The sequence below is a fragment of the Diadema antillarum genome, unplaced genomic scaffold (assembly GCF_040938485.1).
Source record: "Diadema antillarum isolate AM-2024a unplaced genomic scaffold, OU_Dant_1.0 scf00000063, whole genome shotgun sequence".
Lineage (NCBI taxonomy): Eukaryota > Metazoa > Echinodermata > Echinoidea > Diadematoida > Diadematidae > Diadema > Diadema antillarum.
Genome location: NW_027270952.1, coordinates 2,027,820 through 2,099,908, shown reverse-complemented (window position 1 = coordinate 2,099,908; position 72,089 = coordinate 2,027,820). Strand labels below are relative to the sequence as shown.

Below are 72,089 nucleotides of genomic sequence, written 5' to 3'. Positions count from 1 at the left end.
TCTATTTTATTACATTTTCGAATAATTCATTTTGGATCATTACAAACAGAAAATTACAACATAATTACAATACTACTTGGTTCGTTGGAATTTTTGCTTGCAACTTGATAAATAGCCACCGTATCGTCTAATCACTTTTTGATTGAAAATTTCTTAAATATTCCACCAAAAATTCAATTCCTGAAAATGCACTAAAGCGTCCCATTGCAGGAGGGCTATCCCCTTTTAGTACACTTGCCCCACTTGGTCACTGTGATTAGGTCTCTAGCGTCTCTTGCAATCCCTCACTTTTATGACCAGGAAGTAATCAACCTGAAAGAAGTGGTTGACATGCAGAGTGACATGTATTAAACAGTGACAGACAGCAGTACAAAATAAATCTGGGAAGAATGATGCTGAAATTTGTAAAATAATAGGTCAGATCAATTCAGTACAAACAAGTAGAGGATATAGGAGACTTTACTTCATGGCTGATGCGTACATCGAACCGAACTATGATGGTTAGAAAAAAAAAATGATTGTTTTTTTTATACGTATACATGTATATCCCTATCGTGGTATGGTGTGGGAATGGTATATGATATTAACATATAATTCTGTATATATATGCATTCATAAAGATCCTCTTTTACCATTTTAACCCCCCCCCCTTAAAAATCCTACCGTATATCCCCCCCTACACACAAAAAAAAAATACAACGGGACCCTCCACAATGATTACTATAAAAGTGGTGAATCAATCCAAATACAATTTCAGGGTATGAAACTATAACTTATTACCTACATCTTACAGATAACCCCATCCGATTTGCTTCTAGCGGTCAAAGAGAAATTAGGAGTTTTGTGGAGCATGTCAGGAATCCATTCCCTCTAAGTTCTGTTCAGTCTGTTCACACCTTATGTAATACCAAGAGCATCCAAGTGCTAAACTTGGACGTTATACTTTACAACGATTCACATTTCTCTGCGACCACTTGACAAAATTGGATGGTGTTTTCTGCAGAATATCCCTGAAGTACCATCTAGACAGTTTAATCGTATTTGAAGTTATCAACACGAAAATGTGATTGTATTTTTTTTAAGGGGGGAGGCATACTGTATATGGGTTTGAGCAACGCTAAAGCTTCAGTGTGCCACAATTCAGTTTTGATGATGTTAGGCCTCACGATCATGATAATACGTGTGTGCACTGCATGTAATCGTTATCATTGATCACAGTCCTTTATTTGATGACATATTTCCTGCTACATAATCTCTACCAGAAACTTCTCAACTATGTCACTTTTCCAACCAAACACGGCAAAGCAGGTGGCGCCATATGATTTACGAATGACTGGGCCACCCCAATTAGGAAAGATAATATACGGACCATTTCATCCCCATTGGCAGGGCATTGAAAAGTCCTCGTAATTGGAATGATTGCTTTCATTTCAAAGCGTTCACCTCTTCCGATTTTGGTTGGATCCAACTGAAGTTCAAGCATGGATAGCTTATCTCCCCACGCCGATTTCACACTTTCTTCGGCCACGGCGTGTCGGCCGAATTGAGACAGGCACGACAAAACTCTTCTTTCATAACGGTAGAACACGAACCGGCAGTCTGTAACAAACATAGCCACACCTAATCTGCTTATACTGCTATTGCTTTGCAGGAAGGCATCAGCTATGAGTCGAAGTGTCAATACGTGTGCCAGAAGAATGTCCATGCCCATAGATTTCACTTCAGCTTCCAACAGGTTCAATTCTGTCTCCATGAAATGAGAGGGCAGTTGAAGATATCCAAATCTAAGATACCTCAAGATGTGTGCAAAAAGAAACTGGTCTCCGTCTACGAAGTATTGACCATGATGCGGGGGAGGATGACCATCAATAATCTTGCGGAAGACAGACCTTGGTTCCCGAGACAGGACGCTTTTTGTCGTCTGATAAATCTTGCCGCCAACGTTCAGAGTGACACTTTCTGCAAGCGAGGCCTCTCTCAGAGCTTGGACGTCAGCTTTAAGAGAACCGAGTTGGAAGAGATCTGCCTCCAGTTCAAGCAGAGCGAGTTCGTCGAATCTTTCGGGCAGGACTAGTTTGCCATTTCTAAGGTAGTTTAGCACATGGCGGAAAATCTGCCCGTCGCGATCGATCAGGAAATTACCAGCTTCATCCTTGGCGCTTTCAAATTGACCACTCAGTAGAGGAGTGAAGAAATTTTCTGACTGACTAGTTAGAGTGGTCCTTGACGTCCGAAAGACCATCCCCCCAACGTTTAACCCCACGTACGATGCCATCTTGTAATCGACTACCTACTTGACAATCGTGAGTGCTGAAATCATATGAACTCTGTTACAATCCATAAACGATGTCGGTGTTCAAAATGAGGCACTGTGTTGTGCGAATGAGGTACATTTATTGTACCGTGACATATCGAGCAAATGCATGCATGACTGAAGAGTATAGGCTAAGAAGGATTCCGGTGGTCTATTTTCATCAGTCTGTCGGACTTTGATCCTCATTGTGACAAAAATCTTGTGTTACAAGCACAAGATTTATTTGCAAACAAATTCACACAGAACTCTTTAAAAACAAGAACAACAACAAAACAACAAAACAACAAAACTGCAACTCCATACACCCACTTTAAAGGACATGTCCACCTTCATATACATGTGAATTGAGTGAATGCAGCAATATTAGTAGAACACATCAGTGAAAGTTTGGGGAAAATTGGACAATTCTTTCAAAAGTTATGAATTTTTAAAGTATCTGTTTAGTCACTGCTGGATGAGAAGACTACTACAGTGTATGATGTCATATGCGTACAACCATATAAAGAAAATAAAAAGAGAATTTCACAAATCTTTACTTTTTGAATAAAGCGCACATTTCTTCGACTTGTTACTGACATATGTTAAGGGTAATATTATTCCCCCTTCCTTCTGAAAGAGAGAAGTCAAGTGTTCTTTTGTTATGCGAGAAAAGTGAAAATATGTTGAATTTTCTCTATTCTTTCTTTATATCGTTGTACTCATGTGACATCACAAGCTATAGTAGTCTTCTCATCCAGCTTTGAGTGAGCAAAAACTTCAAAAATTCATAACTTTTGAATAGATTGTCCGATTTTCCTCAAACTCTCACTGATGTGTTCTACTAATATTGCTGCATTAACTCAACCCACATGTCTATGAAGGTGAACTTGTCCTTTAACTCACTCGTGCAAAGATGAATTTCCTATTCACCCCGGGGTGTGAGTGTGTGTGTGGGGGGGGGGGGAAGGGTGGTCCACTACCTCTACTTATTTGCTGAAGATCATTCTATAAATTTTTTTCAGTCCCTTTTTTTCTGCATAGAATATAAGATCAGAGGGACTTGACATCAACAACTACGAGGACTTTTTTTTTCTTGTCAGCCGACATTCGGCCAAAAATCGAACCCAAAAATTGTGAAGATCTTTTTTTCTTCCCTTTCTTTTGTATATATATATATATATATATATATATATATATATGTATTTGCTTTTCGATGTTTGTTTCTGTCAAAAAAGTAAGATATTTTCGTAGTGCAGGGAAATGTGCTGGGAGAGGGTGTGGGAGTCTAAGAGGGAGATTTTGCATTTTCAGACTTGAAATTCAGAGATATGGTGCACACTTTTGGTAAAATGTTCGATTTTTTGGTTATTATGGATATCAAAAGAGTAAGAAAAATACAAACTGCATTACCCCTTCTCTCTAACTTAATCTTTCTCTCTGTCTCTACTCCATATTCCTTGTATGTTTACATGTCTCGACTCTGAACTCATCACACTAAAAGAGTTTGTTCCACAACCCCACCGTTCTCAAATGTACCGTCAAATTGTTTTTATGTAAACGAAAAAGCGCTTCTTGTTGTTGACGATTCTGATAGCACGTTCCGGGATAAGAAGAATCTGATTAAAAAAAATCAAGATGCACTACTTTCCTATGCTAACATACCACATGAAATACCCTTTCATTAGTTGATTAGAGTACTCTACAATGTTTGTTAAATAATATGAGGAAATATCTTTCAGTTTGTAGAGAATTCTTATTCAACCAATGTACTTTTGATAACCAGAAATAATGATAATAACAATAATAATAATAATGAATAATAATAATAATAATGAATAATAATAATAATAATAATGAATAATAACAATAAAACAGTAACAAATGCAAAAGGGGAAGGAAGTATGATACAGTACTTTACATCTTCTTGTCATAATGTAACAGCGATTGGTACAAATGGAATATCTTCTGAGAAAAAGAATTAATATAAAGGTATATATGGGAGTGTGATCATAACAGTAAGGATGTAGACAGGCGGGAAGAGATTATTGGAAACATTACAGACATACGAACACACATTCACACACACACACACACACACACATCTAAAATATCAGCGTGATGTGTACATGTGTGCTTAAAATAAAATGATTATTCTGACAGTCGTGAACTTTGGGATAATCCTAGTACGGCTGGCTGCTTAATGCATGTCTTTGTGTTTTATTATCTATTCTTTTTTTGGGGGGGGGGGGGGCTGTTCGTTGGAATTTTGGGTATTCAGGAGGAAGACAGCTTTGATGTAAACGAAAACACAATCTCTGATTGTTCACCACATTTTCATCTATATACACATGAATCGAGATTTTACATTGTAGCAACTCAGCGACTTGATACGAATACACATTCAATAAATCTTGAGTAACTTTCACACAATTTCAGTGTCACAGCGATTCCATCTAAACAACACATCCAAAAACTTACAAGCAAACACAAAAAATAAACAAAATGTTATTATCATCCAATATCACCTGCCCTACACATTATACAGCATAGTATATTCTTAATGTAAGTAATGCAGAAGTAATGCTGTTGTTGCTTGTTTGTTTGTTATTTCTTCGGACTTTATCCAAGTTAAGTTCGCTTTGGTGGCTGTCTTTGCCTGATATCTTTCTCTCTCTCTTACAGCGTGAAATACGGTTGCACACTTTCCAATTAACAATATGTAATCCTATAGTTACTAGAGACAGTGTTGACATTGGTTGCTGATGTTACGAAGTTACCCTCCCGACACTCTCGATCACTCGAAAGAAATCTATAAGTTATCCCTGAGGTCACTAAAAAAAGTCGTGACAATAAACATTTTCATACCAGATCCACTCCAATTTCACTCTAAACTCCCTCTTTACTATTGTTCACTCCTTCAAGAGTGAACATTTTCACTAATTTTTGTTGTTGTTGTTGTTGTTGTGTGTTTTTTAGAGAGAGATTTTAATATGTTGTAGCTGAGATCTTGGACTATCGTGAATGTACCCTTTGTTTTTTCATACGATGTCGGGATTACGTTAAAAAACTTGGTTGAATTTAAAGCTTATCTGCAATGTATTGAGATGTTTCTTTCTTTCTGCAACTTTCTTTGCAATAACTCAAGAAAGACAGCTTCTATCGCCCTTAAATTTTGCACATGCTTAGTTCATGTCACATACATTATTTCATAAAATAACTTTTTGATCAGACACCATTTTGGGTATGTCAATTAGGGTCAAAGGTTATAAATGTTTCATTCTGTATCTTAGTGAATACATGTCCTATCTCTTCCATATGTTTTACATTGATATAGCTGATTCTGGGTGCATGCACTGGTCGGGGAGGAAGGTCTCGAGCCTCGGTGATTAAGTTTGCCTTTTCCTCCCCTGGCAACCTTAGCAGCATGCACCTGGAACCACCACAATTTTTATATCATGTATTTACGATTTTCTGTTTGTATTTTATATCAGCTTGTATTGTACATTGTATATTGAATTGCCGAATAAATAATGATAATAATAATAATAATATATGGACAACATCATGTATTTCCTTATTTTTTTCTGTTTTTCTTTCTTTTTTTTTTACCCACTATGTCCATGTCAGGCGTTTACGGAGTAAATAAGTACCTGGCAAAGCCAGGGTAGTAATATTTGCAGGGTCCTCTTACAGAGCAGCAGCAACACTGAAGAGGTATTTGTCCCGGATAAAGCATACAGGCCATAATCATGTACGATGATAATTACAAAAGAACTAACTTAAAGGACAAGTTCACCGTCATAAACATAAGGATTGAGAGAATGTAGCAATATTAGTAGAACACATCATTGAAAGTTTGAGGAAAATCAGACAATCCGTTCAAAAGTTATGAATTTTTGAAGTTTTTGTGCAGTACCCGCTGGATGAGAAGACTACTGCAGTGTATGAATAACTTAGATGTCACATGCGTACAACAATATAAGGAAAATATAAAGAGAATTTCACAAAATTCCATCTTTTGAAAAAAGTACACATTCCCCTGACTCGTTACCGATAAATGTTATGGGTAATATTATTCCCCCTGCCTTTAGAAAGAGGCAAGTCAATTGCTCTTTTATTATGCGAAAAAAGTGAAAATATGTTGAATTTTCTTTTATATTTTCTTTATACTGTTGTACGCATATGACTCACAAGCTGTAGTAGTCTCCTCATCCAGCGGTTCCAACACAAAAATTAAAAAAATTCATAACTTTTGCATCGATTGTCCAATTTTCCTCAAACTTTCACTGATGTATTCTACTAATATTGTTGCGTTTTCTCAATCCTTATGTTTATGAAGGTGAACTTGTCCTTTAACCTGATCAATTTGATTACTAAATAAATCTGAATCACTTATAGAAAACACAAACAACGAGATAATCTTATTACAAGCCTACATAGTGGAATGCAGTTCTTACAATTACGCTTCAAACCAGGGAGGTGGATGGGGGACACGCGAAAGTTCTGTAGGATCTTCAGTGGGCTGATCAAAGCATTGATGGGGTGTATACATGACGTTATGTTTAGTTGAGCTGACTTTATTTATACCAGTAACATATGTACGAGAAAGTTTGAATATAGCGCTTTTGTGTTATCGTCAACATTAATACATAGCACATTTAACTGTCTGAACAATCTAAAAAAACATATCGAATGTAATAATGGGTAAATGATTGAGTAATCTCAAACTATTTATCAAAACGACCTTCAATGAACACACAATTGATGGTAATAATGTACACAATGAGGTTGCTAAAAGAACCAAGAGATAACAGAAGGTGCTGGTAGGCGTTGGTCATTCAACACCTGTTACACAATGAACAAATGACTACGTATAAAAATGTGTTTTGCTAAATTACTTCGTAAAGTTTTCCTGGTATTAATTCTTCTTACATTTTTGGCTAAGCGTTATAACAAAGTGAGATTTTGTTCATGCATAGCTTTACATTTTGGGAGATAAAGCAAGCCTTCTTCTCTGCCCCTTGTTGAATAAAAGCCCGGTCACACAGCGCTTTACGGCTTTAATCACGGCCAAAACACGTCAAAAAGTGGTCTCCCGTGAAGCAGACGATGTTGTTCGTGTTGATGCCGAGTTTAAGACGAGCTACGGTCGATTTATAGACGTGGCAGGACGCGGGGAAAATCGGAAGGGCGTCGGACGCGATAGAAAAATTTGAACTGCTCAAAATTTTATTCCGCGGACAAACACGTGAAGCACAAGTGATAATCCGTGTTCCGGCAGTGATTAAAACTTATAGGGAGACGCGGTAAGACGCAAAAGTTTAGCGGTCTGTCACGCCCAGAGCACGGTCATCTGACGCGTGTTACGCGTTGGTATCACGAGAAATAGCGTTTGCTTAGCGGCTTATCACTGACAAATACACGTGGCTGGACATGGTTAGCCGTGCTTAAGGCGGTGTCACACCTGTCCGGCCAAGCTACGCGGGCTTGTGGCGAGGAGGTAGTTTAAAGCACGTAGAAGATTTTCCGCGGGCGGACAAGAATGTTTGCAATTTTCGCACTTGTTTCTTACTTACTAGACGCGTGCTATACTTAGCATCTACTTGCGTGCGTTCCGTGTGACTCGCGTGAGAGCTTTGAAACCGATCCATTTTCTGCTACGAGCGACTTACGGGGATTGCGAAGTACCTGCTTTGGTGTTGCCTGTGAGGTGCTACCGGTAAGGGTTTCCTACTTGTGTTCTGCGCGTGTCTCTACGGGCAACTCCCGTGACTCTTCCGGAACAAGTTTTGAGCATGCTCAAGGCCTTGTCATACCGTATCTGGGGAAGTTTTGCGGCTTGACTTGCGGAGAAACAACTTTGCTACCCGGAGCTCTCCGCAGTTGGCCCGAACTTGACAGTACCTAGCACTTATCTCGTCCTTAGTTGCCCGAAGGTGCGCACGCCAGTCCAATTTTCCCGCAGCAAAGTTTTGAGCATGACCAAAACTATTTCCGGATGAGTCGCGAGGATTGCCCGAAGAGTTCCACGCAGAACACCCGTAGGAGGGCCGTAGCCGCCGCAATTCACAGGCATTTGACCCACTTGAAGTAGGTAAGTTGCCCGCTAATCTATGCCTATGTGAAGGGAGTGCGTGCCATTTGTGGGCTCATTCTCTTCTTTGTCCTCTGTCCTCTGTGGCGTCGAGGACTACCTGGTCCCTTTCGGACAGGACTTCATCCGCCGAATGGACTTCAGCAGCAATTTGATGCATTTGCTGTGAATCTTCCGGGCTTTGTGGCTGTCCATCCACTGGACGTTCTCTGCCCTTGTGCACTTTCCGTCTACGGGGCATCTTCACTTCTTGAAAGCTAGTTGACAAATGATTGTTTGCCCATCCACTCGAACCAGCCTATTGTTCAGGCTAGCACTCACCTCGCAGGCGACTAGTACGCAGATAACACGCAGTTGTGGCGCAGGTACTTCGTAGAGCGCGTATGTCGCCCGTAACTGACATAAAAGAAGCTATCACGAAGCTATCACGTGACACCCACGCGCCTAACATGCAGTTCAACGGAATACACGCAAGAAGGACTTAGGTATCACGCGTTTATCATGTAATACCCACGCCAAACTCGCCCTAAACCTTGTCCGGCCGCAGAAATTATTCTGCGTGCTGAAAAATCCCCATACGCAATAAGCCCGCTTAGCTGGTGTGACAGGGCCTTTTTTGGCAGCGGGTAAGTAGAGCCAGCGTGCGTACCTCCGGGTAACTACTTTTGAGATACATGCTATGTACTGTCATGTGCGGGTCATCTGCGGGGACCTCCGGATAGCAAAAATGTTCTTCGGAAGTCGCACGCAAGGCTGGTGTGACACGGCCTTTAGGCAGTGCTTCAGCAGTGGAACAGCCTCCAACGGCCATACCCCGTATAAAGCACGGCCAAACCAAAATTGACCAACAAAATTACCTCTTACGACCACGTCCACCAGATTTTCATAACTTTTTGTTCGTGATTTAGACGTGGAGTGCTGTATGACTGGGGCTTAAGAATGTTGAATATTTCGACAATGTTCTACTAGATCATGTGGGATATCCTTCTTGACAAATCAAATATAAATGTACTGGTGGAAAGTGTATGTAGGCCTAATCCAAATATAAGTTCATTACTCCCAGTTTTTGGAACAGGAGATCAGAAAGTGTTCTGTGTGCATTGTACGCTATTACATGTATTATCAATGATCACTGTTGTTGATTTTACAAGATCATGTACTCCCAGATACATAAACTCTCTCAGACACTTCTCAACTATGTCTTGACTCAAACTAAACACGGCACGTCAGCAGGTGACACCATATTCTTTACGAATGCATGGTTTATCTACTAGTCTACATAACAGGTCAACCATTCCATTCCCATTCGCAGGGTATAAATTACAAATAAAGCCTAAGTCGTCGGTAAACATCACCAGGTCACCACTTCTAGTAGAATCCAAATGAAGTTGAAGCATGTGCACTTTTGTCCACGCCCCGTTCCACTTCTTCTTTGTCCACGGCGTGTTGGCCGAATTTCGGTAAAAGTTTCGCCAAAAATCGGCTGTTATTGGAGTAGAAGACGATCTGGTCGTCTGTAGTAAACATAGCCACATCTCTGCCCATACTGCTATGTCTGTGTAACATGCGAAGTATCAAAACGTGTGCCAGACGAATGTCCATCCCAATAGATTTCGCTTCAGCTTCCAACAAGTTCAATTCTGTCTCCGTGAAATGAGAGGACAGTTGCAGATATCCGAATCGAAGATACCTCAAGATGTGGACAAAAAGAGATTGGTCTCCGTCTATGAAGTATTGACCATGATGAGGTGGAGGATGACCATCGATAATCGTGTTGAAGACAGACCCTGGTTCCCGAGACAGGACGCTTCTTGTCGTATGATAAATCTTGCCGCCAACGTTCAGAGTGACACTTTCTGCGAGGGTGGCCTCTCTCAGAGCTTGGATATCAGCCTTTAGAGAACCGAGTTGGAAGAAATCTGCCTCTTGCTCAACCAGAGCGAGTTCGTCGAATCTTTCGGGCAGGACGAGTTTGCCATTTCTCAGGTAGTTTAGTACATGGCGGAAAATCTGCCCGTCACGATCGATCAGAAAATTTCCAGACACATCCTTATCGCTTTCAAATTGACCACTCAGTAGCAAAGTAAAGAAATTTTCGGCCTGACTAGTGAGAGTTGTCCTAGACGTCTTAAAGACTATTCCTCCGACGTTTAACCCAACATACGATAATGCCATCTCGTAACCCACGTCGTACTAGGCAGACGTCAATATACTGAAATCATAAAGTGCTATGTGTGTTCAAATGAGACACCGTTTTATATGAGTGAGGTACATCACTCAGCCATCTTTTGGACTTTAACCCTACTTGCGGGTCTTGTAGATAGTCTGTAAGGAGAAATCTCTCACGTTTACATTTCCGTATATAGGCAATAGTGTATTAATGTAATAAGGCGGAATGCTGTTGTAGCCACAGGTCGGGTGCAACGAGATTCCACTTCTCACAAGGAAGATAATCGGGTCACAACCAATCTACGTGATAACTGGCGGGAATTCGAAGTCTCTTTTGCTTCGAGATAAATTTCGTCCCTCTTCACCCCAAACCGTCCATCCAACCAACCAACCGACCAAATAAACAAACAAACAAACACAGGAAGAAAGAAAAATAAAGATTTGCATGACCTCAAAATTGTTCTGAAACGACTTATCGATAATAGAAAGGAAGTTATTATTGTAGATTATTGAAGATAGTTATACACAACTTCTATCTTTTGTTTAGCATCGACAATGTTGACACAATGCATGACAAGGCTAATTTTGAATAATCATCATTAAGATCTGAAAAAGAGGATAACAAATTCAATGTGTTCGTGGGTCTGCAATCGCAATAGCAACATTTTCTTTTTGATAATAATGTGGTGTGTGGCAATGTTTTGTGAGATACATTTTGGGGTCTACAAACACACGTACACATCCACAATGGATTGTGTTACAGTGCATGACACATCTGGGGTTGGAATATGGAGTTATATAAGCACACGCATACTCGCGATTTTCAGCAAAAGTGAGACTTCAGTAATTGTCCATTGTGAGAGTTAACAACAATTCCAGAAACAAAATTAAATCTTGAAAACTGTCTAGATGGAGTAACCTGATTATTGATTAAGTCAAACAGTTTGTTCCAAAGAGGACGGACCCTATACAATCATCCAGCAGATGAATGAGCGTTTCTGGTTCCTGGCTTACAAAACTGACGTTATCATCTGTATCCGAACGTGTAATTTTGGACAAAAATTGTTTAGTGCAAATAAAGTTGTAAAAAAAAATTGAAGTAAATAGCCCTCATCTGGGTTTCTATGGAACAGGTAAAGTTTGATAGTGTACCCTAGACCAATTCAAGTCTGTTTCATCTAATTCTAGGGCCTTTTTCCACCTTACCTGTGCTTTGAAACAATAATATTAACAGTTTCTCTAAGAGTTTTATTTGAATGTTGCCGATCTTTCTTTACCCTGATTAATGCTTCTACAGTCGTTTCAAATAGAATTCTATCTGCAAACCCAGAATTTTGGAACCACTCGAGAAGTATACTTTTGATCGGGTGCTGTTCGTTATTCCGAAGGTTCGTTGATCCGAAACACACAAATCCCTATACCTAGAGGTTCGTTAATCCGAAAATGAAAAAGGGTTCGTTTATCCAAACATTTGTGGCGTTATTCCGAAGGTTCGTTATTCCGAAGGTTCGTTAATCCGAAAATGAAATAGGGTTCGCTATCCCAAAGGCTCGTTTATCCGAAAATGAAATAGGAGTACGTTTTTCCGAAGGTTCGTTAATCCGAAAATGAAATAGGGTTCGTTATTCCGAAGTTTCGTTGATCCGAAATGATATGGTGTCCGTAACGAAACTTCGGAATAACGAGCTTTGTTTAATTTTCGGATTAACGAACCATAGGGAATAACGAACCTTATTTCGTTTTCGGATTAATGAACCTTCGGGATAACAAACCTCATCACATTTTCGGATTAACGAACCTTCGGAATAACGAACCTTCGGACTAAAGAACCTTCGGAATAACGAACCTTCGAAATAACGGGCTGTAACCCTTTGATCAGGTAACTTCTTTCGGTGGCTCTTTGGTGACCCAAATCCTGACATTATTTTCATCAAGGGTTTTCGTTTCATTATCTTAGTGAGATATCTTGCGAGCCAGTATGACCAAAACTCAACCATGGCCGGGAGGAAAAGCGTAAGAGTTCTCGCCGTCTCCCAAGAATGTTCAAAGGACTGATGTTAGAATGTCAAATAATTTAGTTAGTCAATAAGAAAATCACAAAACAATTACGATTTTGATATCTTCCTCCTGATTTCTAATTGCATTTCTCGCCATCTTCTTGTAAGGATACGCATGGCATTGCTCTCTAAATTCCTTACGTTGGAAGTCAGTCTGTAACATTGTGGTGAGGGAATAATCGAAAATTCTATTGAGAAAGAACTTGACTTTTAAAACTATTAAATTGGGATTTTCATTTTAATTTTAGATGGTCCCTCATCTAAATCTACAGATTTAGAGAGTATCATAAAATATGTCACCACTCCATTCACTACAGTTAATATTGTCATAGCCGATAAGCGTTGTCTACCTCCATAGACAAATTACATCTCAATGAAGACGCACACGCGGACAAGAGGTGACAGATTTACAGCGATTTACCCAGTCATACTTTCTCTTTATATCCAATCTCTCACTTTTTGATTGAAAATATTACGCAATATTCCACCAAAACTGTCAACAGTTTGTTTGAATTTCTATTCTAAAAATGCAAAACCTCCCTCGTGAGGATCCTCCTTCCTCTTCATGGCAGCAGCGCTTACGATAGATAAAGAGTTAAAATAATTTGATCAGTAGTTTTGTAAATCACGCCACAATTAAAGAATTCATATGGTTCTTTCTTGCAACTTAAAAAGATAACAATAAATAACAGTTTTTTGAACTTTTCCAAAATATTTTACCAAAAGACAGTGTGCACACAATCCATTATAAATTGTTATGCAAAAGCTTCCTCGTGCATTAGGTCATATCCACCTCCCACACTCGACCCACGCTCGGTCGCTGCGCTTACATTTTATTACGTTTTCGAATACATGTAATTGGGTCAGTACAAACATGACAACATCACACCACAACTACATTATTTAGCTTGTTTGGATGTTATGCTTGCAACTTGATAAATAACTACCGTATCATTCTTTTTGATTGAACAGTTTTACAATATTCGTTTTCGAGTGACCTCAGGGATCAGTCAAAGATTTTGGAGTGATCCCTGAGGTCACTCTAAAACGAATGAAAATGAACGTTTTCACTCAAAATTCACTCTTTTTTTGTATTCTCTCCTTCGAGAGTAAATATTCTCACTCGATTTTTTTTTAGAGTACTGTTGTATACTTTCATATAATGTATAATTCTACTAGAGATAGTGTGGACATTGGTCACTGATGTTACCCACCCGACAACATTATTCCTGTCTTGATTTGTATATTTTATAGGTCTGGCCTTCCAGATAGGGCGTACTATCTATATGTGACCCTGCACCTCAAAACAAACAAAAAGTCGCCAGACATGAATTTTTAGTTAAGAAAATTTTCTGAAAGAGCAGACTTTAAGCTTTAAAATGATGTATAACTCAAATCAAATGGACTCTCCTAACATATCTAAATATTGGAGAGAAAGCACAACTCAGGAAAAGTGTGATCTGAGAAAAGAGGCTCTGAAGTACAGTGCCTATTCAAGCGCTTACTCAGTAATCTTTACCAAACCGTGCTGGCTGTGGGATGAATGGGACAAAAAACAGGAAGTAAACCACCAGAGTAACAACAATGAAGGGATTATCAGATTAAACCGAAAGTAAGCATGCCTCATTAACACATTCTGTCCATAATTAATGCCAACTTTCAAAGCAGTAGCACTATCCTTTCAAAAGTTATTAGAGTTGAAAGTGAAGAGGGTGGACAAGGTTTTTCAGAAATGAAAAAGTGATTCTAAAGACACACCTAATCACACTATTCTACCAAAAAAGTTCGTGATAAACTGCAAAAAAAAAAGCACACTTTCCTGCCCGTTTTATCATACCAAATTGTTTTTAGCATAATGTAAAAGAAGACCCGCTCTTTCAGAAAATATGAAAAAGTCAAGTTCGGCTAGGTTGACCCATTTCACTTATTTTCAGTCCTCACGCAAAATCAGTGTGTGCGACTTTATGTTCGTTTTGAGGTGCACGATCACATATAGGCCTAGCAACTGCCTAGGGTTCTCTTGCAGAGCAGTATTAACATTGCATACGGAGGTTATACCCAGGCTAAAATATATAGCCCATAATCATGGCAATTAGGCTAAGATATGAATCATAACCTAACCTAATTAATTTGATTACCATACGTAAATGTGTATCAGTTATAGAAAGGGAAAACAATGAGCTGATCACGAATACAGGCCTTAAAGGACAAGTTCACCTTCATAAACATAAGGATTGAGAGAATGTAGCAATATTAGTAGAACACATCATTGAAAGTTTGAGGAAAATCAGACAATCCGTTCAAAAGTTATGATTTTTTGAAGTTTTTGTGCAGTACCCGCTGGATGAGAAGACTACTGCAGTGAATGAATAACTTAGATGTCACATGCGTACAACAATATAAGGAAAATATAAAGAGAATTTCACAAAATTCCATCTTTTGAAAAAAGTACACATTCCCCTGACTCGTTACCGATACATGTTATGGGTAATATTATTCCCCCTGCCCTTGGAAAGAGGCAAGTCAATTGCTCTTTTATTATGCGAAAAAAGTGAAAATATGTTGAATTTTCTTTTATATTTTCTTTATACTGTTGTACACATATGACTCACAAGCTGTAGTAGTCTCCTCATCCAGCGGTTCCAACACAAAAATTAAAAAAATTCATAACTTTTGCATCGATTGTCCAATTTTCCTCAAACTTTCACTGATGTGTTCTACTAATATTGTTGCATTTTCTCAATCCTTATGTTTATGAAGGTGAACTTGTCCTTTAAACACAGTGCAGATCTTACAATACGATCCAAACCATACTGATAGACTGAAAGACGCACGATAGCTCCGTAGGAAATTGCGTGTAGGGTAAAGGTTACGGTCCCCCTACCCCCCCCCCCCCCCCGAAAAAAGGGGGGGGGGGACTACTGCATATTGTGCCCACGAACAACTTAAAAACAAACGAACAAACAAACAAACGCTCATGTTTTAGAGTGCACATATTAACTTTGCTGGTGTGAGATAGACCGCCGCATATACAGTTAATTCCTTGAGGAGGTAACAAGACGTGTGTCCACTGCATACAATCATTTATCTTTTATCACTGTCGACGATTTTACGAGATCACTCCCAGCTACATAATCTCTCTCAGAAACTTACGAACTTTGTCATTACTCACGTAAAACACGGCTAAATAGGTTGCAGCATATGATTTACGAATACATGGTTTACACATCTGTAAGGATAAGAGGTCGACCATTTCCTCCCCATTGGAAGGGCATACAACACTACGCGATAATGCCGGAATGTATACAGCTGTGCCAGCTTTGGTCGAATCCAAATGAAGTTCAAGCATGTACGTACTGTATATCCATGCCAATTTTATATTTTCCGATTCCACGGCGTGTCGCCCGAATTGTGACAGGCCTGACAAAAATAACTTGCTAGGAGAGTAGAAGACGCACTGGTTGTCTGTTGCAAAAAGAGCCACACATCTGTCATTATCGCCACTATTTTTGTATAGCATCCGAAATATCAATACGTGTGCCAGAAGAATGTCCATTTCCATAGATCTCGCTTCAGCTTCCAGTAGGTTTAAATCCAACTCCCCGAAATGAGAGGGAGGTTGAAGATATCCGAATCGAAGATACCTCAAGATGTGGACAAAAAGAGATTGGTCTCCGTCTATGAAGTATTGACCATGATGAGTGGGAGGATGACCATCAATAATCTTGCTGAAGACAGACCCTGGTTCCCGAGACAGGACGCTTCTTGTCGTCTGATAAATCTTGCCGCCAACGTTCAGAGTGACACTATCTGCGAGCGTGGCCTCTCTCAGAGCTTTGATGTCAGCTTTCAGAGAACCGAGTTGGAAGAAATCTGCCTCTTGCTCAAGCAGAGCGAGTTCGTCGAATCTTTCGGGCAGGACGAGTTTGCCACTTCTCATGTAGTTTAGTACATGACGGAAAATCTGCCCGTCACGATCGATCCGGAAATTTCCAGCTTCGTCTTTAGCGCTTTCAAATTGTCCACTTAGTAGAGAAGTGAAGAAGTTTTCAGGTTGACTATTTAAAGTAGTACTAGACGTCTGAAATACTATTCCTCCGACGTTTAACCCAACATAGGACAATGCCATCTCCTAACCGACTAAAAGTACATTACATTTTCACAATCGCCGATCCTGGAATTCTACATGAATTCTGTTGGCCGCTGTCTATGTGTTCAAAATTAACGAGGCACCATTATAAACGAGGTTACGAGGCACCATTGTATGAATAGAACGAGTAATATACTATGCAACTTACCAAGCTAAATATGCCGATGGTGTATCATAGTATTTCCATCCGTCTGTTTGGACATTGATCCTTTTTGTGACAAAGGTCATTATACCGGGTGTCCCAAAAAAAGGAACGGTGGATTTTCAGTATTTTGCGTTCTAAAAGTGATATATTTTTTTGACATCATTAGAAAGAGCATTTTCCGCAGAAGACAATGATACCAAAATCATTAAATTTGGTTCAGTACTTTTTATTCTACGTTACGCCAATTTCTGAAAATGCAGTCATTTTCAAATTTTGTCGGATTTTTGGGACTTGAGAGATAATAATTTGAGTGCAACACGCGATCCATACGGTGAATATTGTGTAAGCTCGGTGATCCATGTCAACAAAAGATACAGCTCTCACATTGGGCACTGGCCAGGAAAAAGCAGTGTGTGTGTGTGTGTGTGTGTGTGTCTGTGTGTGCGCGCGCCCAGTATGAAAGCGTTATCTTTTGTTGACATGGATCAACGAGCTTATACAAATCGCCGTATGGAACGCGTGTCGCATCCAAATTATTATCTCTTAAGTCCCAAAAAATTGAAAATGACTGCATTTACAGAAATTGGCGTAGAATAAAAAGTACTGAACCAAATTTAATGATTTTGGTATCATGGTCTTCTGCGGAAGATGCTCTTTTTAATGATGTCAAAAAATATATCACTTTTAGAACGCAAGGTACTGAAAATCCACCGTTCCGCTTTTTTTGGGACACCCGGTATAGACAAGCAGACTAAAGGATCTTTTCGAACGCTAGTCGTGCGTGGGTACTTAGGCCCTATTGAATGCAGCCTATGCAGGAGAAAGTTCTCGCATACTAGTATTACAGATTTCGATAGTGTATTAATCGAGACCATGGGGGCATTTCATGAAGCTTTTTGTCAGACATTTCGTCCGACAAACTGTTAAAAACTACTGAAATCCTTGCATCTGATTGGCTTAGAGCAAATTTGTCCGACAAGTTATGTTGTCGGGCAAAAATGCTTCATGAAATGCCCCCCCCCCCATGTCTGTCTGACTGAAGTCGTAATATATCACGTAACACTCGGCTTGTCTCGAACTTCATTTCTGATTAAAGGCATAATTTACCATTTGCAGATGAAAGCATTAGTGCTATAAAATAGTTCTAAAATGTGAGCTAGGGATAGAAACAACCACTGTCAAAATTTGAATCCGTATAATCGATGTTAAGTGTTGTTAAATACACAAAATGTGAACAATAGTTATAATAAAAAAATTTCCAGACTAAACCATATACAGTTACGGTTTATTGAGAAAAACCCTGATATCTCCTTAAATTTTAGGTTTTATTGCAAATATTTCATATGGTAGGATGTTTTATGATACAACAGACCTACACACATGCATCAAATATGATATCTTGAAAATTTTTGAAATCACTGCTCCCAAAGGTAAACTGGACCTTTAATGAATCCGTGCATAATCTTGGAAATGAACGCTGAAATTCATCTGAAATAAGAAAGGCAATTAGCCATGTACTATCGCGTACAGTCATTATCATCTTTATCCATAAATGTACATACATATCCATACATATCCAAATATATATATGTATAAATATATATAGGCCTATGTATATGGTATTATAATAATAATGATAATAATAATGCTACTACTACTACTACTAATAATAATAATATTAATTATTATTATTATTATTATATCATTATTATTGTTAACCCCATTAAAGCCACTGAATATTATTTTAGAGACGCATGTGTATATGTGTGAACATATGTATGTAACTTGTGTTTGTCAGATACTTAGTAGGTCCTATATCGCAGCAGGAGTGTGAAGTGTAATGATGCACGATATACATGTGTACGTCTGGTTTGTGTGTGTGTGTGTACGCGCGTGTGTGTGTGTACGCGTGTGTGTGTGTGTGTGTGTGTAAGGATGTTTTATATCGTGAGGTTTAGTTCAAGTTGATTAAATATTTGCACTTTCAAGGAAAATCATACATAAACTAAGAATACATTCAATAATTTTGTTTTCAAATAATGATAATATGTGTATAGACAACTAATAACTTTCAGCACATGCATGTAAAATGATCTTGATAACTTTTATTTCTAACGTATATATTTAAATAAAAGAATACTCCCTTGTCAACATTTCCGGTTTAAGAGGAAGAAATTTAGGAGTCTGCCATCTGAAGCAAGTGCATGCTTGATACATTGTTGATGGCAGCTAAAAGAAAGACATGGGGGAAAAAAGAGAAATTTGCCACTGAAACTTAATTATGTTCTGCTCACTTAACTGGAAACAATAAAGGAATAAGTGTGGGGAAGGGCGGAAAAGATTTAAAGATTAAAAGTCAGTGAAAGAATGGTTACTTTGAAAGGGAATTCCCGTCAGTTATAAGGTATAATAGACTGATAAAGAGTAGTCTTTCAAGCACAACATAAAAAAATGAACAAAATCGGAAAAATAGGTAAGTTATGACATATTGAAGTTTCGCTAATTTCTGCGAAACAGTTCCCATACAGTTGTAAATAATGGTATGCAAAATAATGAGTAAGCTGATGATGGTCTTACCTGATAATCTTCCATTGATCGTTTACTCTCCCCCCCCCCAAAAAAAAAAAAATAATAATAATAACAAATGAATAAAAAAATGAGGGGGAAAACTCAAAGTTTCTGTTGGCAAACTGTTAAAACTTAATAATGTTATTCCCAGCGGACTATCCACAAAATAATCATAAGTTATATTCATGTAAGGATTTTAGACTGCTATGAGCCACAATGGCGTTTGACAAACAAACAGTGAAGAAACAAATAAAAAACTAGGGAATATCATGATTTTATCTAAAAACTGTCATGCAAATGGCAAATACGATTATTGTGAGGGGATGACAGAGCGATCGTTTATTCACTATTTACATATTCATATTGACTGTTAAAGGACTTTTTTTCTTGAAAATTGACGAACCTTCACAATTTCATAAATTCTCTAATTTTGTCCGATTTTGCTCAAAGTAAATTTCACTCTTGTGCTTGTAAAATTTTATTCTCTCTTTTGATTAACTTTTGTATCGGATTTCCCCTTTTAATACGTAACATGACCATAATTTTTGAGAACCTCTTGCATCACTTTGGGTGTGAATGACATTTGGAAATGACAAAGATTTTTTTTTTTTAGGATACACTTTAACAGAGAGGTAGTAAAGAAAAAAAGCTCTACATATCATATTCGTGCGGGTACCCTGATTGATTGTTAGCTAAAAATAAGCTTTAGGATTACTTAGGTGACAATCATCTGTTAAATGACGATTCGTATATCGATATCAAATTGATACTATGTAACAAGAAAATCTTTTTTTCTTCTTCTTTTTTTTTTTTGTATGAAGGGGCCGAAGTTACCATCAGCTATAGGTCTACAATAGGAAGCCGTCATGGTTGTTTTACTGACTGTGCGGGTTATATCGTCGTCACACGTTCGCCTCTTGTCCTGAGCCCGTCATTAGCGGTTTAGCCGAAAGGGGGCGTTGGGCTGTTGGGAGCGTCTCAGCCTGTCCACACCAACTCTTTCATAGCAATTTATGCTGTGACCATCAGATCAGTTATAATGTAATTGCCTTCTTCTATCAGGGAAGTGAGCACCTCCCTGCTTCTATATACAGTAGGAAGGGACCTATAGGCCCAGGCCCAGTGATCGGTTTGATATATCAGTCTCTCCTTCTTCTTACATAAATTTATTTTTATTTTTATCATGGATAGTTGTTATTGACAAGGGGCTATTGGCGAATGGCGGGTTTTCTAGTTAACAAAATTACATTATAACTGATCACATGGTCACATTATGAATTGCTGTGAAAGAGTTGGTTTGGACAGGCTATTCTTCTTTTTTTTTTATGGTTCTTCCCTCCCCCTCTCAGGGGAGGACGAAAGACCACATACTCTTCTTGGGATTGAATTCATGTTGACATTATTGGCGTGACGCGTATCCGGGCAATTACCCCCAGAGGGCAATTACCTCCCCCCCCCCCCCCCCCCCCCCCGGCTGAATAATGGTGAGTGGTAAGGTAAGAGTTAAGATTGGGATTAGGGTTAGGTTTAGTGTTAGGAGTTTGGGTTAGGGTTAGGATTAGGTTCAGGATTAGGATTAGGATTAGGGCCTGGGGAAGGGCCCGGTGTAATTGCCCAGGGGGTAACTGCCCTAGACCCGTGCATGAATAGAATCTGATATATAGAAAAGAAGACTGATGTAAAAAAGTAAACACTATATAGTTGATCATGTCCTCGATTTGTGTTTAGTTTCCTGTGGATTCAATCGATTGCTAGTGATAACGAAAAGTTGACTCATCTTTTGCACAGAGGGGAAGACCCTCGGAGTGTTGCTAGACTTTTTTTCCAGGATCTAGTTAGCGTACTGTATCAATTACTGATAGTATTGTGTTTCCCGACCGTACACTCAATGGGCTCAATGACGGGAATTTTTGTTCGACTTCCTGTATAGAGTTCGCCTCTAAAACTAAGCAGACCTATTTTATTCATCTTATTTCACCAAATTTAAATACTTTGCGATAAACAGGGGATTATATGCAAAAATAAGTTTTGTGCCTCTTATTCATGGCACTGAGTGAAAGTGGGATATGGGGTCTTATACTGTGAAAACTGTTTGAATGCAATAATAGTCCTATTAATGTTACTCTACAACTATTCTCTACATTAGCAATGGAATAATTAGGCTTACTTGGTCACGGCCCTTTTAACTGAAATTGGCCAGTTGGCGAAAGGCCTATAGAGGAGCCTACTGAGATTTTTTTTTCTCCTCCTGTCACTGTGAGATACCGAGGTGGTGAACTTACTGTGGGACCCATGACTAGCCGCGATCTATGTACGATATCCCTAGTGACAAGCGGGGAGTTATCAGAATACTACCAATTTTGAATTCTTTTTTATTCATTTTCGCACCTAGTATTCAATATAGGTATAGGTACATGTATTATAATAAATGAGCATCAATGAATTTGATGTCTTTAGTTTCACCAATATAGGGCCGTAGGCCGTATGCACTAGTTACACGAAATGTCGAAAGTTATAATTTAGGTGCTTAGTTGAGCCCAAATCTATAGCTAGCTACCTCAGAATGGTTTATTTCTAAGAAATGGAATCATAATTGCATGTACGAGGGGTTTGTGAACACTAGATAAATTTCATGAATGAATGTATCCCTGTGATAGGCTACAGATTATTGATTATGGTAGGCCTATACTATTATGCATCATTATTATAAGGATATATATATTAAGAAAAGAGGTTATAAGCATAGGTCCTATAGGCAAACCTACTGTAGACGAACAAAAATTAAAGTATATAGAGTCGAGAGACCTAAGAAAGATGGGACTGTTTACCTTAATAATTAGCAAGTGAAAGTACTAGATCTTCAATGAAAGCTGACATCGTTACAAAGTGACTGACTATTGCTAGCAACGATCTAGCCCTTATGTGCTGGAGTTGCTCAGTTATAGATCAAACCAGGGAGGTGGGAAACTCACATTTCACCGACAATAGAGAAAAATGTGAGTGTTTATATTAGCACTGGAGGATATAGGGCCTTTAGAAGTGAATATATTCACCATCGACTTTATCTATAAGTTAAACTATAAGTACCTATTTGAAAGATGCATTCTTATTTCAAATTTATTGATCATTTATTCATTTAGGCCTATTCATTCTTAGAGCAAGAATCAACCTTATAACACGGCAGTCGTATACTTTGGCAGACTGTACAGCGCATGGTACACAATGTCCTCCTCATCAATGCAAAAACGACTTAGACAAACACTAACTTGCCAATGAGAGAACACGTGCGCTATTTTGGTGGCAGTGACTGCATGGTTACGCAGGCTCTATTTACCATTGTTTGGAGTTACGTAATGCCGTAGATACAGTCCAGGTCAGCAGGCTATAACGCATTGACATGTGCACAAAATGAGAACTTTCTTTGATTTTGAATGATATCATAGCTATTTTTGTCCCAGCACAAGATGTTTACTTCCTGTGGGTCGCATTCCTGGATGGGTATATATCAAGGGTTCCCGGTGGATGAAGATGATCAGTCCATCCGACCAGGTTGTCGACGGACGTTTTGTGGTCGTCTGCAGTATCTTGTCATATCTTCGAGATCTTCTCAACCAAGCAACTCTCGATCTCGCAGAAAGCAGATCCACAAACGAGTGCAGAGCTCTATCGACCGTCGATATATGGGACAAATTGGGAGCTGCTCCCTCGCATGCATCATTTCAGTATCATCACCAGCTAAGGCTCTAAGCTGATTAAGCTGTAAGTGTCCTCTAAACTATATCTTGCGTCTACGTCTCTTTTCAAAATTTCTTCTCGTGTCGATCCCTAATTGTCAAGCATTTAATTGTGTTAGACTAACTGAAGTATGCATTCTCATTCACCCATTATTAGTGTGTAGGCCTACATGAGTCGTACATGAGTCGTACGTAGTGAAAGTGGGTAATAAGACCTCCATACCTCATGATTCGTACCCTAGTGCTAATTTACCTATTTTACATAGACTGCAATTTATCAAGGTTCTGGATCTTGATAGGTGTAATGGTAGCTGCTACACTGTATATATTATTATTAAGAGTTGGCTGACTTGAGAACAGTATGAATCGAAAGAATAAGCTCAGGCTAATCTGAATGGTGTATAACAGCTTCTTAAAATTCAAGAAATGTAGATATTCAAGGGTAGGGCCTACTGTACCTAGAACTCTAAAAAAGCAAAGCAAAAAAAAAAAAGAAAAAAAATGTAGTAAAACAGGTCCACCTACATGAGTAAAATCAACCCTATGTAGTATGAAAGCAACCCTAGCTAGAACACTCTCCATAGATAAAATGTTCTCATTTTCTACATTAGATGGGATGCAGGCCTAAATATCACATAGATTACAAGTCTAGAGTCTGCAACACCAGATTTAGAATATCAATTTATGACATTTTAGAGTTCTACAAAGTATTAGAAAAACACTGTTTAATTACTGAAAAAACGTGTACATGTCTGTTATGCATGATCCACATACTAAATGATGTGCCATATGAAAGAACATCCAGGTATTAAATTTTGCCTCAGATTGTGCGAATTCAGTGAATGCATGCAGACTTACAGGGAAAGTACACAGGTTTACACTAACACAACAGCAGTGAAGTTTGAGGAAAATCTTACCATCTCAATCTGTAAAAAGTGACAGTTTTTACAGACCTGATTACATTTGTGTGCATGCTTTCCTCACTGGATAAAAATTAGGCAACAACAGTCAGTGAAGGCAAGGTGCATTTAAATTGAATGATGTATTAAAAAAGACAATACAAAATTTTATGAAACAAAATCAATGTAGCTTCATTCTTTTACTATTTCAGTTTTAGCAGGATTTTTTTTTTTTTTTTTTTTTTACTTTAGCAGGAGTTTTTGTAGGAATGAATGAGCTCTCGACTTGCCTCCTAACCAAAAGGTAAAAGGGAATGATATGGCCCATGAAAATGTCAGAAACAAATTGAAGGAAGTATGTGCATTTTACATTGAAAATTTTGTAATAAGTATATCTCCACTTCTGTGACATCAGGAATTGTGGCCTAGCTTCCATCATGACCACGTACAGTTTTAACTATATATCTGAAATAATACTTTGCAAATAACTTATGAACTGATTGGCTAGTGATTACAAATTGTCCCAAACTTCACTTCTGTATAATCTTGCATGCACGAATAGAAATTAATTTGTAAAGTCTGCTTTCATCCTTTGAGAATGTGTTATTACATCTTAAGTTGATAGATATTCAGGTAGAGAAAAGGGGGCAGGGATGTCCTCCCCACCCCATAACATCTAATGTTGCTTTGTGAAGGAGCAAGTCTCTTTTTCTTCTTCTTCTTCTTCTTCTTTTTTAAATCAGTGTGCTTGCTTATTGTGAATCCCTGAGAGGGAAGATTTTAACCTGACAGTATTGTCCAAGAACTTTGGCAGAGCTACAACAAAAGTGAAAGAAATATTTGGGGAAAAAAAAATCACTGCAAAATGGTTTTTGTACAGACAGCTCAAAATACAAAATGAAGTGACACAGTGACTTGATATCTCTTTCCTAAAGTTTTATGAATTCCATGATTTAATTAGAAAAAAAAAAGAATATCAGATGGATTTGCATGCGATTTACACAATATCCAGGTGACGAGAGAGTGCTGCTGAGTATTAGGGTTTACATGCTTGTAGGCATTTCCGCCATTAGAAGAATCTATTGACCCTCATGATTTCAACTTGTTGCCTTGCTACTTAGAAAGCATGGAGCACCCTTGCAGTGATACCTAAATGTGACAATGCTGTAAGAATAACAATCATTGAAATAATTAGCTTATAAAGTTCTACAGCTATTACTGTATATATCTGAATCTCATTTTGTAGTTCTTTTTGCTTTTACGTGCAACCAATACATTACCATATATGTCTGGATTCTACTTTTTGCTTGATATGAGATGCTTTCAAAGTTCTCATCCTTCTACCTCACTTCCTCTTTTTTTTTTTTTTTTTGCTTCTTCTACAGATCTGTTTTCTCATGTTTTTTCTTGTTTCTCCTTACCATTTTTATGTTTTGCTTTCTGTGACAAACAAAGCAAACATGGGATCATGTAAAAAACAATGGGAAACATGTCTGATGTGTGACAGTTGCTGTACTCATCTCTCAATGCATTGAATGGTGCTTTTATAGTTTGCATAATTGTTTGTTTGTTTATTTGTTGTTGTTTTTTTTCAGATCATGGCCAGTGTGATGGGCATCTCAGTGGAGAGGTTGTGTAGAAGAGCTCCAGGCAACAACACAACCTGGCAGCAGGATTTTCATGAGGGCCACTGCTACGAGAAACTAATGATCTTTCTCCCGAGTCACTGTTTGCTGGGCATCATCAGTGCTTTCTATGTCATCCAGATCACCTCCGAGTCGGGCAGTCAAAGTCTGAAGCAGTCGGTCGTCCTGCGTGCCAGGTTTTTCATTGCGAGCCTGTATGCCCTGCTCCAACTGCTTAATGTGTTGCTGAGACAGGTTCCGGTGGATGCAGGGTTTTCTTCCGTGGACCACCAGGTTGACTGCTTGGTGTTTGTGGCATGGTTCTTGCAGGCCTTGTACCAGTGGAAGCTGCGATGCCAGAGCTCGAAGTCCATCGGGACCCACAAACCAGTCATCATTGCATGGTTCTTGACACTGCTGGCAGTGTTTTCTCGTCTCACAACCATTCTTGGGCACGTGCTGAGTGGCAACAGACCTGTGTTGGTCAGTGAAGATGGTCTTGTCATTGTTTGGACTGCTCTCCACTTTCTCTACCTGATTTCTCTGTGCCCCACCAGAAGACACGCCCAAACTCACGAGGAAACTGGAGCTGATGATGGATCATCTGGTTATGTGAGCAAGACTTCAGGTGAAGAGGAGTCGATGCAGGCGTCGCCTCCACCCATGGCCGAACCAACCAAGCTGGATCTTGGAGCGGGAGAGGACTCTGCAAGTCTGCTGTCCAAACTGACATTCTGGTGGACCCGTCCCCTGCTGTGCAAGGGTGCTGCTGGTCAGCTGTCTCAGCCAGAGGATGTCTTCCACCTGTCAAGCCAACTTTCACCGAGTCGTGTCGAAGCTCGTTTTGCCACCGTATATCCCCAGAGCTCATCTGCCTTTGCCGAAGACGTGTTTGCATCAAAGGAGTCGGACCCCAGCAGCGGCAAAGCTGGTGAGCAGTCAGGAGCTGCCATCTCTAACACGCAGACCAACAAACCATCTCTCCGTTGGGCCATGGTGAAGATGTTTGGACCTCAGATGTGTCTCCTGGCATTCTTCAAGGTCGTAGTGACTGTGTTCATATTTGCTGGTCCACTGATGCTCAGCGAATTGCTCTTCTTCATAGAGAATGGCACGGAACCCAAATACCACGGCTACTACTATGCCACAAAGCTGTTCCTGGCCATATTCCTCTTTGCCACTCTCGATGCTCACTTCCACTACCGGCTGAGGAGGCTCATGCTCAACGTCCGCTCCGCCCTTGTCTCCGTTATCTACCGCAAGTCTCTGGCGGTAAGTGCGACCACACTCTCTGCCTTCACCACGGGCCAGATCATGAACTTTATGACGTCAGACACTGATGCCATTGCCGAATTCCCCATCAGGATGCAGTTTATGTGGATTCTCCCTGTAGAGATGGCTGGCTCGTTCTACCTGATTTACAAACAGGTTTGTCCTACACACACCCTCATCAGCCCTGGTTGCCTTCTATACCCAAAAATTTTGTAGACTCCCATGAAAATCTGATTATGCTCTTATTAGTCTCAATTGGCTTGTAATTGGCTTTTGTATCTTTTTGTTTTTTTCTTATTGGTTTCTTATTGAAACCAATAAAAGATAATTATAAATGCAGTACCAGTACATATACCCACCTGAAACATTAGTCCGTCATTTATTCTTCAGAAAGTGTATAGGGTACATAAAGATCAAATGCCATGCTTCTTAATCATTTGGGAATGAGAATAATCCTTTCTTCCTTTTGTCTTTATGTTTTGAAGGTGGGTGTGTCTTTCCTAGCTGGCGTAGGATTGATGATGATACTTTTACCCATCACCAAGTTTGTCAGCGTGAGGATAACGAAGGCACACAAGCGCAAGATCAAGCAGCTAGACAGGAGAGTCAAGGTAATAAAGGCATAGGTCATGTGACATACGACTAGAATGATCAGGAAAAGAGGTGGGAGATTGCCAGTATAGTAGAGAGGGACAGACTGAAGAATCGATATAATGAAGTGGCTTATAGTATATGTAATGCCAAGTAGAAATGTATGAAATCTACCTCTTTATCCATATGAACTTGAAGAGATTGCATCAACTCATTTCAAGTGGGATCAGAAAATATGCCATGCATATTGAAAATTACAGTGTCTGTGCTTTCATGTATGTCATGTGGTTGTTATTTGCGGAGAATTTTTTAAGGGAGAGGCCTTCATGAAGGTTAAGCACCAAAAAATTGTGTCAGCCGTGTAGCTGTAGCCAGGCTGTAGCAATGATCTGAGCCTGTGAGTGACATGTCCACCACTTTGCCAGGGACTACTATCATTCTTTCCCCTGTCTCATTCCCCTACATGTGTAGGTCATGACCGAGATCCTTAAGGGTATCCGGGTCATTAAGTTCTATGCCTGGGAGGCACACTTCAAGGAACAGGTGGGGAAGTGGCGGTCCAAGGAGCTGCGCAGCGTGCAGACGGTGAAGTACCTGGAGTGCGTCTTCGGCTTCACCTGGGGCACCACACCCATCCTCCTCTCCATCCTCACCTTCTCCCTGTACACTCTCCTTGGCAACGAACTCACTGCTGCAAAGGTCAGGAAGTTGTGGCAGTCATACTCATTTTTTTTTTTTTAGATTAAAGGACAAGTTCACCTTGATATACATAAGTATTGATAGAATGCAGCAACATCACAAGAACACATCAGTGAAAGTTTGAGGAAAATTGGACAATCCGTTCAAAAGTTATGAATTTTTGAAGTTTAAATGCTCCCTTCGCTGGATGAGAAGACTACTACAGCTTGTGATGTCACATGCATACAATGATATAGGAAATTCGACATACTTTCACTTTTCTTACATGATGAAAGAGAACTTGGCTTGCCTCTCTCAGAAGGCAGGGGGAATAATATTACCCTTTACATATTATGTCAGTGACAAATTGAGGGAATGTGTACTTTTTTCAAAAAATGATATTTTGTGAAATTGTCTTTATGTATTCCTTATATTGCTCTGCTCATGTAACATCATAAACTGCAGTAGTCTTCTCATCCTGCTGTGACTGTGCAGAAACTTCAAAAATTCATAACTTTTGAATGGATCTGATTTTCCTCTAACTTTTACTGATGTGTTCTATTAATATTGTTGCATTCACTCACACATGTATATATGGAGAACTTGCCCTTTAACCGCAATGTGAAAATATCATTATTTCGGAATGAATGTGGAATTAAGTCAATATTAAAGGTTGAAACAGTTCCACTCACAGCCAGATAGATTTCAAAACATGAAACATTTGATTTGCACCTTCTGTATTTCCTCTGTAGGTGTTCACATGTTTGTCGCTGTTCAGGCTCCTGGTTGGCCCTCTCACATGGATGTCGGGATTGTTGAATTGTACCATAGAATCGTGGGTCGCCCTCAAGCGCGTCCAGAAGTTCCTCGACCTCAAGGAGTCAGACTTTGAAGAGTACTACCGGTCCGGTAAGTGGGTAGTGGGACTAGCTATGAGGGGCTGATATAACATTCAATCATTTATTTTACTCATTCACAGTTAAAAAGAGATGAAGCAGACAATGTGGCCACTATAAAGTGCACATTTTCAGCTGTGTGATGGTTGTCATTTGATACAAAAATTACATGATTAATATGTATGTGGTCGTATTTTTGTTTGAACAACACTGAGATATCCTAATTAGGGAGAAGTTGATCTTCCTCCAAAGAGAAAATTGTAGCATATTGCGATTAACTAGTAACAAAATAAGAACCAAATGAGAATAAAACCTGTTTAAGTTACAAAGAATTTTTTGACATTTTGTGTCATAATATTGCATGGGGTAATTAAGATAGCCATGTGGGGATTTAGGCCTAGTTATGTCTTAATTACATGTGCTGCTAGCTGTGCAGCTGCTGTGCTTAATTTGAGTTGACTATGGCACGCTTTTGACATTTTAATATTGTGATTGTGATATATATGATATTTTTCATTTTTACCACTAATCAGAAAAAGGCCTGGCAGAAGGTGAATGCTTGAAGATTGCGGGAGCAAACTTCCACTGGGAGCATCCAAAGCGGGACGAGGAGGAGAAGGAAGATGATGCACAAGAGGAAGAAGACAGTGACGACAACAACAACAACTCCAAAGACAACGCTCTTGATGAAAAAGATCAAGAGGGTGAACAAGCGGAACACATTGTGAAATTGGAAGACATTGACCTCAGCGTGCACAAGGTATGTCCCAGGTCCGATGTTATCAAAGGTTTAGCAATTATTCAAAGGTGCCAATTGGAGTGACCGTATGGTAGCATTACGCTGCAGCCATCATAGCTGTTTGCATTAGTTGCCAAAATCTTTGTGAAATGGTCCCACTGACTGAAATATGAGACAATAAGTGCTTTGACCGGCAGATTTCACTCAGTGATGATATCAGCTCTCCCATGATAAGTTGAGGTAGATTGCCTACCAGTCGGCAATGTTTGTATACTATAGCTTTATATGAAGGTCTTGATACTGGCAATTTAGTTTGTGGTATAACTTCTTTGTTCAATGTGAACAGTTTTGCACACACACACACACACACACACAAAAAGGTGTTTTGGTTTGGTCGTCATTTTGAGCTCCATAATACCTCCTTCGTGAGAATAGACATGAGCACAATTTTGGAGCCATTATAGGTTTCGTTTATCTTCTGAAATTGTAATTATTGATATTTGTACTCTCTCTCATGACTTGAAGGGCCAGTTTGTTGGCATCGTGGGTCAAGTCGGGTCGGGTAAGAGCTCCCTCTTTGCTGCTATCACGGCCGACATGGTGAAGGAGGGTGGCAGCATTGCAGTGGCCCACCTTGACCGGGGCTTTGGTTTGGCCACCCAGGAACCCTGGCTGCAGCAGGCAACACTGAAAGAAAACATCCTCTTCGGGAAGGCCTTGGATGCCGATTGGTATGACAGAGTCATCGAGGCTTGTGCCCTAAAGGAGGACCTTAAGGTTAGCAAACAGGAGCATTAATTTATCCAAGTGTGCTCAACTGGAGTAATGAGTACCAGCATTCAATTTATCCATGTCCTAATATGATTTAATTAGATTTGATTTCATTTCATTCATTTATCAATGTGGCTAAAAAAGAAAAGGAAAATCTTAATGCAAAAGTGGCATGAGTTATTCACATCATCACACAGGATGTTGTAGGCTTTTTACCCAGAGGCCCCCATTTTTGTAACATGAGATAATTACTGCAAAGTGGTACTGTGAAAATGACTGAGGGGAAAGTTAGGGTGAGACATATTCTGTCATAGGTAAAAACAGTTCGGAATCAGTTTGGTTTGGTTTGGATTGAGTGTTTCTTCATTACATTACTTTCGAAGGGATTATTGGCCAAGTTGGTTGATCACATTGTTGTAGAGTGGATCTTCATATTCTTCATGACTATTGCAGAAGTAATATAAATTTTTAATCCATACAGATGTTTGGTTGTTTTTTTTTGTCAATATGTCACAGATTCTGCCCTCTGGAGACGAGACAGAGATAGGTGAAAATGGGGTCACACTCAGCGGAGGTCAGAAGGCGAGAGTGGCCCTGGCAAGGGCAGTCTATCAGGTAAATATTCACTCATGTGCACGCAAAGTAGAGGGCAGAGATAAACTCTCTGGTATCCACACACATTCTGTTATGTTAAAGCCATTGCCATTACATACAATTTAATGTTGCTAGAATTATTAAGCAATGATCCATGAATCTGGCTGAAAATACTGAGCCTCGACCATCAATAGGATGTCAAGCAATCTTATTTTGATTTACTCAGCTTTCAAGCTACAATAAAAACAAAGACAGCCTACTGGGATGGAACGTACAGCCCTTCAGTCCACTGTACTCAAGGGCCCAAAGTCATGAAGGTGGTACGATTGAAACCATCATGGTTTAAACCATGGACATTTGTATGGAGCACCAAGTGTCACACGGCCAGTCATTTCATCGACGAAATTATGATTTTGTAACGAAATGGTCATTTCGTCGACAACAAAATGACTGATTGCGTAACAAAATAGGCCATGCGACACTTGGCCCTCCATACAAATTGTCCATGGTTTAAACCATGGTTTCAATTGTACCACCTTCGTGAATTCGGGCCAAGGAGTTTACAAACAACCAGAGTGTGCCAAAAGATGTGATGATCCGAACTGAGCGCAGTAAGAATGGAATTTGTATCCCCTCCTACTCCCCATGTGTCTGATGGCCAAATCTAGGACAGCGACATCTACCTTCTGGACGATCCTCTGGCCGCTGTGGACGTACACGTCGGTCAGCACATCTACTCCAAGTGCATCATGGGACTGCTGCGACACAAGACCCGAATCCTGTGCACCCACCACACCAAGTACCTCACTGAGGCGGACCTGGTGGTGGTCATGGACGGCTGCAAGGTCACCGATGTCGGTGAGTGCACGGTCAAGATGACTGATCGTGATATATGTTAAAATGTCAATGCTGCATTGATTGGCTTTTGTGTCTGTTCCAGTTGGAACATTTGTAAAGTCATGAATTTTTTATACATGATTACTGATGGAGCCACTTAGTAATGTGATTTTGCTTAAGATAACTAATTGGTACACCACAATTTGATAGTGACTGTGAGGAACTGAGAGTTATGATGAATAGGAATAAACAACTGATAGCAACTTTATGAAATATTCCCTGATACACAAATACCTTGTCTCTTTTTCTATTTTCTCTGGTGTGACTAATGATTCATGCTGGTCTTCAGGGAGAAACATACATTGTAATGTGACAGTATGGTATCTGTGTAGAGAAGAAAAGAGGAAATATAGTCATATACAATTGTTCTGGTAAGCCAGTCTGTAGAATTGCTTCTAAGTTACTGCCATTTTCGACCACAGGTCCACCCGACAGTGTTCTCAACCGAACACAGAACACCGCCAACCTCCAGTTCAAGGAGTCGGCAACCAAGAGCAGCGATGAGGACAAGTCTGCCGGGGCAGACGAGCAGGAAAAGAAGAGCAGCGGCAAACTGGTGGAGGAAGAGGAGAAGGAACAGGGCGTGGTGAAGTTTGACGTCTACAAGATGTACCTGAAGGCTGTCAGCAGCAAAGTAGTCCTGGCTTGGTTCGCTCTGCTTCTTTTGATTAAAGGTAAGTCCATCCAGCTCTGCGCATCTCTCCAAATTCTGTTCTGTGATTTTATATATCACTATATCAAAATGTCTTCATATGTTTGTGTTGACTGCCAAAAATTACCTTTTAGAAACTCTGGTAAATGTAGTCTGGATTTAATCTTGTTATTTAATCTTGTTATTCTTTTTCTCCTCTCTGCACTTCTGCCATTTGTTTACTTTTAACCCATTGAGGACGGATTGATTTTGCTACAACACGCATGTCCCATCGACAACTGCCAAGTATACTCGGGACTCGTCCTCATACGGTTAAAATATCGTCTGTTGAGAATGAGAAGGGCGTTAAGCTGTCTCGAACGCTATAGGTTTTGTGACAACATAACGCCCTTATCACTCTCAACCGACGATATAAAGTTAACAACAGAACTTGCATTATGACCATCGTAATATTGTTTGTCTGCAGCCTCAAGTATCTTTGGTGACTGGTGGCTGTCACAGTGGACGTTCAGTATCAGCCAACAGAGGGAAGCACATACCCACAATGCCTCATCACTGTCGGCTTGTCATTCGTCCTTTGCAGAAGAGATTGATGGTTCCCTGGATATTTGCCAGTGAGTGTATTTCTGCTGTCATCAACAGAACAAAAGCTGCATAGATGATATACAGAGCTATATCAACTGAACAATTTTGATTTTCTTCTTTAGAAAGCAAGAACATACTGTAGAAACTTGTTTTCAAGAGGATTTAATTTTTGTCAATATTACGAAGTATTGTTGGCCCATGAATTTAACAAAACATGAAAATATTGCTACCTGATCTTAAACAGACAGGCATTAGTGCATTTATTTATGATAGCCCTGATGTCAAATTGCAAAAGCAACATCTTGCATAAATGTCTGTGACCTTCACATTCGAGAAAATATCTGTACATGAAAATAACAGTTTTTATATACAATGTTGTTTTTACAGGTCATACAAGACTAATATAACACATATGTAGAGAATTACATTTTGAGAGAAATTTGCTGTGTCTTAAAAGTTGCCAAAGCTGGCTGAGATAACAACAGTTTGACCCGTAGGACCACTGCAGTAATGCCACTGTGACTGTTCACAGGCAAGATCAGTGGTGCTATTCCATAAAGATTTAACCTTTGAACTCATTGTCTTCTGCCTACTCCAGCTCAGGGACTGATTCATCCTTGTACATTGCTGATGATGGTAATACCCACGAGACAACAAGCAGCTTGGTGTTCTATCTAGGCATCTATGCCGGTATCGTGGCCGTCGGATCCCTCTTTACATTGGCCCTGGAGCTCTTCTTTGCTCACACCTGCGTCAAGGGCGGATCCATCATTCATGAGAAACTACTAGACAGCGTCCTCAAGGTTAGTGGAGGATGCAAGGCGAAAGCTAGGGGATGAGCTCTCACATCCTAATGGTTCAGACCACCAAGTCTTAATTTTGTGGTCCTTGCTTCAAGTCCCATGAATACAGTGAAAGTGCGCCCTTTGCAATTGATTAAAGGCACTAGTTTTGCATGATTCAGGTCTTTGGAGATTTCAAGTTTTCATTTAGGCCTGTCGTTGGTTGCTTGAATAAATATTTGATTGCCTTCTTTAGTACAGGGTGCTCCCATTACAATGAACAGGGTTATAATGAAGTAACATATTCAGGTTCCAAATTATATCTTTATTTTTGGTATATCTTTTTGTTCTGTTAAAAAACAAAACAAACTCTGATATAATGAAAAAAAAAAGAAACGGCAAGTCATGAGGACTTGGGAGTCGCCTGTAGTTATTAAGAATTCTCAGTCAAACTCATACTTACTTTGATGTCAGTTTTCTGCCTTGCTTACACATGGTGGAGCTGCATAGACATATACAGTTGTAGACGCATGGCTCTTCTGGAGGCCATTACTTTGATCCACCATGTATTAAGCTCTGTATACACATCATGCGAAAGCAGCTTTTAAGTTTCTTTGCAATGATCTCTTTCATAAGGATATATGTGGGAACAAATTGGCCTATGTATCAAGGACTTTGAAAGGTTGTGCAGCTCTCGTATCTTTTTCTTTTGTTCTCTTATTGTCACAGGCTCCCATCTCTTTCTTTGACTCCACGCCGCTGGGCAGAATCATCAACCGCTTCTCCTCCGATGTACGCATCATCGACAGCCACCTGCCCGGTCTGCTCTGTGCCCTGCAGAGGAGTTGCCTGGCCTTTGTCAGTGCCATAGCAGTCACCTGCAGTGGCCTGCCGTGGTTCTCCCTCTGCTTAATCCCAGCGGGGGCGCTCTACTACTTCCTGCAGGTTGGTTAAAATTTTGTCTTTTATGGCTGCTGGTCTTTTTCCAAAAAAAAAAAAGAAGCTCAGTGCTCTAACTGTTTAGATGCAGTGAACTACCATTATAACAAACACAGTTATTACGAAATTCCTGTTGCAAAGAGGTAAAATTTCAGGTCCCAAAATAAGTATATATCTTTATATCATCATACTTTATTTATTCGGTAAGAACTAAACTTCAATATAATAAACGAATACTGCCTGTCCGGAGGACTTTATAATAATGGGAGTGGCCTGTCTATGGGTGTGTGTGTATGCATGAATCCATTTGTGTGTGAGTTCCGTAGGTTCATTGTGTAAACTATTTCACACCAGGATTTCTTTAAAGATTGTACAAATTTTGGCATTATATTGGAGCAATTTTTTTTTTGTTTTTTTTGTTAAGACAATAACACAAGTACATTCATGGGAAATTTGCAACTTGACAGAGTCGATCTAGGAAGATCTTTTACTTATCCTTTTTAATACATGTATCAGTGTGCACTTCGGAATGATCTTTCCTGAAGAAAGCAACTTCTGAGAGGACAAAGGAATATTTAGTTCTGCAATGATTCAGTGAGGCATTTAGTGCAGATACAAAGCTCTCATCAATAGCTAGTTTGCCAAAAGCTTGTGATATCAGACAGAGAAATGATCAACACCATCACGGCACCTCTCTGGTGCTCTCTCACCCTTTCTTATCCAACAGCAATACTACCGCATGACGTCAAGAGAAGTGCGCCGCATCCGCAGTACCTGCAACTCTGCCATTGCTAGTCATTTCTCCGAGACGCTGGCTGGACTTCCTGTCATCAGGGCCATGCGGGCCTCACGACGGTAAGTCGCTCCTTTATGTTGGCCAAGATCATGCTCGATATCTCAAGCTTCCTGCCTGACACATCTCATCGATGCCTGATACATTTCAAAAGATTGGTCCCAGTAACGACTACTACTATGACCACTGCTGCTACTGATCTTACTGTTACTAGTATGTGCATGTATTACTACAAATACATACAAATGTTACAACTGCCAAAAACTACCAACACTACTGCTATACTTACTTCATCTTCTTCACGTTTTCCTCTTCTTTCTTTACCTTCATTCTAGACTTCTTCTTTGTCTTCTTTTTCTTCTTTGTCTCATTCTTCTTCTCTTTTCCTTTCTTTTTCTTCTAAGTAGACCTCCTCCTCCTCCTCCTTCTTCTTCTCATTTTTTGTTTTTAAATCAATATATTATATAATCATTCCATTTTTATTTTATTGTGAGCAGATTTCAGAAGGATCACCAGAAGAAGCAGGAGCTTTTCCTCCGTGCCCGGTACAACTGTGAGAGCATCTCCTTCTGGCTCTGGTTCCAGCTGCAGATGATAGGCATCGTCATGGTAACCGTGGTGGCCCTGATGGCAGTGGCAGAGCATCAGTACAGACAGGTGGATCCAGGTATGTGTCCTGCTTGAAGATTAGTCTAGTGCTTTACCATTACTACCATTTTTCACTTTAATGTATAGTAAAGCCTGCTCTATACAGACCAGTTGTCCATACCGACAACCTGCCCAGTGACCCCCATGGCAATTAATTGATTTGCAGAGAAAATGTGTAGTGAAGTACCTGTATGTAGTGACCACAGATTTGGTTTCCACTGGATAACCACTCAGCGACACATGGGCACAGAGTCACCAGATCACTATAATGTTGTCATGTCGCCATTGCATCAAACAAATGATGGCTCTGAAACTTGTGTACAAATAAGACAATTATTGATTGTTTGAAAGAGTATGGCAATTAGCTACCTCTATACCGTTGCTTGGGCAACAAGACCTCATATCTACAAATTGCCAAAGTTCAGGAGAGCAAAGAAAACATGGCAGCCAAAGCACTATACCAAATGGGAAAGCCTTTCCTTCAATATGCTGTGGTGACTTCATCTTTTTTTTTTTTGGTAAGTTGACAGCTAGGATTTGGACAAAACATCACTGATCTGATCATATGACCATTGATATTCCAAACAGTCATTTTCACCAAAAAATTTGACATACAAGGTACACATTTGTAATTATCAGAAGGAATATATACAGTTGTACTACAGTGCTTGTTTCTGTTGACAGAACAGTATTGACATATTTCAGCATGCATTTTGAAACATTTTTTAAGGCTTTTTCTAGAACGATAAAAATGGAAACAAGTTTACCTAATATATACACTGATATTGTTTGTCCCCTCATGAATACGACAGGTATGGTTGGGATGGTCCTGTCCTATGCCATGTCCATCTCACACATCCTCATGGGATCCATCATGCAATTCACTGAGATGGAGAAACAGATGGTCAGTACAGAACGCACCAAGCAGTACATTGAGGACATTGCCCACGAGCGTCAGGGTGGCCGTATCAAGGTGAGCTCCTTTACCCCCCCCCCCCCCCCCTTCCTCTCCCCCTTCCCCCTCCACGAGTACTTCAACAATCCCAGCCAGAGATATGTACCAAATATTACTTTTTTTGCTTTATTTTGTACTGTTTTTGTTTTTGGCCATTACTGCAGATTTTATGGAAAACACTGTTTTACCACCTAAATTCTGCCTTTTCAGTTCTTGCAATATATTATACAGTGCACTCCCGTTATTAACAAACACCATTAAAACTAAACTCTTGTTACAACAAAGTAAAAATTCAGATCCAAAAATTATCATATTATATTTACATATGTTATTGTTTGGCTATGGCAAAATTTTAAGAAAACTGCCTGTCCCGAGGTCTATGTTCTATTGGGAACTGCCTTTACTACAATGGTGTTTGATTCAAGGTCAGCATCTCTGCCCAGCCCTTTGCCCCTAACCTTCCCTCTAATTGAATTACATTGAAACCTACACAAAGTGGCAGTGAGACATGTGATGTAGGGTCTATGAACAGAATTCTTTAGTAATGATAGAGATTTTGGTCCAAAAAGTAAACAGTTGTATGGTTGTACATCTCCTGGTTTGTGCAGATGTAATTAATAATTCTATGCCAATGCCAACTGTTATTTTGTGTGTGTGTGTGTGTGTGTGTGTGTGTGTGTGTGTGTGTGTGTGTGTGTTTGTGTGTGGTTCTTTTTTTTTGGGGGGGGGGGGGGCTGGGGTCATTTTCCTATTTCTTCATGTTGTTACTGCGACCAGATCAAGCAAGATTGGAAATAATATCATTATCCAATTTCAAATCCATTCTAATTGGTATCAAAATTTAATCACAGCCACCAGCTGGATGGCCGAGCAAGGGAGTGGTCAAGTTTGACGACGTCCAGTTCTCCTACCGCAACGACCACCCCAAGGCCCTGGATGGGGTGAGCTTTGAGACCCGCCCAGGGGAGAAGGTGGGCATCGTGGGCCGGACGGGGTCAGGGAAGTCCACGCTGTTCCTGGCCCTCTTTAGGATGGTGGAGGCCCAGGGGGGTCGGATCTCAGTGGATGGGGTAGATCTGGCAGACCTGTCGCTGGAAGAAGTCAGGTAAGACATAAGAATATGCAAGGAATGGAGGGAGAGTTCACACCAGAGCAAAACACTTCCCTCTTGTATTGTTGTTCCTCCTTGTCAGAACAGTTGGCTTCCATGCTGGACCAGGGATACTTGATGGCACTCTCATATGTAGACCTAAGGCTTGTTCATCCGATTGGCACAAAACTTAAACATGTGACAGGAAGCGATATGTCATGCCATAACGGGGATTGAAGGAAGAAGGTGTATTTGCAATGAATAGAAGTGATATGACTCTTAAAAGTTTAAAATGTCAGGTTTGCTTTAATATTAAATGTCCTGTATATGTTTTGGTGGGTTCTTTTTTATTTTTTATTTCTTCAAAACAATATTGAAAAGTTCTTTTTTGGGGAAAAAAAAATTACATCACACACAACATGCAATTTGAGGCACATGGGCTGAAGGTCTACATGGTGGATCATGGTAACTAAAAGTATTTCTTCATCCTAATCATGCATTCACCATGTATGGATGTATGTATGTATGAATGATGTATGTGAATATGTAAAATATATATAATTATGTAAGCTTTCTGTCTGTATTTTTTTTACCTTCACCCATCCTCACTTTCATACAAATTACAAACTTCTTATGCAGAGTTCAAGTATTGTTGATTGCTCCCCCCCCCCCCTCCCCCCCCCCAGGTCCCGGCTGGCTATCATTCCCCAGGATCCCTTCCTCTTCTGTGGAACCGTGCAAGAGAACCTGGACCCTGTTGGCCAGTTCACTGACCAACAGCTCTGGTCAGCCCTGGAGAAGTGCCACCTCGGGGATGTGGTCAAGCGGATGGGTGGCCTGAAGGCCCAGGCTGGGGAAGGGGGCAAGCTCTTCTCCAATGGTCAGAGGCAGCTGCTGTGCCTGGCCCGAGCCATGTTGACCAAGGCAAAGGTGAGACTGCATTCCCTGCAAAGTTACTTATGCAAACTTTTTATTTGGATCCTATATCTTTGTTAGATTTGACCAATAGCATGTTTCACAGAAAAATCCCCATACAATAAAGCATGCACAACTTCACAATAAGCTGTTTGGCTGTAGAGGAAGATATAGTCAACCTTGCCTAAGTCGATTCTATGTGGACTGAAGAAATAACTTTGACTTTAATAGAGGAAATTCAACAGGAGGGATTAAAATCAATAGAATATCAAGAGAAGGGGACTTGAAAAGACCTTTGAATTAGGTGATTATTTGACTTTGACTTAAGCGAGGTTGCTTGTATTTCGTTTTTGTGTAGATATTTTCTTTAAAAAGAAATGTCATGTATTTTTGGCCTTCAAAGTGATAAAAAATCCAGAAGGGGCACATAATCGACAACGGAATTGTGTTCTTCTAAAATGTTCCAACAGGTCTTGTGCATCGACGAAGCAACGGCCAGTGTTGACATGGAAACGGACGAGCACCTGCAGAGGGCCATCCGGGAGGAGTTCAAGGAGAGCACTGTCCTGACCATCGCTCACCGCATCAACACCATCACCGATAGCGACCGCATCCTGGTGATGGGTGGGGGCAGAGCTGTGGAGTTTGGTGAACCCAACATCCTCTCTTCCACCTCTGAGTAAACCCCTACTTTGGAGGGAACTAAAAATAGGCAGCTCCTCCTTAGGTGCTTGCTCAAATAAAGATTGAATGGCATTCTTAGTGACCATACAGTTTGTAGTTCCCTTGATTCTTGGATACGGGAATGAAATGACTTCCTTTGAGAACACGTTAATTAAACAAAAACTTGAACACTTTAAGGTCTATCACTTACCTAGGGTAGCCTCTCGGCGTAATCGCTGTTCTCTCCCATAGGGCTCTACCATTATCATTAAAGGGGAAGGCTAGTAACTGATCAGTGGGAATCAGTTGAAATGCTGGGAGATGATTGTTCCAATCCTTATGGGATTCATTCAAGAGTTCATTGTATATCTATTGTTGTGTGAAAATGATTTGCTTCAGAATGGTCTCATATTCAAGTAATGTGCAGTTTAATGCTTCCAGGTTAGCGTCCCTGGTCAGTGACGGAGCATTAATCTGTACATTACTTGAATATGAGACCGTTCTGAAGCAAATCATTTTCACACAACAATAGATATACAATGAACTCTTGAATGAATCCCATAAGGATTGGAACAATCATCTCCCAGCATTTCCACTGATTCCCACTGATCAGTTACTAGCCTTCCCCTTTAAGTACCCAGCGCCCTAAGGTACCAGTGTTTATTGTATAATATGCTCATGTCAAGTGGGGCATGAGTCAAACAAAGTTTTCCAATGCAGGAATAATGCAAACATCAGCAAAATACTCCGTTCCAGCTGAGATCAAATCCATCATTCTATTGCATTATGTCACCTTGTTCAGTCAGTAAAGTCTATCTAAATTAAGACATTTCTATATAAGGATATCATGTGTTGACATAAAACTCATATTTCCTTATAAAAAAATGACTTAAAATTCAATTGTAATTGCCTTTGGTATTTGTCTCCATTATGTTTAGTGCAAGCCGTTGTTGCAGCAAGTACTGGTATATGTTGAATGACAAAATTAAGAGCTAGATTGTATGGTCAGGACAATCTCATGTATGTTTAAAGGACTGGAAGTGATTATTGCTATTTCTTGACATTACTAAATTATTATTTTTTTATCTTTTTGGACATATGTTGTTATGATGAAAATCATTATTATCATCATCATCATCATTATCATGTTTTTATGATTGGTCTCATTCTTATGATTGGCATCTGTTGGATGTGATCATTCAAATATGTATAACGTGATTCAGTACAAATTGTTCTTTAGGTATCTCAGGTGGTATCACAAGTGTGTCTTCTTGTGTTCAGTATGAAGTGTGTGAATTACATGCCATTGTATTATGTAGTACTACAGTGTACTGCTTCAGTCAATGGAACATTTGTACAATGTATACGTAAAGTGACACAAGTGTGTCTTCGTGTTCAGTAAGTGTGTGAATTATTATGTAGCAGTGTACTGCTTCAGTCAATGGAACATTTGTACAAGGTACATGTATACGTAAGTGACACAAGTGTGTGTCTTTCCGTGTTCAGTAAGTGTGTGCACTATTATGTACATGTAGTACTACAGCGTACTGCTTTAGTCAGTGGAATATTTGTACAATGTATATGTAAGTTACCTATTTGGGCAAGTGTGTGATGAATACACTTACATTTTCCATAGCGATGCTTTGCTGAGTTACTTCATAGAAGAAACCTGATAGCCCTGTGGAGGGCCAATGTGTGCTATCAGAAACTGGTTTGGAAAAGTTTACTGTATATTAAGCTCTTATTTTCGCGAGGGTTTAATTTTCGTGAATTTCGCAAATCACAGTTGGATCGCGAAAATGTCTCCATGCGCCCTGTTAAAAGTGCATTAACGTAAGCATTGGCGTCAAATCGCGAAAACAACATCTCACGAAAATGTCTGTGGCCTCGTCATTCACAAAAATATCTGTACGCGAAAATAACAGCGTATACAGTAATTCGTTGGCTGAGAATGAGAAGGCTTAACTGTTAAGAGGTCTGGAACTCTATGGATTTTAGTGGCAACTTTACATGCTCTTATCATTGTCACCCAACAATTTAGTGTCAGTATGGGACTGCAACACTGTATACCTAAACATTTTTGTGTGCATGAAACTTAAAATCAAAGTTGGCGAGGAGCTAATATTCGCAAAAGTAAAAGGAATGTGAAAGGTTAGTTTACACAAGACATTAAATGCCAGTTGCAAGTCGTAAAAGTTTCATGCCGCAAAAAAACACTGCTGGCTCTTTATGCACGATAGTCTCATGCTAAGATCACTGTACATGTACACTGATTTTTGTTTCGTTGTTGTGGGAGGTGGGGGGGGGGGGGGGGAAGAGAAAGTGGAGGGGTGTGATCAATTGAGAAATGCTTTTTCACTTGAGTCTGGATGCATGGCTGCTTCAGTGATTGGTAATTAGAATCGTCTGATGCAGGCGTTAGATGACTCTTGCCATCAAAAACAATCTTGATCAACAAGACATTATTATTATTATCATTATCATTATTTGGTTTAAAGTATCCCATGAGGTCACAGAAAGAAGAGTCTGCAATAATTTCAAGGTGTGGTTTCATCTTTGCTTGAAAATGCAGTGTACCACCTCGATTCCTCCTGTGTATTCAATATGTTGCTTATTTTGCATAATCTCATTTTCAATACCCGAACATGATTGTTTGGAAATATGAAGGGCTTTCACAGTGTCTGTCATTGCCAATGTCTTGAAAAGACTTGTATGACAGTTTTATACAACAAACTCAATATGCAATATTGTATACAATTGTTTTAATGATATTATTGAATTTTTACATATAGATTATATAACAGTGAAACACTCAAGTACATGTAGGACTGCTCAACTGTGTACAAGGAGGAATTGGTAATAATGGTACTAGACTCTTTGAATCCAGGAACTTTGAGTTGGCTGTGTATTTGTGTCAATCTGTTATCTTAAACAGAACAGTGCTTTCTTGGTTCATGCTGAACACCTTGATAATGCCGTCATATTCACTGTGAATGTGTATGACTTTGTAATGGAAAAATAGGAACCCACCAATAAAGCATGCCTGAAATTATGAGGTTTTGCTTCAAAGGGACATTATTCTCATTTTGTGTTATTTCTTGTCTTACTATTACTGCATTACAAAAATGAGCATTGCACTCTCATTAGTTACCTCAATTAAAACTTCAAAACATGTGTGACTGTGAGTGCCATAGCAACTACGTAGCATAGCAACCTTCAGAGACCCTAAAAGTTGATTGGCTGTGGCTATGATACTTGTAGTTGTAAGCTTTCAACTTCATCAGTGGTGCATGACCTTCGATCCAAAATACAACACAAACATAATGGGCAAATCACTCTCAATGCACACATGTTATGCACAGGCACAAAATCAAAATAAAGACACACATCGCACATACTAATATTCATGCAAACATACAAACATGTAAATCCTAGGTACTTCACACACATATCGATAAACATTCCATGGCTTGTGCCTTGTTACTTGTACCCCCAAATTAGTCCACAGGTCATAAGAATAATTACCGGGTATTGGGATCTTCGGAGAAAAAGTGAAAAGTAAGATGTATGTCTTTGTGTGTGCATGTGTGTGTGTGTGTGTGTGTGTGTGTGTGTGTGTGTGTGTGTGTGTGTGTGTGTGTGTGTGTGTGTGTGTGTGTGTGCGTGTGCATGTGTTGAGGGAGGATGATGAGAAATGATGGAAATAAATGCACAAGTAGTCTCCACATAATCAGGTACTATTTCACTGATGTACAAATTGAACAAACAGTTCGGACATGTTACATTAACCAGATAATTCAGTATGCATTTCGGGCAAACGAGTAAAATTTCCAGACTACCCTGATCTATTTTCACAGTTTCCCTCATCAATCAGAAAGTCCTTAAAATGGGTATTAATGTAAATTCTGAAGAAACTGTGAGGTGCTGATAGAAGATAGGGCATGTGGGTTTACCATAGTGTATGATTGATTTGCCGTATCATTAGAAGTACACTGTAGACACGTACATGCATGCCATGAACAAACCTTTGCACCAGCACCACACACACTATCAAACCAACCTACACACCTAATGACACACTAACCACTACTCATGTCTAGTCAGCTCTCTCTCAAGAAGAAGATTCAAAAAAAAGAAAAGAAAAGAGAAGAGCTACATGTAGCTCTACTGGGACTCTAGCCTTTCTTCAGGTCCTTTGGGGGAAAAAAGAAACTTTAGTTGCCATCAGACCTATATATGGGACAGCAGATTTTTGCTGCAGCATGTGACTGCATGTCAGGCACAGAATCTGGCTGTGCATAACACATACTCAGTTGGGAAAATTTTGACGACAAGTCAATTTGACTAACTTGGCACATGTCTCTGCTGCATAAAAGTTACCTTCAAATGCATTAGTTAGTTTTTTGAATGGGACCTACTGGTACACCACTTTCTTGAGTAGGAAATGCTCTGCCCACCATTACCCAATTGAGGGAGACTACTGTTTCACACTGTACAAGAAATCAAAATGATAGATACATTGCAAAATTTGTATTTACACGATACTTTATTATTTGACAATTAGAGCATTGTTGCTGGTTTGCCTGCAAATAAAGCGTAGGATCATACCAATGGCATATCTCACGGATTCCAAAAGAATCAATGACCCTCATAGCAAGCATGATGCAAGCTTCCTTTCTACAGGCACACATCACAGGAGTGTGTCCACATACGCTTGCAGCTTTACACTACATGCTATATGTAGGGTGCATTTCACGTTGTCAATAGATGGCTCCTACCTGGGTCCTTATTTCTGAACTCTGATTCATCTTCATAGATCTACATAATCTGAAATAGTTGGGTCTCATTTCCACTGCCGGTTCAGGCAATAGCCTGGAAGCTTGAGCCATATAAATAGAGTATATATATTACAAGCATCTCAAACACTTCTTGAGACAGCACATAAGGAACATTTGTGACCTTACATCACAAGACCCATAGAAAACCACCAGGAAAGTCATTTTTTATCTTTTACTGTAGGACACTTTTTAGAACAGGAATTTCTCAGCTTTAAAATGACATTTGACTCATAAAATGGAATGTTCCCAACCAACTGAAAATAACAAACCAAATGTGATAGTAAACACAATCTCCTGAAACATTTCTTTCGAAGGAAAGGAGCTTTGAAATTAACGGTCCATTAAAGTGCAGTGACTCGCACATAATACATTATTATAATTAAATCATACCATTATAAATAAAAGATTTAGGCAAAAGAAGGATTACTCCTTCAGAAAATATAAAGGCATGGTAGTCAGCAGTTTTGATCCTAAATATGTCTCAAATATACACTTGAATGGTCATTGGATATTTTACCTGTTCATTTTTTTTTTTTTTTTTGGTGGATCTTGCAATGCAGGGTCACACATACTGGTCTCTTGCAAAAATCATGAAAACTCTTCAAGGGATATTTTGTGTATCAATGGAAAATTGTTTGATTGGTCCAAATTTGGCAAAGAATCCAGTGAACTGGACCATGGTCACTCACTGCTGTAAAATATGATCAGGCAAGAGCACTACTTGTGACACAAGGCAGAATGCTCGGACCAGACCAGTGCCTTATAGGCCAGGTTAGGAGATATGCAACACACACACCTATAACACAATACTGCCTGTAGTTTCATGCTGGATCCATTTCAGTCCATCTCTTCGCATGAAATTTGAGGCAAGTGCCGGATTGAATGCAGCCATGTGTATCAAAAGCAGGTATGGGCTTGTGGTGTCAGTCTGACACTGCTAGACTCATACAGTGCCACGCAGGGTGCTGGAAGGCAAAGCCACTCCGAACCCTTAAACAAGGAAACGGAATGAATGGCTCATTCCCAATGCAGCAGTGTGTGTCGGGTGGCCAAGACGTACACTGAAATGGTCAAGCAAGCATCAATGGATGCCAGTATGTTTGTCAGTACTAAGCCTCTATCAAATTTAACTGTGCAGCAGTTTGCATGTTCCCATTCTCAGAAAACATTAACAGGGGATAAATACCTACTTCCAGTAAGTCTTCACAATCAGTCCTTCCATTAAAATGTATCAGGTTCCATGTAAACTTTCCACGCCAGGGCTGACTGCTTATCCCCAGCCTTTCCATATCACGGTGCCTCCATGTTAGTCACATGGAATATTTATTGTCCTTGTTAAAAAGACTTGAGGAGAGACTAGCCAGGTGTATCTCTAGGATCAAAGGTCTTGATCATCTGGGTGATAGAGTTCACTGAGGAGCCGGTAAACATACGAGGGCGCATTTCCACCACTGCAAGGGAAACCAAATGGCAAGCATTCATCATCATTTATGTGTACAACACCAAAATCTGCTCAGTATGTTAACATATCAGTTCACATTTGGGTTAACTGTTCCACAGTGATGAAGTCGACAGAAAATTGAATATTTATATCAATACCAGAGAACAAAAGATCTTGGTCATGCTGGCAATGGTATCAATGAATTAAAGAAGGAAAGGTTATATAGTCTTATGCATTGCATGTGTGTTAACTCAAAGGAAATATCATAAATTCAAGAGGAATTTTATTTTTGACTGCAAATCTGCTGAAAATGCAAAAATCTGTAACCATACTCTTGCCTATGGTCATCTAAACATGAACTTCTGATACAATTATTGCAAATTTTGTGTTTAATTTGGTGACATAATACAGTATGCTGTTGTTCATTCAAAACCCATATGACCAACAGATTTTGACATGGGATTGCAAAACAACAACAACAACAACTGTTATGTTAATGGGAGTCACCTACATCTTTTTTTTTTTCTTTTTTGTCAGGCCTACTATTTCAATGTAAACTTACCGTGCTGTTAATCCACTACACAGAAAAGACTTGTACAATAGAATAATTCCTGACATTCCTCTGAAATTACCCCTCCCCCCTCCCCCCCAAAAAAAAAAGAATAAGAAAAAAGCGATGAAAGCAATACACTCAAAACAAAAAAGACACTTACATGTTGGATATGAAGAGGGTGACAAGCTCAGGGGGAACATAGTCAAAGACAGGGTTGTGGATGTTGACCTTTGCCATCAACTCTCCGTCAGAATAATCCAGAATCTCTTGGGGGGACTCAAACTTGTTGAAAGCATCCTAGATGAAATCAAATAAACACAAATGATACTATCAAAAACTAGAGAAGCACTCTGAGAGCGCAGACCTCCGCCAAGCATGCAAATCATTTTTACCACTGATCTCGTTCTTCCATAGGGATATCAGTGATTTCCACCAATACGTACTTATAGTATTGTGTGCTGAAAGTTGCCTGATTTCCCAATATAGAAGCCCTTTGTTACGTCATAAACCCTCAGCTGCACGGTGCGCCTCACCCCAGCAGAAACTTGAGCACGCACTTTAGTGCACGCAGGCAAACCTCAAATATGCACAGCCTGAACTCCCCAGTTCATTGACCCCACCTGCCAAAATATCAAAAATCCTTCATAAATTCCCCCAAAATTCTCGGATCAATACCAAAAGTTAATCGTTTGTTACTTGTGTCATTCTCAACCTTTACTGCAAGTTTCATCCCAATCCGTTCACTACTTTTTGAGTTATTTTGCACACGGACAAACTAACTAACAAACTAACTAACTAACTAACGAACGAACGAACACACAAACCAACGGTAACGAAAACATAACCTCCTCCCTTGGCGGAGGTAATAAACCAGTCAAGAGATTTTCTTTCACTGAACTCTGATGAGAACATAATATGATACAACAACAAACACTATTTCAAATACATTGACCACTTTATTCTACATTTCCTGTGTTGTACATGTGAAGTGCATAAATCATGTGCATCATTGAAAACAATCAGCATTGATTATTAAATCTTTCATTAATCAAATCCTGTTCCCTGATTGGTCTACAAAGAGTCATGTGACCAAACATAACCTTTGCTATGTTGAAGACAAAATGACAATTTATTGAGAAAAAGTGCCATACCATATTAACAAGGTAGTGTGCGTAAAGTGCTATCGGTATCGGCCTCATAGATCACTGTGTATACAACAAAACTAGAGGAATATTTACTGTGAGTGGAGATGTTGCTATCTTTTTATATGGTGTATTTCAAGGTGTCAAACAAATATATCTTGCTCTGTTTTGAGCCTCTAATAAATCTACAGAACTCACAATTTTAACTAGAGGCTTTAAGTGCATGGCACATGTGTTTACTATCATTTAATAAAATTCATGAGCTTCATAGCACTCATCTAAAATTACAGAATTGGATTTAGATTTTAAAAAAGTGAAACTGATGACATTTCTCAGCACAAAACACTTCATTTACCTGGTCTATACTGCACAAATATTCTGGTGAAAGCTTGAACATTGGAGTGCACACAATGAGCTGCAAACAAAATATGACAAAATGAAAAAAAAAAGAAAGTTACATGGTATTTGATAATACATCTTATATCAATAAACTACCTATGAACATTCAACAGCTATTTGATAAATGGCCATTTGAACTATTGCAGAACATATGTTTTTGAACTGAACACTTTTGAATGTTGGATGCTACTCCAGCACATTACTGCACATAGAAATTTCATGAAAAGGGGGATACTGTACAAGCGGTTTCTTTCGCGTACAGATACTTTTGCGGTTTCCATCGGTGCCGACTTTTTCGCGTGTGTTTAAATTCGCGGTCGGCAAAATTAGTAAATTCGCGGTCAGCAAAATTTGTGAATTCAGTCGGCAGAAACTGTTTTATTTTGCACATAAAAACCCAAACTATAATCCAATTATCATTGGATAGAAATTAAAATTAAATGCAGGCTTACCTGAAATCCCGTCTCTCGAATACTTGATAAAATGCTCGTACCTACATTGCACGGTATCGCTGTGTGTGTGTTGACCATCAATACACTCAATGCCTGGAATCTTCGTGTGTGCATGTGCACAATAGCATTGAAACAAGCGGCGAGTTCAAAACATTTTTGCGTGATGTTAAATTCGCGGTTCAACCTCAAAGTGCGAAAAGCACGAAAATAAAAACACCGCGAAAGAAACCACTTTTACAGTCATCATTTCAGTTCTGGACAGTCCTAATTTGTACACGCTTTGATATACTGTAAAAGCAAACTAGCTGAACAACACTTTACATTTCAACTTCACTGGAACCAAATTGAATACTGATCTCAACACCTCATTTCAGCATAAAAATAACTTTGTCTAATTGGCCAATGAAATAATCTTTGCATATCTATAAAATCGTAAAGACTTACAAATTGATACCTAACCAAAAAAAAAAAAAACAATTGATGGACTTGAAAAAAATACTTTGAATTTATGCACGATCGACTTCAGCAAGGTTGACTGTAGTATGTAGCCCTCAAACACACTCTAATTTCACACTGTTACATGTTGACTAACACACATCCCTCTCCTCTCTCATTATCAAATACAGTATATGTTGGAATGATAGACTCACTGGTACTGAGTGGTGCTTGGCAGCTAAGGCTAGGGCATGTGTCCCGCAGATTGCCTTCAGCCTGGAAACAACAACAACAACAATCATCTGTAAAGACAGTGGAAGTCTTTCAAATACACAGGGATAATTTCTTTTTAATGATGTAATCTAACATATGTCTTCTACAGACCCATATATCATTTTGATGTGAGGGGTATCAAGTATTTCTTCAAACTGTATTCTAATGGGAAAAATTTAGTGATAATCTATATGCAGTCAAATGAAAATTTGTGAGGGAATGACCTTAATACCTTAGTCTCTTTGACATACCAATGGTTAGTGGTTATGGTCAGTACTGCTGTTTCAAGAAATTATGGGAAACAGTAAAATATAATAACTTTATTTTACACTGTATCATAATGAATCTTTTTTTTATTCCATTTACATGTTTCCATCTTTTTATTGAAGTTTAACAGAAACATGGGAGTAAATCGGCACTTTAACCGCGCTTAAAGGGACCACACGGTTTGACTAAAGGAGACTGCTTAGTCACTCACCCGCCATTGGCCATGACAGTGTGTGTACCGATGATGACTTTGTTGACCCTTGACATCATGGCAAAGACTGCCGAGTCTGTGATGACTGTTGTCTCTATGTCATGCTTGGCTAAGGTCACAGCGAGGTCATGACCCTGAAGGGTGAGATGATCAAAAAACACAATACAAAACAAACAGAAAATGATAAATATGTAGGGATGTGAATAACAAAGGAGTAACAGAAACATTGTAGAACTATAAGAGAAAAAAATAGTCATGAACACTTTCTGTGATTACAAAGCTGTGGAGATAGTGATGAGAACAATTTTTATCTTCATTATTGCATGAATATTCAAAATCATAGCACAGCACTGTAACACAAAGAGTGGAAACTTCAAAAAAATATCCAGCGAGTAATCACAGTTTTGCTTGGGTAAACCCATCTAAAATGGTCCAAATACTACCATCATACTCGCATCATACTCCCACCTTAACAAAATATTAAAACGAGAGCGTCTTCACTGTCCTTAACTACAAGCTCTAACCTCGAGGTTAAGGCTTGTCGTCTGAACGTAACTGTTAAAACAAACATTATAAATCTTAGACATATTAATGACTCCAAATACCTTTCTGAAGGTAAGTTTTAGTTTATGACAATCTATCGATTATGTGTCACATGATGTGTCACATGACTTGAGTCACATGAGTCTGTCACTCAGATATGATGCCCTCCTGTATCAACTGGCTCACAGTCCACTCACCTTGTACAGTGGGGAGCACTCCGCTACAATGACATGGAACTTCCTTTTCCTTGCAGCATTCTGCAAGCAAAACCACATAGAAATATCTCAAGTCAAAGCCAAGAAATAGCGACAATATATTTCTACACCTGCATGGCCCAAACAATGTTATGCCTTCAGTATCGCAATTTGACATCTTCGTTCATGGATCATGCTTGTTGCAATACGTCGTTAAGATTTCTTCTGTGTGATTTCTGTTGGTAGCATCAAATACTATTTAACTTCATAGAAGGTTAATATAATTAAAGAAACCTGGGGCATTTTCATTTTCGAGAGACTGTAAGTGACCATAATCATAGATATTTAATGCAAGATGATCATTATCTGATCACAGCCATTGACTTGTATCATTCTCTCAATATATCAAGTGCTGGTATTTATTTAGACTTTTTGTTGATACTCTTGCTGTCCAACTCCTACACTCTCATGCAGGGTTGGAAATGAATATGATTCCTCCAACTTGCAATCATTTAAGTCATTCATTTAACAGTTACACTTCAAAATTAATGTGATCTCCACATTGAAGCTGAAAGAGATTCCGATGTTATTATCAGTGAACTCAGTAATACACAATTACCAGCTACCTAAGCATATCATCAATTAGACATTAGTTTCAAACATTATTTGATATTTACTAAGGATTTATACATGTACACTGATGTTATAATAGAACTGAGAATGTAAGTATGTGTATGTGGGGAGGGGGATGTAGTGAAAGTACGAAAAGTCATATCAACATCTAACCTATATCACACTAGTTAAATTTTTTGTCAAAAAATAATAGCCACTGTTTTACACTTCATGAGTTTGTCAAGGAGCAAAATTGAGATGAAATCACACCTCTGATGGGGAGGGGTCAAACTTAAGCACATTCAGATCAATTATTGTCTGCCACTTACCAGGAGGAATGCTTCTAATGTCCTTGACTTGCCCAGCGTCATAATGACCTCATTGGAGTGAATATGTTCTAACGCTTGGCTGGCGATGGCATCTGCACTACCTTCCAGCTCCGATAACAGTTCATTGATACTCTCTATGACTCTCCCCTTTAATGAGAACAAGACAAAAATAAGTTAAGAAGAAAGAGTGAGGTATGAATACAGTAATCTACGGACTACAAGCTGTTAGAAATATGCCAAGAATTACTAAAACAGTAACACATTGAAAAACTCTTATATTTCCAATTTCGATTCAAAGAACTCTTATAGATTGGATTGATTCACATACATTTCAAGTAAACACAAAAGAATCCTCTCTACATGATAAAGAGATGACTTCTTGGGCATTGTCAGAATTGCTAAACATGTGTTTTTCTTGCATAAGATCATTTTACATGTCCCCTCAAATGAAAACGAAGAATCATATAAAATACACTGAATATTTATTTATTTATTTATTTATTTATTTATTTCTAATCTTTTGTCAGGGTAGTCCATTCACCAATAAATAGTGGTCTTCCATGGAGCCCTGAATAATATTGATGAACATATGTACATTAAATAGCAAAACGTATATACAGAAGATGACATGATACAGTGTAGATACATACCAGCATACTGTACATTGCAAAGTAACATAAAAAGTACATGCCACAGCAAGAGTTCACCAGAATGCCGAAATAACAATTAAAAACGCTATTATACAGGAATGATAAAGCCCAGAATGAATTTCGTGTGTTACTTACAAATAGCAACTTTGCTTAAACAATCTCTTAAATGAATATATGGAAGAAGCTGATCTAATTGAATGATCTAGCCTGTTCCATTCAAGTACAGAGGATACGATTGGGCTGCACTTGTGACAATCAGAGCGAAATCTTGGCACACATAGATTTCCACTGTCTATTAGCCTTGTATGATGTTCATGTACATCACTAGGCTTAACTAAGTGCACCTGAAGGTACGAAGGTGCTAAGTTATGGACGCATTTATATATCATCATAACGCGGCTGAAATCAAAACGTTTGTCTAGTGTCATCCATTTAAGACTTTTGAATAAATCAGCCGACGGTGTGTCATATGTTTTGTCCAAAATTATTCTTGCTGCCCTCTTTTGAATTTTTTCTAGCTTAGTTGTATGGTATTGAAATCTGGTTGACCAAACAACAGAACAGTAATCAAATTGTGGTAACACTAGACTATTATAAAGTAATTTTAGGGATTGTTGGGGCAAAAAGGCCTTCGCTCTCTTCATCATGCAGACACTTTTTTGGGTACGTTTACATACATTTTCGATTTGTTTAGACCATTTCAGTTCTTCATCTATTAAAACACCTAAACATTTAGTGAACTGAACTCTTTTAATCCGACTACCATCTAATGAAATACTGAAATTTTCAATTTTCCCGAGATTAGCACGGGAGCCGATAATCATGACAGAAGTTTTGTCAGTGTTAAGGACGAGCCGATTTTTCTTAATCCACCCCATTACTTTATTTAGTGCAACAGTTATCTTTTCTTCTAAAACTGTTGCGTCATTAGCACTGACAGTGAGGGTCGTATCGTCAGCGTACATATCTATAACACCTTCTGAAGTACACTCGGGTAGACTGTTGACATATATTGAAAATAAAAGGGGACCAAGAATTGACCCTTGAGGTACACCCAATTTAATAGTTGAAGGGTGGGACTTGGCTCCTTTGAATTGCGTCACTTGCTGTCTGTCACTTAAATAGGATTTAAACCAATCTACAGTCGTCTTACTACACCCTATACACTTTAATTTATGTAAAAGTAGGTCATGATCTACAGTGTCAAATGCCTTCCGAAGATCTATGAAGGCAACTCCAGAAATTTGATTATTATCTATATTCAAAGACCACTGATTCACAAGTTTTGCAAGAGCAGTTGATGTGGAATGAAATGGTCTAAAACCAGATTGATTAGGGTGTAGTAAATCATTCGCATTCATGAATTCGCTCAGTTGTTGATGTACGGCCCTTTCGATAATTTTACTCACTGTTGGTAAGATTGAGATGGGGCGGTAGTTATTCAACGAAGAAATATCTCCCGCTTTAAATATCGGTACTACCCGAGCCTTTTTCCATTCACGTGGAACAACTCCCGTAGACAGGGATTTGTTGATAATATCGCAAAGAGATTCTGCAATAACATTCTTTGTCATCTTTAAAAGTTTGCAGCCGATGTGATCTTCTCCGGTTGCTTTATCTATGCCAAGAAGCTCGATCTGTCTCAATACAAAATCTCTCGTTATCATACTTAAATTAAATTGAGAATGAGATGGAACAAAGCCTTTGTCCTCATCAAATATCATTTGCGAAGTATTCCTCTGCAGGTCTTTTGTAATTTTAGTAGCATTAGATATGAAAAAATTGTTGAATGCTTCAGCAATACTTGCGTTGTCCGATACTTCTGCATCATCAACCTTTATGGTATTGGGAGAAATGGGTGATGATTTAGGCGTAAGTTCCCTCAAGCTCTTCCACATTTTCTTACTGTTGTTACGATTTTGTAAAATTTGGTCAGTGTTATACTGTTTTTTTCTTATTCTCATGAGATGAGTAACTTTGTTTTTTAGATATTTATAGGTATTCCAAAGATCATCACTATTGTTAGATTTAGCAGCTTTGAGAACTTTATCACGTTCCGTCATGAGCTTAACAATCTCATCAGATATCCATGGACATGCATGTTTTCTTATCCGCTTTTTGCGCAAAGGTATGTGCTTGTTGATAACATCATTGAAAAGAGTCAACCACATATCCCACGCATCATCAACGTCGTCTATATCTTTTATGACCTGCCACGGAGCGCTTCTCAAATCACTATAAAATTCCTCCTCATTAAGATTTTTGAATGAGCGAAATTCCGCACATTCAGATTTTTTATGGATCTTTGCACTGAAGTCCCGAATAGCATATACCAAATAATGATCGCTAATGCTAGTCTCAAATATTCCCCATTCACTGTAAAGTTCTTTGTCTGATACAAATATCAAATCAATTAAAGTAGAAGCAGTATTTGTAACTCTTGTGGCAGTATCAATTAACTGACTTAGTCCGTACATATTGGTATAAAACATAACTTTTTCGGCATTCACATCATATTGGTGTGGCATATAATTACAATTGAAATCACCTAATATAATACAACTCATATGTTCCGAGAGAGCACAGTCCAAAGTCCTGTCTAATTCGTCAAAGAAATCGACGTGAGTATTCGGAGGTCTGTAAAATTCCCCTACAAGGATGGAAGGCTTATTTGGATAATGCAATTCAAACCAAAGGCATTCTAAAGTAGATGAATTCAAATCGTCTCTTATTTTATAGTTGAATCTTTTGGAAATATATACAGCCACACCGCCGCCATGTCTTGTACGGTCTCTACGTAATAGGACATAATCATCGATATGCAATTCAGAATCATCAATCATGGAATCACAAAATGTCTCATTCAAACCAATGACATCAAGTGATGTATGTCTCAGAAGTAATCTAAGTTCATCAATTTTAGAAATTAAACTACGAATATTCAAATGGGCAAATTTTAGACCCCTCTTTCTGAGCGGAGGAATTGAACCATTCATCAAATTATTGATTTTACTTTTGATTAGTTCATGTGGTCGCTCCTGAAGAGAATTTTGTGCTTCGCCAGTGTTAACATTATCATTGCAATTCAAATTTTCGGTACAAACTTTCAAGGCACTGTTAGAAATTGGTTGTGATTTTGAATATGAAACAGGGTGGACATAAACATTCTTATATATTCTTATATTTTCAGGTGTTTCATGCTCAATTTGATTGATCAAACCTCACCTTCAGGTTGTGACATGGAGTGCTGAAATCTTCCACTTGGCCTTCTGCAAGCAGCATTTTCTGTTGAAAGATACACAAGGAAAGTTAGGAACTGCACTGTATAGTAATTGCATGGTGCAGAGGGCATGAGATGATAATGCAGTGCACTCTTGTTACAACGAACACCTTTACAACGAAATTCCAGCTACAATGAAGTATAAATTCAAGCCGCCACATTATCCGCTCTTTTTTTTTTTTTTTTTTTTTTTGTTCACTTACAATGAAATTTCAATTTGACAAAAGAAAACTGCCGGTCCCAAGGACTTCATTATGATTCCACTGTACACGCTTTCAAGTTATCATTCATCACACTATACTGGCTAACATGAATCCAATCAAGCCAACCATGCACATGACCAGTGAGATTATTTACTCATAATCATTAAGATTGTTAAAGTGTTCTGGGAAGTTCTGGCTACTGTTGACTGTCATATGGCAAACCCCTTACCAATGTCTGTGGGACAAAACTTATAGGGAAAACTAGAAATGTCGCTAAGGCGACTGGTATGCCTCTGCCATAATGCATGATTCTCCTACACGTAATAGGTCTATAGTACATGTGGACAATGTGTGATTACATTTTCACAAAATTGGCAAAACATTAAAATGACAAGTTTGTCACAAATGTGTTGAATGTTCACCTTCCTTGACCTAGGTTTAATTGGATGAAAAGGAGAGCATGTATTTGGGGATTTAAGGACTTTAACTTGACTTTGCCCATTCATAAGTTTATGCATTGAGTAATTTTCAAGGTGTGGAGAAAAAGTGCAATTTCTGTATTGAAAAGTACATTGTTACCATTTTCATCTGGCTTTTGACCCTAAAATTCATAGGATAATCACTGTCACGCAGAACATGCATAAATATGTAGAAAGTGTCAAGATAACTTGAGCCACTTCTGAGATATGGAGGAAAAAGTTAGTTCAGCACTTTCCCTTGATCTTTGAGGCAAAAAAGAAAAAGAAAAAAGAAAGTTTCCGGAGAATCCCTATTAGGTTATACATGCATACACCAAGTGTGAAAAAAAAAATAATCCTGCTGGCATTGCATAAATATGAGGGAAATAGTAAAATGTTGAAGTGTTGCCCTTGACCTTTGACCCCTGACCTTTGACCCCATGAACCCTAAATTCTCTAGATAATCACTGCCAGTCAGTATGTATATACTATGTTCCATGAAGATACAGTGAACAATTTCCAAGTTACAGGAAAAAAGTGAAGTTTTAATATTGTTACTTGACCTTTTGACCTTTGACCTCATGACCCCAAACTTTCACCAGAGAATCTTAATTGGGTAATACATGTATACACTAAGTTTTAAGAAAATATCTTCAGGCGTTGCATAGATATGGTGGAAATAGTGAAATTTTACGTATTTGACCTTGACCTTTTGACCTTTGACCTTCAGCATGTGCACCCAAAAGTTGATAGGCACAACTTCACCCCCTAATACACATACATGCCAAGTTTCATTAGGATACCTCAAAAGTTTTTTAGTTACGCTGTCCACAAAATTCATTACGGACGGAAGGACGGACGGACGGACGGAAGGACGGACGGACGGACGGACGGACGGACAACCCGAAAACATAATGCCTCCGGCACCACTTGGTGGTGGAGGCATAATGATTATGGTTGCCTACAGAAACAATCTCCTGTGCTTTCTTATCATAAAACTTGTAGGCCTATCATGGTATGCTATTGGACAGCACAAGAGTCATACAGGCCTTAATGTCATGTGCAATATCTTTTGAAGCTCCATGTACTAAGCATGCATTATGACATCATTTGAAGAAGTCTTTCCTGCCCATTGTCCAAGTATACTCACATGAAGAGATTCCTGGGGATCTCCAGAAGAATCAACACCCTGGCCTTTGATGATGCTGAAAGAGAGACAAAATAAATTCATATTCCTAGAGCTTACAATGAAATACATACGTTGTAAGGCACTTAATATGAAAATGAGACATTCTTGCTCACTTTGGCTCGAATAGAATTGACCGAATGTTTATAGGAAACATGGATTCAATTTTATGTCATCAGCAACAAGACACAATATTCAAAGTCAATTTTGTATTCTAATGTTGACCCTCTCCATTAAAATGACACCCTGCATGTACGTATACAGCTATTCCACACTTGGGAGAACATTTCAAGGGTGTAGTGCACAGATTTCAAATGAATAATCTTTATTATTGTTTTGTAAGTATAATGATAAATATGCACCTATTCCCTTGAAGCGTGGAAGCATTGAGTTGTTTCAATTAAATGTACTCTGGGATATTTTACATCTATCGAAGTGGGGTTTTTTTCCTTTTCCTTTTTTTTAAAGGCTCAGCCATTCCACATTAGGACAGAAATTCTTTGAAGCATGTAGGATGCACTAAAGTGGCATGGAGTATCCCCATAGTATCAAATGAAATTGACGCACCCTACACGTACGTATGCCAAACAAGATGTTGACCATATGATAACGGTACTCAAAATGACATATGTAACCCTATCTAATCAGGGTAGTCTATTCAGTGAAAGCACTGGTCTCCAATAGGGCCTCTTTTTTATTCAACTTTTTTTTCCCCCCTGTGTGTGTAATTCCCTTAGTAAATTCATGCTCCCATTTAGACACTTGGGCCAAGCGGAGGTGGGTCAATCTTCCCTAGATTAGCACATTATGCCAGGCAAGATTTTAACGTAGACCTCGAGAGCACCATATCCACTATACCATAGTGCTTCATCAATGACAAAGATTCTAAGGTGATGCGGCTTGGAACCACTCACCTGGCATACTCCTCCCGGATGATCTTCAGCACCCTTCGCACCATGTTCCCCACGGAAGACTCGGCTGGCTGCGCACTTGTCATCCTCTTGCCAACCTGTCTGATGAGGGCCATTAGCTCACCCGCATGGGCCCAGCGACAGCCCGATATCACCCTCCTCATGAGGGACAATGTGCTGTGAGCAACATCGTATGATCCCTTCACATGACTGTTGAAGGAATGAGAGTGGGGAGAAACGCAGAAAACTGTTGTGTCATCATGATATTTCTCACAGGGTTTTATTCTCTAACAATTTTAACTTGATTGCATTCATAAATATAGCAATTAGTGCAGGCATTCACATACAGTACATACTACAGACTTGTTTTTATTCATTTCAAACTCTTCACATAACTGCTCTCCTGATATGAATTCTCTCCCCAAATGCCATGAGTAATGAATTCTCCAATAATATACATGAATTGCAAGAGCCTTTGATACAACATAAATGATCATGTCAAATACTTTTAAGCGCATATTACAAGTTGCACAAAACATATCCTTTGAATGCTTCTGTAAACCAATAATTTCTACTTTACACTGTCCACGGCCAGTGGACCAGTGGGGGCCGTGGGGCTTGGGCCCCCACACTTTTTGTGCACCAGACAAAGGAATACATAAGGTGTCATCATCCCACTTCGGGCCCCCACACTTTTTTGAACCCGGAAATACGTAAGAAATAGATAGAGACTTTATGTAATTTTCCACTGAACCTTTTTTTTTTCTTTCTTTTTGCTGTCAGCCGAAGAAACTTGGAAGTGAAAGGGCAGAGATGAGCTGATGACCTTTATTTTTTTGCTTCAACAAAAACCCGGAAGTGCCCCCCCCCCCCCCCTTTTGAAAACGCTCCACCGGCACTGCTGTCTACTTCATCATGAGAAAGAAATCAACCAGGCAAACTTGGGGCTGCCAACATTACCAGTACCACATCAAAATCAGGGAGGCTCAAAAGAATTCTTTTATGTCACATGCATCTGCAACAGGCAAAAAAAAAAAAAATCCCCAAATCTGGGTCACTGACTCACTGTTCCCTGTCAGGTCCTGCAGTATCAGGGAAGCTTGGCAGTGTGTGCAAACACCAAAGGGCATAAAAGACTTATAATTTTATCATAAACCCATGAAAATGATAAATGGCACTTACAAAAATTACTTAATTGCTTTTGAGGTATTTACGCCCATCATGACAGCCATTAATTGTGATAAGAATCTTTTATTTTATGTATTATTATGGGCTTGCTTTGTATTGTGTCAGTGAGAAGCAGATCCAAGCATTCACTTTCAGAATATCATTGCATCTCCTATCCTTGTCTAATAAGACCGAGTATTAAAAGTATACTCATCCCCTCCCCCTCCCCCCCCCTAATGGGATAAGAAATGATTACCTACAACTTTTTGAAAATATGACAGGTGACATAACTTTCTCTTCAATGGATGTTTCATTCTCATTTGCTCTCCTGTATTGAAATTTTTTGAAAGTCTGCCAGAGAGGCTGGCAGCACTAGAAACTGAGTGCCAGCAATAAAAGGCCAAATATGAGAGAGTTCTATGGACAGAGCCAAAACCAAAATTCTCACCAAACATGATATACACACCTACATAAATAACTTTGAAGGAAAAAAAAAAGTAAAATACTTGCAGCATAAAACATGTGATCACACAAAAGAAAAAATATGAAAACAAACAAACAAAACTGCAGTGGACACCATCCTGGACCTGGACACTAGGACATTAAAACAAAAATAATAATAATAAGCATAAATGACTCTGAATACAATTTGAATCCTTGTCAGCAAATGACTAGAACTCTATATTATCAGGACTGAAGTGTCAGGAGGCACATGATTTATTCCTCACCCTTGTTTGAGCTCAGCTGTGAATGCATCAATTCTCTCCGTCAAGTCCGCAGACAACTGGGCCTTGCCTTCTCCCGGCATGCTAACGATGAGAGTAGTGCTCGAGTTTCACAAGGGCAATATCTGCACATAAAATTTATATGGTAGAAACGACAGTGATGGAATGTTATACTTGTAACTTGGCTTGTAGAGGCTGGCTGGATCAATGTGGCTCTGACACGACAGTTCAGTCAGCTGTGACAACACTCAACAGTACAGCCGCCCACATAACATAATATTTGTGTACCCCCCCCCCCCAAAAAAAAAAAAGAAAAGAAAAGAAAAGAAGAATACTGGAACGACTGTAAAGAACTAGAACTGCTTTTGCCCTGTATCTGTTCGTCGGTCTACAACTAAGTGCATGCACGTATATTGACACATATTTTTTAAGGTATGGGACTACACAAAAGATACAATGAAATATATCGAAACGCAAAGTAGCAGATTATTAGTGGAATAGCTTGTATGGGTACTGTTCATCCCCGAGTCAATATCAGCTAACAAATGTTGGCAATCGGTCTTACTACACATATTAATTTATTACTTCGTTACCTCAAAGTAAACGTAAGTTTACTGGCGATCGTTCACACAACCAGAAGACGATTTCCCGTACCCAACATATGGATGGTCTTCTAGTAGCTAGAGCAGTGTAACTGGAGAGGGCAGTCGACCCAGGCCTATCGCACAAGTCACATCGGGAGGTTGGCCCCACAGAACTCTTACACCGCGCTCAGCGGGTTGTGAATGGGTGTGATTCTACCAAAGAGATATCTCTTTGGATTCTACTATGTGTAAGAGTTCTGTGGTTGGCACTCGTGAGGTGTGTGCTGCTGATCATGGATTGCATCAGCCGAATTGCGAAACGGTGGGTCGGAACGGAGCGAGTGTGTAATAAAGTGAAGAAAATGGCCACCAACAGTGGAAAAAAAATTGTTGACTGTATATCTGTATCAGAATTCATATAGTACAAGTGCATCTCCAGTGTGTATAAAGAATCATCGAAATACAAGTGCGGATCCTGAAATTCCTTAAAGGGAGGGGGGCGCATACGCCCCACTTTCTAATTTCTTCTGTTTTAACAAAAAAAATAATAAAATAATAAAAAATAAGAGGCGCTCTTTGCGCCATCCCTTTGGATCCGCCACTGAAAGAGGACGTAATAGGCCTTATACCTTGCACAATTATTTTTCCAATAGTTCTTGTTGACTGGCTTCTCAATGCTGTTAGCTGAATTGGTACAGCCTGACAGTCGAAAGCTATAAAACGGGGAAAATATATGAAAGATTGAGAAGGATCTGAAAACAAAATCAAACGAGGTCGTTGTTGTTTTGTTTTACTCTATTCTGTTATAATCTATTATTGGCTAAAAACAATTGATTAAGCCGACAGTGGCTTCCAGCACTAAGGCTTGGACCAGAGAACACACATTAAAATTGTCAATACACCTGTGGAAATCACACCGACATAACGCTGCCTGAATTAAAACCTCAACATTCTAGAAATAAACAAAGAAAGCATAAAGATGAACATGCCCTATACACTGTACTCATTATCTACGGAAGCTGATGTAAAGAATGTCATTACCAATTGACGGTCATTTAAAATCAGGATATTGAAATCAAAATTATATTATATATGTATTATATATATATATATATATATATATATATATATATATGTGTGTGTGTGTGTGTGTGTGTGTGTGTGTAGGGTCTCCATTCTGTTAATTGAATTGAATATAAGTGACACTTATTTCCGTTTCACCTACTATAATGCTGACACAAAATGAATACGTGGTACACTGAAGTTTGGAACAGAAGTGGTAATGATTTACACATATAATTCGATTTTCAATTCAGATGAATTTATTCCAGTCAGATCAATAAAAAATTCAGGGGTTCAATTGTAGAACATGATAGCCTATCACAGCGATCTTATGCGGAGGATATATACCCTGATCAACAATCCTGGCAAATCTTTGATCTTACTATTTTATCATTAAAGTGCATTACTGACAGATACTTCTTAAATCCGCTTTTACCTGCACTGTACATTAATGACAGAGGTGGGACACTTGTGACATGCTGGGGCAGCGAGTTACACGATAATTTTGGTTCATTGAAACTAATGTTTATACCGGTATGACATTGTTCTATGACTTGCGCGGACAAGCCAATGATCGTTTGCTATAATAATACAGTATAATCATGAAATTCTCATTGTCGGAAAAAAAGTCTGTAAAACAGGATTTCATGGGGTTTTTTTCAGTTCCCTTCCAGTTTTATACACAGAAACACCTTCTTAAAAAGTAGTAGGCCCTAACTTATCATCATTAATTGTCATCAGCCTCATTTTACGATGATAGAGATTATAGTTATAGAGATTACTATAGTTTTGAATTGAATTCAACCAATGTTAATTTCAATTTTCACTATCCTAATGATGAACTTTGAAACAGAAATGGCAATGGTCTACACAAAGTATAACGTTTTAAACGAGACATAAGTAGAGATTATAGTAGTTATTAGGTATGAAGCAAATACAACTTTATAAATGACGTTAATTTCATGACATCTTTTTTCCTTTTCTCTGGCAGAATCTCGATACTGACCACGTCATCAAAACATGCAGAATAATATTCCTTCTGCGTGCCAGGGACCCATTTCATAAGAAAAAAAACCGCAAGGCTTTGTGTTTGGTATACTTTGAATATTTTATCCAGACAAGGGAAAGCACTATTTCCGAAGAGGCAGCCATGTGGTCTTATCTGAGAGGATGGGTGGTAGAAAGACACCCAATAGAGAGGCAGGATGCCTGGTGCGAAGGGTTAAACGCCATATTGACAGATTTCCTCGCCAATTGCTGTCGCGCCAGGAGTCACTGTGAATATATTCTGTCGGAAAATCTAAATCCAGAGATCATTATTACGGTATGTGTACAAGTAAACAGCAGAAAGATGTGCTTCACTCTCACTCCACAACACGTGCATGCTCAATGAGATGAACATAAAGTTTCATCACCCTCAAAAGAACACTGACTTTGTCCTTGCGAAACGTATGGTCACGGGAATCCAAACAGGAGGAAATTGCTGAAGCCAACTAAACGCAAATCATCAGAAATAGAATGCAGAAAAACTGAACGCTAGCGCGAAAGACAAAACATTTAGGTGATTATATATTTTGTTTTTTACTGTCTTCGATCTGGAACAGGTAATCTTTATGCCAAAGTCCCCTGGCAAAGTTCCCGCAGTCTGATCAAGACGGAGACGTAAATTCAGCACCTACAATTTTATAATCTTTGAATTCGCTATACTGTATAGGGACGGATGGTATTTCCTAGCCTTCACAATCATCCGGGAAAGACGAAGCGTGGATCCTGCGAGATCGCTTCACATTTGCATCGCTACTTGCATTTGAAAGGGATGTACAACAGGTAGATTTCTTTTGTGACGGATGTGCTGGACAGAACAAGAATTCAGTCATTCCTACAATGCTAACATTTCATTGAGAGAGCCGAACCTGTCCCACCAGTCACAGTGTACTTAACCAACCACGGTCAAAGCGAAGATGATTCCATGCATAGGGTCATCGAACGCAGCCATCTATTATGGTATAGCGTATGGCAAGGAGATCACGGTAACGGCTCAGTTGACTACCAATTTTGTAAGATAATCGTGTTTGTTCTCATCTATATCGTGCCTTGGGGGTTCAGTACAGCGACATCGAAGATAGGAAGCCCACAAATCAGGAGAAATGCATCCTTCCTGTCTGTACCTCTGAAGTTGGGCAAATTACAGTAGATAGGAAGAAATTATTGGAAATCAAGATTATAAGGTGAAATGAATTCAACCTTCTGCAAGCATTCTCACACAGATGAGGAGTTCGATGTCATCGGAACAGACCGGGTATAAGAAAGCGTGGAGAAGAGCTTGATGAAGACAGTGAGACCTCAGCCTTTGTATAGAACTCTTCCCCTCCTCAAATTTCAGGTTGTACCTGCAAGCTCTCTGCAGTGGCACTAAACCTGTAGTCTAGCACCCTAACATCACGCATTACACGTTTTATTTTGTAGAAACTATACTTCCCCCAGATTGTGCGTCACATTCAGTTTGCATATACGCATCTGTACTGTAATTATTGGATATGATATACAGCTCTGAAGGTCATATAAAGCACCACCAGACAACGCAAAATCACCTGTACATTTTGGAAAAGAACGTCTCATGAGCCGCCATCAAGAAACTTTTCTATACCAGATTAGGGAGTTTACTTCAAATTATACTGTCGTTATTGTATCATAATTCCTATCTTGAATTTCACAAAAGTTACTTTGCTTATCGTGAGCAACAAAGATGTATGAAAAGAACTACTGTACTTCATGTACTCTGTGCTTGAGCAGAAGTGATTCGATAAATTGTGCTAAAGTATGATGTTGAAATCGCTGTCTTATACAACAAAAAGAACATATACATTCTTTCCAAGTAATGATATAAAAAGAAAAAGTATGTCACTCTCAAAACAGTATGTATTTATTTCTTTTTAGCTCTTCTGCCAAAAAGTGTCAATGTGTCCATCATATTATAAAGTTAAATGTCTAAAACCTCTTAAAATATCACAAGCGTCATCTTGTATTATATGAAAGACAAGCGGGAGGAAACAACACCTCAACCTGTCACTGTCCGACATCCTCACCTCAAAGATTATACTATCAAAATATGTAAAGTTCTTACTTGCACCAGCATTTAAAATAGTATACCAGTATAACATGTTACAATTTTTCCTTTTCCTTAATAAGAGTACATCATGAGATACATACCCAAAATACACGTTTAGGGGAATCACTCGACTGACCTAACCCTCGTACAAATTTTTATCCGATAAATCACTACAATGCAACATATTCCAAATGAGGGAAATGTGTAAAAGGTTATATTGTCGGACTTAAGTAAAGCATTTGATATCACGATATATTACTTCGTAAATGCAACCAATCCTATGGAATTCGAGGAAAACGTTACATTTATGACATGATATTTGCCTGATGGACAACAATTTATGTTACATCAATGGTACCACAATCAAGTATGCTACCATATTAAAATGCAGCCTTTCATAAAGCTCATCAGCTTCTTTTTCTCATGTGTAAATGCATCACTCTTTTATCACTTCTTCTCTTTGCCAACGACAAGATCTATCCACACGATAGTGAACTTGAGTCGATTGGTAAATTCTTTAAAACTTTGAACTGTAGAACATTAGTTATAATCGCAGAGAGTTGTCAGACATATAACAAATCTATTGGACTTTAACCACCTCAAACTTTATTTTCAGTAACAGAAAGAATATTCATACGCATGGCAAACACTCAAATACATATTATAAATCAGTTATAAGCCACATGTATAGCGCATGCCAGGAATGCTGACATATAGGCCTACACAATTACAAACTAAAAAATAAATAATTCATTTGTTTCCATGTAAATTAAGATATTCAGCTGGGATCTGTGTAGTATCATAACGCCATCTAGCCATTCCCATATAAAAAAAATACAACAAAAAGTAATTCCTCCTTAATGTTATTAACCAAAATGGCGTGACTGTCTGACAAATTGTTTATGAAATGATTTGACATAAGTCGTTCCAATACTTTTGACTAAGCTTTGAGAGAAAGTGAGAAATATCTGTTGAATCATGCATGAGTGACCACACATTAAGACAACCATTACTCCTCAAAAGTTACGAGAGCCCCTTTTTATTTTTTATACTTTTGATCACTTTGCTTTCTGGTTTATATTTCAGTACTGTGCAATTTTTTATTTTCCAGTTTGACTTTCTCACACAAATACACACATACAAATTCCATGCTTACATTTTCTGTCATTGCAATGTTAAACATACCTAGCATTATGGAACTCATTCAGATAATGAAAGAATTAACATCAGATACCGTCTGACCAAAAAGTAAAAGCACAATTACGTAGAAACAAACAAAAACAAACGAAGTAGCTGTTGCATCATGCCTACACTGTACGAGTGAGCACACTCAGCCCCAAGATAAAGCATGCAAGAAATGCTCATGTACCGTGTTTATGGCACAGATACAATCAATTCTTTACTTTAACAATTCGATTTTGAACCACTGTGCATGTGTAACTTTCCCAAAGAATCATTAACTGCTTCGGGTAATCTTTCTTTATGAATTTGAAGCAGTTCTTCCATCATAGTAGCTCTGTAAAAACGGTCAAATTGAATTACACGTACAACAGACACAAGACGAACTTGCACATAAAACAGTATAAACACAGAGTAATGCACACGTACGCACACTCAAACACACAAAACGCATACACACACACACACACACACACACACACAAACACACAAACCCAAATGCCTATACTTGCCTATATATCTGTGGCTGTCAACCATACACGTTTTGAAGAATAGATGCGATAAAAAAAAGTATTAAGAAAAAAAAAAATATACTGAAAGTGTTCCATACGTCACCGAATATAATCTTCACTGCATGCATTACAGTCATGGGTGTTTTCTATGTGAAATGGTTCCACGGATACATAAAGTTTCATTTACAGTTCGTCTCCCGCGCCAGTAGTCCTTCGAGAACGGTCTTCCTTAACACTCAATCCCAGCGTGACGCGTTCCTCAGCACTGCCATGTAGAAGCCTCCATCTTCGGAGCATCTCTCCAGATTGTCCCTGTCTCCAGCACCCCGTCAGGCTATATCTTTACAGCTTTCTTCATCCAGGCTACTTCACCATGGTGGTTCAGCATCTGCGAGAAAGAAAAAGTGATGTCCATGCATGTTAACGACCTGCGAGCTGGAATCAAGAAAGTGAATGCTGAAGTTTAAAAGAAAAACCTCACGGCTGAAAAGGAAATGGCGAGAAAAATGTATATAGGAAAATGAAAAGAGTACATCTAGCCGCAGATTCGGAAAAGTGAAAACGGTTTTGTAGGCACTCAGAAAAGAAAGCGTTGCAACACAGATTCTATTGATCTGAATGCGTGTTTATTTGACTGGAGAATACGATGGGAGGTAGAAGGCCAACGCACATGAGAATAGTTGAATTAAATAGAAATTCACTCTCATACTTTAAATACGAATGAAAATGAACCTCACAGGGAAACTTATGTATTTTATACATTATAAATATACGTCCGTGTTTCTTGAACACTTAACTGCAGTGAAACCAATTTAAATGTAGGCTACTGATTAATTTGTAATAGGGTCTCTGGAAATGTATACAAAAGAGCACGAAACAAAATATTGTTAAGATAATTTGCAACTACTTGGCAGATGTTACACTGAATTTTAACTGTCATTAGGTAATGAAGTTCACAATACTGTTGCCACACCAGGATGAAAAAAAAAGAAGAGAAAAAAAGGGAAGAACAATTATCTTATGAAATATGATTATACAATGTATGGCAAAATTGTATCCATTCTCACTTTAATCAAGATCGGGAAAACAAGAACTACCTAAAATGACATTAACTTCGTATGTGGTAGTGGTATGCTTTTCTTTTCTTTTTTTTTAATTTGAAATTTACCTGTATGAGTTGCTGTCTGAAAGAGGAATTTCGGACAATGCTGTTCCTTAGATTTGAGTTGAATCGAAATATGTGTTTACACTCCTGGAATGTCAACTTATGGCATGTTCAATTCCTTGCCTAAGTTCAGGTAAAGTACCACCCAACCTGCGATTATCAATTGTGATGAAAAAAAATATCTTCAAAAACAAAACAAATGAGCAAGATTTTGCCTACCCTGCTATCAGAGCTCCAGTTGAGTCCACGGGAGGTTATCCATGCAGGCACTGAAACCGTCTCCCCATCAGCTGCCCGACACCCCTCCTCCACCAAGTAACGTGTCCTCTTCAATGGGCAAGGATGTGGGAACCACGGTGTGGGAATGAAGGACGAAGTTGGTACTTGTTTCGCTACCTCTTATGGAAGCTGCCCGCTGATCTTCTGCACGCAATCCTCAAGAATACTCCTTTGGCAAAACTCAAGCATCATGTGTGTTTCCTGACTAACATGCATTCAGGTTGATACTGGGACCTTTGAGGGCAACGCCGTAATTACATTTTTTAGAATTAAAATGCTACATGTACATTTAGAGCGATAACATCGTCTTTGTGAATCAATATTCCTCTCAAGTTAATAATTATACGGTGCTGCAATAACCCACTTCAAAGCGATGTACAGTACAAATGAAATCACAATAACAGTAATAAGAATGAAAGCATTAATTTTGTTGAGTGCAGAAGCTACGTCTACGCTCTACTGCGCTGCCAGAGTCTTCAGAAATATAGATACTGAGTCTATAAAACAAATCATTTTATCAATGTTTGGTACCAGTTTCCTTTTACATATGTGTGTGTGTGTATATATATATATATATATATATATATATATATATATATACATATATATATTAAGAACGAGGGGAAAAAAGAATTCAGTTGTTACAATAACATGAAAGTGGGGAAAATATGAACATGATGAACAGGAGGCTTAGTGAAGAAACGCAGTATGAATTTGGGACAAGTGCCTGATCCTACTGCCCTGTTCACCAGCAATTTAAGGAAATTACCCATAGGGCAATTCCGGCAGGCTCATTACTCACAAGGGCTCTAGCAGGAACAGGCCTTGGCCTAACCATGACAAGACCCCTGTGCGTAAGCATCCCTATAACAATAATGAATCAAACAACATGGAAACATTGTTGCATTATTGATATCTACTTTTGAACGAACTGAGCATACTGAAATATTCATAATGACACCATTATTATCTTCAAAAGTAAATTTTGTACTGACATTTTTTTTTCCAAATTTCAATACTCTTTTAGCATTTCTACCAAGGGGCCCTGCTCACATTATGTACAGGGGCATTTCCGTGAGTTGTGCGACATGACCACCAAAATTTTACCCGCATATTTCAGGACAACTAATAATCTTACTTTGTTAGCCATAGTTTGAAGTGTGTGAAACCAACTTTACCCTTAAGAAAAGTTCCCTTTTGTGCATTTTTATACTTTTTGAAACCAGAAAGCATTTTTTGACCTAAAAATCCCTAAAAATGCGTTTTTGTTGCTCTTTGTGATTATTTTTTATATTTGAGGCTCAAATCAAACTTTGTTTGGTTTTACAAATCAAAAATATATTAATCTAGCAGTAAATTAAGTGGAGACCTCGATATAAGATATGTACTTCGGACACCAGCGTGCTCTTACATAGCTCGAGAAGCTGCTGTAACGTGAGTTACCGAAACATGAACTTTTTAACCTAGCAATTTTAATACGCCCAACTGAGACATGGTATTTTGGATTATCAAATAACTATGCAGCACACATCCAAGAAATATGATGGGACTTATAGTCTTTGCTTCAAATTCTCATAACAGAGGTCTTAAAATTGTAACGTGAGTTACCATGTAACGTGAGTTACCACAATGTAACGTGAGTTACCGACATGATTTTTCTTTAATACCAAGAAATGATATGAAGGTTGTGATAGTAAGTAACCAATGAGTACATGATTACTGAACTCTTGTATTAAGATTCTATTTCCAGTAGATTGTTATTCTCTTGGTCTCTCTCTATCACCAAACCAACTGGTCTACATGTACAAAGTATTAATTACACATGTTCATCACATGTGCTTCAACAGGTTCCAAATTTACTATTTAATATTACAGTGCATGTATACTGATCTGTCACGAAAGTTGTTAAAAGACATTTCCTCTTAAGCTGCATGGACCTTGTTCCAGCAAATTATCAAAATTTTGTGATAACTATTAATAGCCTCCTGATTGGGATAATCACTGCATGATTACTCTTGAAAAGTTCTTGTTTCTGTAATTCAAGTGATTTTTATTTGACATTTCATAGTTTATACCTACCTGTACAGACCAAAGCCATTGTTTATGAGGCTGAAACATTTACATGTGAACAGAATTTTAAGATTGGAGCTCGCTTCCTGCTGTTTTTTCTGAGATTTTTGAGAACTGAACATTGTGAATTTGACACGCTTATGTGTTTTATACTATTCTACTCTGAGGTTTTAGCTATATTGTTGCAAAATCCTACAATGAAACTTTTCCATGTTTACTGTAATTTACATTACATGCTGATCTATTACCAAAAACTTGTTGAATGTGAACCTCATTATCAGACATTTTCTTTAAGAGCTGGACAGTCATGTACCTTAAAGCAAACTATCAACATTTTGCGATATTAATAGTTAGCCTCCTGATCACAAAATATTTACTATTCATGTTTTTCATTGGGACTTACTGCTTCAGTCTGCTTGATTACTCTAGAAAATACTGGTATACCACTTTTTACATGTATGTACAATTTAAATAATGGCTACTTGACATTTCATAGACCAAAGCCATTGTTTTTTTAAGGTTTAAACATTTATGAACATGTTTTATTAAACTGATCATTATTTACTGATAGCAGATAACTAAAATTTATCTGCAGTTTCTGTAATTCAAGTCTAATTTCTGTACCAGTTTAGTATAAGAATTTGTAAACAAATCAAACATACAAACAATTGATTATTGAGTAATTCAAACAATTATCAAATAATTGAAATATAAATTGCATTGTTTAAAAGTTAAAAGATTTATTGAAATATTCATTTCTGAACCTTTAAACTCTCCACAGACTACATGTACAGGTCTCTAGTCTCGTGACTCAGTGTATTAAATGGAATAGTTTGTGGACGACTTGTTTTATCTAGATAGCCTGAAATCCATTTAAATCGAGTAAAATACAAAAAAAAACCAAATCAAATTCTCAATTAAATCCTCAATTTCTGATGCATTTGTTAACTGGAAAAGAGTGTAATTTAATGAAATAGACTCTGTTTCATATCATTTTGTTGAATACAATTTTTGTCTCAGTACAAATGAAAGCTTGGAAAATGACTCAATTAAAAATGAAATTTATCTTCAAGTTGGTATTCTAAATGTAAAGTTTCCTGCCTTTTGGTAATCTCATGGATTAAATGGGATTAATTACTGTCAGATCAATGTTTAAATCAATTTAGATTCTTTATTCATTGAGTTTGTTTGTGAAAAAAAAGTTGTCTTGGTAAGTTTTCTTTGGATTATCAAGACAAAAAATTGTCTTGTGATCATGTGGACAAACTGTAACGTGAGTTACCGTAACGTGAGTTACCGCTTCACATGACGATACCTGGAGAATGTAAGACAATTTGAATTTTTACCATACTCGGTGATGTATGTTGTTAGTCCATGACTTTGACACAATAGACTTTAAAGTCTCTCTGTTTCTTGTTTGAGGAAACTTTTGAATATAAGACATGCCAAATTTTTGCATGTCCAAATTATGTAACGTGAGTTACCGACATTTGTAGTGTTTTTTCTCATAGTTCTCATAAGAGTCTCTGGATGTAATGTTGCTGTGAGGTAGGATGGAGGTGCATGATACTCATTCACATATAGTAACTCATATCACTAATTAGGTTTTAAGGATATTGATCTCAACGACCTAATTTTGAGTTCAAAATGTAACGTGAGTTACCGT

General features: G+C 38.7%; 2 protein-coding genes across 2 annotated transcripts; one reads left to right on the top strand and one right to left on the bottom strand.

Moving 5' to 3' along the window:
• Positions 1 to 25,707: 25,707 nt before the first annotated feature.
• LOC139716255 (ATP-binding cassette sub-family C member 10-like) lies at positions 25,708 to 40,214 on the top strand. The gene is made up of 19 exons (XM_071627822.1): positions 25,708 to 27,162; positions 27,492 to 27,617; positions 28,069 to 28,296; positions 29,028 to 29,184; positions 29,426 to 29,431; positions 29,711 to 29,931; positions 30,436 to 30,687; positions 31,198 to 31,296; positions 31,944 to 32,169; positions 32,595 to 32,846; positions 33,291 to 33,438; positions 34,008 to 34,212; positions 34,921 to 35,136; positions 35,858 to 35,985; positions 36,421 to 36,590; positions 37,384 to 37,544; positions 38,378 to 38,631; positions 39,303 to 39,546; positions 40,002 to 40,214. Exons 1-19 carry the CDS (start codon positions 25,708 to 25,710, stop codon positions 40,212 to 40,214), a joined length of 4,761 nt encoding a protein of 1,586 aa, XP_071483923.1.
• Positions 40,215 to 45,952: 5,738 nt separating this feature from the next.
• On the bottom strand, positions 45,953 to 60,546 carry LOC139716212 (translation initiation factor eIF2B subunit beta-like). The gene is made up of 11 exons (XM_071627774.1): positions 60,467 to 60,546; positions 58,575 to 58,781; positions 57,625 to 57,679; positions 55,759 to 55,818; positions 51,884 to 52,030; positions 50,946 to 51,005; positions 50,206 to 50,339; positions 49,670 to 49,730; positions 48,524 to 48,583; positions 47,187 to 47,323; positions 45,953 to 46,483 (listed from the first exon to the last, which is right to left on the bottom strand). Exons 1-11 carry the CDS (start codon positions 60,544 to 60,546, stop codon positions 46,411 to 46,413), a joined length of 1,074 nt encoding a protein of 357 aa, XP_071483875.1. The 3' UTR covers positions 45,953 to 46,410.
• Between the last annotated feature and the right edge of the window lie 11,543 nt (positions 60,547 to 72,089).

Excerpts from the sequence above, each read along its gene's own strand:
- LOC139716212 (XM_071627774.1), bottom strand. The coding sequence starts at position 60,546 with ATGCCGGGAGAAGGCAAGGCCCAGTTGTCTGCGGACTTGACGGAGAGA. Across the intron at positions 58,782-60,466 it reads ACAGCTGAGCTCAAACAAGG|TCATGTGAAGGGATCATACG; the intron begins GTGAGGAATAAA and ends TTCCTTCAACAG. Across the intron at positions 48,584-49,669 it reads CCAAGCACCACTCAGTACCA|CTCATTGTGTGCACTCCAAT; the intron begins GTGAGTCTATCA and ends TTTTGTTTGCAG.
- LOC139716255 (XM_071627822.1), top strand. The coding sequence starts at position 25,708 with ATGGCCAGTGTGATGGGCATCTCAGTGGAGAGGTTGTGTAGAAGAGCT. Across the intron at positions 28,297-29,027 it reads ACGAACTCACTGCTGCAAAG|GTGTTCACATGTTTGTCGCT; the intron begins GTCAGGAAGTTG and ends TTTCCTCTGTAG. Across the intron at positions 36,591-37,383 it reads GTACAGACAGGTGGATCCAG|GTATGGTTGGGATGGTCCTG; the intron begins GTATGTGTCCTG and ends TGAATACGACAG.